The sequence below is a fragment of the Taurulus bubalis genome (genome assembly GCF_910589615.1).
Source record: "Taurulus bubalis genome assembly, chromosome: 8".
NCBI classification, from domain to species: Eukaryota; Metazoa; Chordata; class Actinopteri; order Perciformes; family Cottidae; genus Taurulus; species Taurulus bubalis.
Window position 1 is genome coordinate 11,650,440 of NC_136596.1, and position 72,089 is coordinate 11,722,528.

Consider the following 72,089-nt stretch of genomic DNA (forward strand, 5'->3'; position numbering starts at 1 on the left):
CAGTGCTGTTGGACTGAAGCCTCCTCGCCACCTGCCCGAGTGCTGAGTACTTCACTGTCAGCATTGTCAAAAGACCTGCAGGCTAACTCTAAAAATGAGGAATGCATGCTCATGACATTGTTGACAGATCAGTAATCTTCCCCAAAACAGCAGTTTGACAGCTGGTCAGATAATCACAAAGCATAGAGGTCTAAAGGATTAATTTCATATCAAATATATTCTAAATAAACAGAATGATCATTTAGTGCCAGCAAGGCTTGGCACAGACACCCCTCAGTGCACACATCTTGTATAATACATGTCTTGACAATTGACGCAGGCTATGAATTTGAACCAGAATCGTAAGGCAAAGAGGATAATCCTTGCTGCTCTGTGGGGAGTAGAGGTTTCCTGTTGAATGACAGGAAGCCATAGCTCCCACAGATTACTTATTTCCATTTCAGAGAAGATGATTCACATGTTTTAAAAGGTTTTGATGATGTGTTCATCACAGTTTTTTCAAATGTCCTCTGCTTGTCTGTTTTTATTAAGTCATTGTAACAATAACTAGGTAATGACAACTGCAGGGTTTGTCAATGCTTTATAATAGCACTTTAATAGCACAATACACAATAGCAAACTCTTCATCTTGTATAAACTCATAGATGAAATAATAAACAAAAGCTTCAAACTGAGTTTAAGATACAGACAGACGAGACAGACCTGTATTCTGTACTCACTCTGAATAATGTTTTATTTTTGTTGCAGACAAAGATAATAAGCTACTGTTGATAGTGGTTAGATTAAAGCCAGTATTGCTGCCTCTAACCCTTCTTTAGATCCTTTTTGTAAATCTCACCTTCCTTTCAGCAAAATAAATGCACCTGAGCTTGTGTGTTGAAATGGGATTCAGCTCACATTCTTCTCTCATAGCCTGTTCAATCTGTTCCAGGACAATAATCACAATCCATTTGACTTTCTTCCCCCTGGTATTATAGCTCAGGTACGTTAGACTGTTCAGAACCTTCCAATGGTAGACAGAACAGAAATTGGGAAATAATGTTCTGTGCTTATACAAGTTGACTTTGTTAAGGAACTTTTTCGTACAGTACTTTTACATTTTCTTCATTGTATTTTGACACAGAATCACAGAATCCAAAATATGGTACCCCAATGTATTATGTTGTGTATGTGTCATTTCTTCTTTTGCATCCCAGTTGTGAAACCAGATGGCAAACTTGTTGTAAAATCGCTTCTGTCCTTGATCGATTTTCAGTCAGACCTATTTACAGACAGCCATAACTCCTGAAGACAACGACTAATGTGCTATCATCAATCGTAATGTTATCAAACCATTTTTCTGAGACATTGATGACCTCTCACTGAACACAATGCTGCCAGAACTCATCGTAGAGTTATTCATAGCTGCCTGCTGTTTTCAAATTAGTTTTCATTACATTTTGATGGACTAGAACTTCCCCCATAGGCCATTCTAATCCATCACATCTCTCTCTCAGAGACACCGGTGTCTTTTTGTTTGGCTTTCAGAATGCTTGGGTACAGAATTTGCTAGCACATCGTGGTTGTTCGCACTGAGATAAGATACTATTAACAACCAGGTGAGAGACGACAAGGATTTATTATTGATGTCATTATTACGTGACATATTACATGACATATAGTATAATAAAAGCTGACTCCAGCTAAAGTGGTCAACCATATGAGTGTAGATGAGCAGTGGAGGCTGAGGGGAAAGATAGAGACTAAATCAGTTAGCCTGCAGCCTTTATCTCCACAAGACGAAAACAATTACCATCAGTGTCCACATCCGTTTCTTATAATCTGGATGACGATAAGCAGAAGACGGTTGTTCCAGTCTACCTTCACCTCTTCAGTCATTTCTTCAGAAAAGCTGGCACTGCAAGTACTACATCCATTTTCGAGCTCGAGGCAGTAGGAAACATATTAAAAAAGGAGATTCAAATCAATGTGAAAATAGCAAACTGCTGTAAGAGATGCAATCTTGTATGTTCTTACATAATGTACATCTCACATCACATAGTTCATACAGGTAAGATGAGAGGGATCAGGGCATTGAGGGTCTGAGTTGCTCGCTCAGCAGGGCTTTATGCCACTCCAACATGGCCACTTTCTGAGCATCTCTTATGCTTGTTTGCATGTTTATGTGACAAAGAGAAGAGTATAAGTCTTACAAGAAAAGAGAAAGAACGCATTGGCATGGGCAGTGGACTGTGTGTGTGTGTGTGTGTGTGTGTGTGTGTGTGTGTGTGTGTGTGTGTGTGTGAGTGTGAGTGTGTGTGTGTGTGTGTGTGTGTGTGTGTGTGTGTGTGTGTGTGTGTGTGTGTGTGTGTGTGTGCGTGAGGGTCATTCTACTGTCCCGTACATTAAGCTAAGTGCTCCTCAGCTCTCCAGCAGTAGTAAATGGAGTCTCAGGGCTTGAGGGGATTTGTCTCCAAACTCTGAATCAAAAGCAAAGAGTGTCCCAAGCCCCTTGGTCACTGCTTCTGTGAATCATCAAATTCAGAGGATAAAGATAGATGCCTTTCCTTTTGATTACGTTTGTGTGTGTATGTGTGTGCCCTTGCACGCTTTTGTGTTGTGTGTTTCTTTGTGCACACTGTATGCGTCATTTACAATCCTATTCAGTATCCTTTGCAGTGAATATGATTCACAACCAGTGTCAGAGCTATGTATTGGTGTTCAAACTCAGTAAGCAAGTGCACAACCAGGCTGCACTATTTACTGCATGTCCTACATGTCAAGCATCATAACATGGAGCTATTGAGATTTATTTTATCTCAATGAAAAAAGGAATCAGGTGAACAGAGTATAATATATTTAAAGAGCTTGCTGGTAGTCATTTCTGCAGCAGACAAAGTCTCACTGGTAGCGCTGGTATACTTTGCAGGCTTTAATGATGTGAATACCGAAAGGCTAAATGTCCCTTTGCTTGCATCAGACCGTCATCTCCCTTTTCCCTCCCTCACTTTCTCCAGGAACCACTCCTAGGTTTCAAAGGCGTTATGATCCGACATAGCAGGCACACAGGCAGTCAATGTCTCACACATGATCTAAAAAGCCTACTTATCTCTGGGAGCCTGCGTTAGGTTATGCAATAATTGTAACAGGATTGTATAATCTTTGTGTGGTGTTCCTCAATAGCATTATTCTCGCCGTGGCCTTTAATTCTGGGAGTAAAATGAATTTCAGTGTTTTTTTGTGCTTAAACAGCATCAATAATTCAAGGGCATTACTTACTGCACAGGCACGTACAAATTAAACTCAGTGATGTGTGAATTAAATTAAAACATAGTACCTGAATTGAACTGTAAATGTGGATCACAAGCTGTAAACAGATGTAAGCACTTGCTGGTTTTATTGTGTAAAATGAGTTATGAATGTGATTTGAATGTGATTTCATAAATTCAGAAGAGGTGGTGTACCATCACTGCATATTGCACATGTGCAGGTTGAATCATTATACCAACAAATTCACCAGTGGCCTAGGATGAATGTAGGGGAACCACTTTGACTGAATATTCTGTCCTCCTGTTCTTGTCCCACGAGGGGTCCAAGTGGAGACCATTTTAGCAAGCGAGGTGAGCAGTGCCTAAATCTACTGCATAGTAAATGATATGTCGGGTCTCTATTATCTCACCAAAAAAAACAAGCTTGGCGACTGCAACTTTGGTTACAACATGTTCTCTTTCTTTTAAAGATTCTGTATATAACTATTTTTTTAATTTGCATTTATTGGCTGGGTTTTAGATCAGCTCAGGTAATTTCCATTTATGGTAAGCTTTTTCATTTACGATCCGTTTTATTAATTTGAGTCTTACATTGCTCTCTCTTTCTGTATAAGTGAATCTAACAGCAGATATGAAGGGATGCTTAAAGTCAATCCCAAGGTGTTTGTTGTAGAAACACTTGCATATGTGTGGCTATATTTGCATTCATTGTATAGGCTAGTATACACCTCGAATACATTTAATGTTCTTATTTACCGGCCAGTTAGTTTCTTATGGAATATAGACTTATTGGCGGAAGCTATTTTTCGGCAGGTTCTCCATTGCGTCAAACCTGAAGCTGGCGCGCTGAAACACGGAGGCGTTCAGGTGTCGGTCAGCACCACGGACAGAGACAGTCGTTGAAATGCAACGTGCGGCTTCAGAGTTGACTCTGCATATCAAGGCTGTCTGAGACCTCACCTCAACTCTACTTTTATGAAAACAGATGACTGAACGCACTGACTTGCAAAAAATGAAGCTACAAAGTCGAATCATTGCGTTCACAGAATTAATTATGATCTCAGACAAACTCACATGAGAAACTGTGAAAAACTTGTTTCCTAAACGGACAACTTTTGCCCTCAAGCGCAAGAGCAGGTTTTCTTTTTAACATTAACAAAGCATTCTCCTGCACTGATATTCGTTCACATTCATACATTTAGTGGGGTTTCACTCGTGGTGAAGAGGCGAACACATCGACTCACCGGCTGTAGACTGTTTCAATTTGGACATTTCTGTTGAGCATTCATGCGTTGCAGCGTTTCACGTCATTCAGCCACCTAACTAGATTGTTCCATCAAATGGAATTACCCGCATCACTCAATGAAATACAAGCATTGATTACACTGGCCCTCTCTCCACCCCTCCCTCTCTTGCTCCCTCCCACCACCGACTCTCTCTTTCGCTCTCTCCTTTCCTGGAGTACTGCAGCGACGGAAGACTGCATCAGAGAAGAAGAAAAAACTCACTGTCGTGCCCTGGCAATTACCTCTGATTCTATTCTACAGTAAAAATAAAAAAAACACAAGATTGTTTTCCCCATAAAGCAAAAGTGGAGTTTGATGCAATGGGTAACTATCAGCCCAGTTCACTCTTCTCGCCATAAATGACGGTAAGTAGCCTAATTATTACTTTTACTTGCTGACTGTGTAACAACTTCGAGCTAGACAATACGTATTTTAAATGAACTATTTTATGATTAGCTGTCTTAGGACTTACAAGGCATGTTGACGTTGTTAATGTATTTCCAATAATAGGCTATCTCCAATTAACATCTAACTGGGATACCTCATTATTTATTCACAAGTTTGTGAATCATTTGTTAAAAGTTGGGATGGGTTCCAGGCATTTAATTTTTTTTATGAGGGTGCACTAAACTCAGTCTATATTCTTCCTGCAAAAGTAAAGAAATTGGTATCATTAAGTGAAAGCATGCAGACACAATCATTGCCTTACATTATGTTTCAGTTCCAGTTTCCTGAGGCTATACCTTTTATATTGTGTAATTTAATTAATTCGGTATTTAAGGGTGACAGGAATGCTTCTGTAAATTATTTACATACATTTGGGTTTAAAATAGTGATTCAAGCTTCAGGCTACACGCATATGTTCTGTCAATGAACTTGCTTACTTGAACTGCACCCTTATAGTGGTTATTTTGTTGATGATGATCACTGACTGAAGCTCATAGTTTACTTTTTATTAACACGGATGTATAGTGAAATCCTTGGCTGTGTTTCGGGTTGTTGGCTGCGGACTGTCCATGTAGTGCAACCCAGCCACATGCCCTGGGGCAGTTAAAGCACTCTGCACTGCCGCCAAAAAGAGGAGAGGATGCCGGAGCAGGCAACTGACTCATCCGTGAATTGCACCTCAAGAGGCAGTGAGCGATTGAACTGGAAATCTGTGGCCAAGTGCTTTGTTTGCATTCTGAAGACTGCTGTAGTCGTCCTGCTGTGTTATCACTGAATACGACCCAATGAAAAAGTGTTATAAGTGATTGCAAGTTGCCGAATCCATTCCTTTGGCTCACTTCTTATTGATTTCAAGTTTTTTTTCTGCCGCTGTAAATAATAATCCAATTGTAATTCAGAATGCCTCTCGTCTGCGATCAATAACGTCTCCATCTCAAGCATCCACTGACCTGGAATTTTATTAGTTTTCCTCAAGTTTATGCAGCACACAGGCTATTCAAGGAGGATGATATTTTATATTGTTTCACAGCAAAGTGCAAAGTACGCTGTTCCAGTGATGTTGAACCAGGTATAAGAGCTTCAGAAAAAGAATCTGTCTGCCAATTTTGTTGTCATGCGCAGGCAAATAGGGAATTAACAGGTTAGGGGCAAGTTAAATCCAAAAGTATAGTTAACATTGCATTCGAGAGCCTTCTTGTCATCCTCATGTCTGCCAGAATTTGGGAATTGCAGGCAAAACCTTAGACAAAATATGATTGTAAAATATCACCAATAAATGTGCCGCATCTTGCATGTCTTGCCTAATCGGTGTTATTGCATTATTGCAACACAGAGAGTGAGGTCTGCACCAGACTGTGGTGGTGGCACATTGTGTTTTGTATCTGTAGGCCCTGTATTCTGTCAGCAATGAGGTATGGCACAGCAGCAAGACCATATGTTTACCAAGAAGATCAAATAGACACCAGCCTCTCTGTAAATCATCAGGGTGGGGTGGGATATGATTTGTCTCCATACCAAAATGTGTTCATAGTTTCTGTCTGTGCAGTTGTTGTAAAATATGATGATTTCAATGGATGCAGTATCCAGTATCCATTTTCTGTGTCCTTCATTATCATTTCCATCTATGTTTGGGTATTGACAATGTTAATACAAACAGAGGGGAATTCCCTTTTTCTTGTCTAGGATGAGCATATATAACTGACTCAAGTCAACATTAGCAATGCTAGCTGCTCAAGGTAGGAGAGGCAGACGAGGCAGACGCCAGCTTGCTGTAGCTGTTTGATGAATCTGAATGATGTAACATTAGCATGACGTGCAATCAGCTATGCTTTGAAGTTTTTGTCACGGGTTGTGACGCTCTGACTGTTGAACAGAGGTGAAAGGTTTGTGTGCTTTGAAAGATGTTTTAAAATAATTTTATTCTATTCTCCATTTGCAGAAGCAACTCATTTTGTCCTCTGTTTTGACGTTCCGATGCCCTGCCTCCATTTATTCTATACTTCTCCTACCCCCACCTCTCTCTCGTTCACTCCCTGCCCCACCTCAGTCAGTAATAACATCAGTGCTTGATGAAATCTCCGAACAGAAGACGTCCCGGGCTGGTTGTGCCTCTGCCTTCCAGATGAGGTCACGGGTTCCCGTTTTGATGGGATTACATGCGGCTCTGCCCATTTAAGAGATTGGAGCTGCTCTTTCTGATGCTAATAGAACAAACCAGCCGCCAAGCCACTGTGCTTGCGCATGTCATTGAGAGGCAGGACACTGACAAGTCAAACCTGACTGAGATGGAAAGTATTTGTGGTTAATAAAGGGCAAGGGACTGTTTCAATGTATAGTCTGCAGGCCATTCAAAATAGACATAAGGCAGAAAATTGTCACTTTGGAAAACATTTTCAGAGACTCAACCATATTACAAATTTGTGTTGCAGAGAGAGTGAGTGAGCGAGAGAGAGAGAGAGAGAGAAAGAGAGAGAGAGAGAGAGAGAGAGAGAGAGAGAGAGAGAGAGAGAGAGAGAGAGCTGCTCTCATTATTTTGTATCAATAATTTTTTTTGTATTGTGTAAGGATCAAGGCCTGGACTGCAGGACTGCACTCAGCCAAAAGAGGCATTATTGATTTTCCTTCAAGTTCTCATGAAAAATATAAAGTATTTGTCTCCTCCAGCATTCATGGGTCAAGCAACCTGCAATTCTAGAACCAGCATTGATTGTTTACTTCCTATTCTAACAACTTGCGTGCCCCATACCAATCTGTTTGGTGACTGCTGGATTCAAGGTAGATTGCCAATAACAATGACATCCATCCTTTTGACAAAATGTTCTTTTTCTTTAAAAAATCCTAAGGAGTTCACAATAAGCAATGCAAGTGAGTTGAAATGGGCTGAGCTGGTCAAACACACATACTCTGGATAATAACATCAAGCATTTAACTTCTTCCAAATTGGTTTTCCGGAGTTGGATGCCTGGCCAAAACTTCTGTGCAACTCTAATCTCTTCATTTGTCTTCATGTTCATTCATGCATTAGGAGCCAAGTGATACTTGATCCCATGTTTTTTTAGTATTCTAAAGAGGTTGAAGGAAAGAGGGGCCGCTATCCATCATGCAGACAGGGGTGTTGCTAGAGCAGGGCCTATTTTCAGCCATCTTCACATGGGTCACAGCAACCTACTATATCAACTCTCAGCTATGCCCTGCAGGACAGTGTATGCAGCTTCCTTATGTTTCAATACATAGACTTGTCACAATGTTGGTTTGTCATCAGTATAAATATATTAGTGTTGTTGTGTGGTTGAAGCGAAGTAATGATGGTGTGAATTGAACATAAGTAATGAAGTAAATATGATACATATATCTACACATCAATGCAGGATGTACAACTGGTTAGAGTTTTAAAAGTGTACATAGGGTTTTAAATAGAAACATTTAAATGCTCTGACAAACATGCATGAGTGGATGAGCTGAAGAGGAAGCTTGAAAGGGAAGCAAACAATAAAGAAGATGCAAGAGAAATGGAGTGGCTTAGAGGCATCATGGAATACAACAGAGATTGGTGTGTTTGGCACCCAGTTTGATTGTGGATGCTCCCATTGCTCTCGTCAGCTGCAGTCAGGTGAGGTTGGTTGGCTGTGTGCTCGGGTGTCCTCTGAGCTTCATCACCAGTGACAGCGGTCCTCACCATACACTCCATTGATTCTTTGGCTCCACGGATTTATCCTCTTTTGCCAATGTGTGTATGTGTCTCTGCTCATTTTAAGTAAAAATTATGTGTGATAGCTAACATGACTTGATCCTGAAACGTTAAATAGCATCAGTTTAGTGACACCACTGAACTCTGATATGCTACTCGCAGGGTGTTTTTCCATTCATTTAGTTTTTGTCTTAGACACTACCAATATCAATGGAGGTATTAATCAATAATCAGTCCATGTGAAAAAGAGTGTGCTCATAACCACAGAAGTCATCCAATGAGCCAAAAGGGATTAGGAGAGTCACCTTGAATCAGCAGTGTCATTTTGCCCAGTACAATTGCATTATGGGAACTGGAGCCAGCCCTGTGATTTGTGTCCTCCTGACAAGGCTTCAGTGTTCATTAGAGGCTGTGCTGAGCAGCTCCTAGACACACGGAACCGCACACACTGGACAGCTTTGACCACACACACACACACACACACACACACACACACACACACACACACACACACACACACACACACACACACACACACACACACACACACACACACACACAGGACAGCTCTGACCATCTCCACCCTACTCTAAGTATTTCAATCTTGTCTTGAAATGTTTAATATAGTTAAAAGAGGTTTTCAGTCATTTAAACTGACTACATTCCGAAATAATTTTGTTTCTTTTGTGTTTTAATAATGGTTGTGTCTCTGTGAAAAAATATAGAATAACCAAGCCAGAGTGAGCCTGTGGAGGCAATGCGATGATGAACTGTGGATCGCAGTTGGAACACTCACATGAAACCATGTTACATAATTTGCACTGCTATTCTGGGGTCTCCCTCCCATCAGCACTGGCCTGCCAAGATAGTAAAGGGCTTCCCCATCCATGTTGTGAGCGCTCACTCACATATGTGCCTGGCATGCTTCAGTGTGTGAGGGAGTCTCTCTGTATTTATTTTTGGGATCTAGCTATTGTATATGTCGGGGTTTCTACTATGAGCCTATGTCTGAGTGTACATGTATCTATATATCCACTCATGACCATTTCTCCTTACCTCCTTTCGTTGCATGGACTAAATATGACAGTGTCGTTCCGGTTGGCTTGTCACTCCCATTATAATAAACCAGCTCTTTATTGGGGGAAAATTGATTTTGAGCAGAGCCTTGTTTATTAGCCTCTGTTCCACAGAGCTGATCATGAGTCAGCAGATTCAGCATCACTGTTCATATTGCTAACTTCTTAAACACTAAGTCCAACTTGTGAAACATCGAACGCCTCTGAAAATGTAATATCCATTTTGAATAAAAACTGAGAGCTATACAGCAAAAGCCTTTTTTTCTCACATCACTCTAAATGAATAAAACCTAGGAGTGAATGATTAAAGACGGTATGTGCTGTCTAAGGGGTGTCACCTGTTAGTCTTGGATAGTTATGAATGTAGCAGGGGAGAGACGAGTTATGAGCAGTATCTGATGAATATCTCCCTTTTTTCTCTTTGATCTCTCCCTTGTCCTTCTTGTTCTCTCTCTTTTTATCTGTCTGTCTTGTATACCCTATCTCTCTCAGCCTGGCCGATGATTGCCACCATCATTGTGGGTTATCTCCTGTGGTGACTGCAGACTCAAGAGTTTTCTTCCCTGCTGCATCTCGAGTCCCACTGATCTCACCATTCCTGCAATTCCCCCATCAGTGTAGGGCCCCGCTCTTGCCCCTCTTGCCCCTCTTCCCTCTATCTTCTACTTCTAAGTATCCTCTGAACCCTCGAGAAGACCTACTGCTGGAGCCAGAATGGAGGACACTTACAATAACAGGACTTCCCTGGCTAAGGGGGCCAAGGACATCGTCAAGGAAGCCAAGCGGCATGCAACAAAGAAAGTCAACAAGGTGGTGGATCACGCCACAGACGAGTACTCATCCCACCACAACTACAGACGATTCCAGGATGAGGAGGACGAAGATGAAGAATTCTACCGAAACCCTCCAAGGCCGGACGGAGAGGGCAACCATGACAACGAGGAAGGCTCCAGCGATGCAACAGAAGGCCACGATGATGAGGATGAGATCTATGAGGGCGAGTACCAGGGGATCCCCTCGGCAGGAGATAGGAAGCAAAAAGATGGCCAAGTGGCACTGGGGCAACCGATGTCTGATGCAACAAGGGACCGTAAGGGACTGGAGGAGGAGAGACAGGCTGACGAGGAGGAGCTGGCCCAACAGTACGAGCTGATCATCCAGGAGTGTGGTCATGGGAGATTCCAGTGGCAGCTGTTCCTGGTGCTCGGGCTGGCACTCATGTCCGATGGGGTCGAGGTGTTCGTGGTGGGCTTTGTGCTGCCCAGCGCAGAGACAGACATGTGTGTGCCCAACTCCAGCTCTGGATGGCTAGGTAAGGGACCCTTTGTGTGTGTCTGAGTATTGTAGCGTGTGCATGCATGTGCTAACAGGAAATTATGCAATTCTTCCTATATTATTTAAATTGCATCAGTTTGATAAACCTTCATTATTTGTATTATTGTTTTTCAATACCTTCATTGTAGATTATTGTCTACTGTACATTACCCAAACACTTCATACTTGCAATATATTGATAGTGCTGCAGGGATAATGGATGACATCTGTAGGCCAAACCTGGAAGTTAGCATTGCACTGGTTAGCGTGACCAAAAGCCAATGGGATTTCTTGTCCCATTTTTTTTTTTTTTACTCTGTGGCAGACGCTAGTTTATGATACTTGCACGTTTTGTTCTGCAAGACAAAATGAAAACCACTTTAATGGTTTTTGAAGAGCGAATGCAATAGTCAGAAGTAAAATCTAACGTTGGACTATAAACAAACTAAACCAGGGTTGTATGAGTGTTTATACAGACAAAAAGGCTAAAGGCGTGATGACGATTAGTAGTGTCATTTAGACACAATTCACGAAAGGGGTATTTACCGACTTATTTTATATATCGAAAAACCAAATGGTAAAATCTTTTAAGCTTGTGTTAAACACAGACCTTATTTCAGGCATCTAACCATGAATACTATAAAAAAAAAACATGTTTATGGTGAAGTAGATGAATCCTTTTTGTGTCAGGCTGGCCACTTGCACTTGGATTTAAAGGTCAAACATTAAGGTATATATTAAATATTAAATTAATTCTACATACCGAAATTAATAAGAATTTCAAACGATTTCAGTTCCACTCTAGCTGAATAATTCAGACACAACTATATCCAAATGCAATCTATCTTAGTATGCAAGTATACTTACTGTACTTTGGCCAGCATAAATATGATGCATATGACAATCATGGTTTTAGTATTTTCTGTTCAATTTGGACTGAAGAAAGGGTCATGTCACTTTCTGTGCAATAGGGTTTGTCTTTACAGATGATATTAGTTTTGTGTGTTCGTACTATACTTGTCACACTTCATCCTCATGTTTTGGTCTCTGTGTCAGAATTAAAAGGGTAGCTATTCCCTGTGTGCTCTGTGTGTTGAGCAGGAGTCCCAGCAGTCCCTATGGCTGCAGGTGTGTAATCCATCACCAGAGAGCTGTATACAGGGGCCGACTCACTGTGTCAGTACCAGAGTGCCGAGGACATTAATTCAGGCACAAAGCCTTTAGATACTAACTGCCACAGTGCGACATGACAATATATCAACTGATCCACAACAAATAATGCAATATTGATACAGCAGGGTTTTTCGAGAATAGAGGTTGTGGCTGAAACAGTTGGACAACATCCATAATAAGATACCCTGTCATGCATCAAATCTTTTAACCATACTTTACCATACTACATTTTCATAGTTTTTATGGGATACAAGAGTTTGTCACTGGGGTTGTCACTGTAAAATCCTCAATATGTTATACCTTCATATTTCTGTCTCTTTCCAAGTACCCATGTAAACTCTTTTCTTCGTCTTTCACCAAGCAAAGTCCTGCAGGCGTTCATGCTCTACGCTCTGCTTCTCCTTGTTCGTGACTCCAAACTCACCCCGTGTCCCTGTCGCCCACCCTACATTCTCTATGTGCCTCTCTTTTCTTCTCCCATCCTCCCCCCATCCTCCTCTCCTTTCACCTACTGATTGCCCTGAGGCTCCTCCCATTTGAGGTGAACATGATTGGTGGCTGAGCATAGCCTACATGATTACTATGACCTTGTTGGTATCCATTTAGAGTTTTCCGGAGTAATTATACTTACTTACAGCCAACTAAATGAAGTGAGTTGATGTTTTACAGGTTCCATGGCAATATTTCATTGCCTTGATGTGCAGAAATAAACAACAGCCAGTTAAGTCTGTGGATGAATTTGTTGAGGATGGTATGATTTTTCATGTATTTCATATAACCTGCTTTTAACCAAGCACGGCAACAATGTTATTATTTGGCAGTGACTGCCTGACAATAACATCTTAGAGGTCTGGTGATAGTGATACATACTTGCTCTTTAGGGGCACAGGGGCTAAACTACCCAGCATTCAACAGACCAGGCTCCAGTTTCAGCAGTATTTCATGTGGCTTGGTTGTATGTTAAAATTTCCACAATCAAGGTTTAGCATGTGGGAAACCTGTTAGGGATCAATTCCTTGTTGTGGCTACAGTAGGGCCTCCTACTTGTTGGTTTTATCTGCACAGAAGTTGTTTTGATCTTGGAAGGAAGATGTTTCCACCTGTGTTACACCTTAGTGTGTTTACATGTACTTGAGTAATCAGGTTACAGTCTACTTTCTCCGGTAACCTTTCCCCGTGGGGATTAATAAAGTATCTATCTATCTATCTATCTATCTATCTATCTATCTATCTATCTATCTATCTATCTATCTATCATGTACAGTATACAAGAAACACAGTTTTGAGATTATAGGAAAAAGATTTTCCAGAAAGATTTTATAATAAAAAGCTGGTCTCTTGACCATATCGTAGCAACCTTTATAAACTTTTTCTTGTGACTACATAGAGAAGTTTTCATGTGTGCAAGGTCATACTGTTTGCTGTGACAGGAGACAAAAGAAAGGATAGAGCATCACAGGTTGCATGTCTTCAAAATAATCCCATGCAAAATTCAAACTGAAGTCAACACAAATATCTATCAAACTGAATTGGCCTTCACAACTTTTTTTTTAGTCTGACTGGGAGGTGAAAATAAGTAGATGGTGATTCTAAGCATTTTAGAGGAACTAAATGGCCAATGATGGCTGTATACTGGCCATTTTATAGAAATAACATATTATTTTTCGTCATATTTTTGGGGGAATTTGAAAAACATTCCAACGACAGTTTCAAAACTAGTCTTTTGGTTAGTTAGTTCCACCTGTGTTGGACTCCGTTCATAGTTGCATTGTGCAGCTCCATTAACCACATAACAGGCAGAGACAGAGGCGAGCTGCACGGACTGAGCAGAGTGTAATGGGATAATGCATTACAAGAAACGCAAAGGCCTAAATTGGATGACTAAAATGCTTATTAGATTAGAGAATTCCTTTTGTTCCACAATCTCATTGCGATCTTTGATGCCTCATGAGAATGAAGGATGGCGAAATGTGGTTGAGGGATTTGAAATACTGTAATATTTTTTATAGAAGTGGACGACGTGGGAAGAAAAAAGGAAGGAAAACAAGCACTGTGCGATGCAATACGTGTGATGAACAGGGGAGAGGAGAAAAGGAAGGACAGCTTTGAAGCAGAGAAATTGGCACGTTAGAGAGGAGTAATGGGGTGAGCGGTGTGGGTGGATCGTAGCGGAGGGGTGGGAGATTAGTGGTATTCAGTACATCAACAATGTAAGAGAGAGGCTCAGCTATCATCTCAGCCACAACAGACAATGGGAACGCGGCGCCCTATCATTACTTATTTGTTCTCTTATAGGCTGTCTTTTCTCTGCTGAAAACTCCCTTCATTTCTCTCTCTGACTCATCGATACTTTACACCTCCTTTCTTGTTTACGCTCTACTACTTGATCTTCTTTTCATCCTTACTTCCCTGTCCTCTGATCTCTTCTACCTTTTTTTTCTTTCTTCCCTGTGTCCCAGCTTCCTCTCAAGCTCCATCTCCACAGTGCATCTCCCTCTTTGTCTCTTTCCTTCACTCTTTTCCCTGTCGGTTTGAACCAGCTGACAGGCTGTGGGGCTGCGTGGATCAGGGGCAGCTGAGCATGGCTAAACTGCAGTAAGATTGCAACGTCACTGCAGAGATTACACTAGCTCCACAGAATGTGTAGAGCATGTGTGTGTGTCTTTTTGGGGGCGGGGGTTGAGCGTGTGTGTGTGTGTGTGTGTGTGCATATATGGACCAAACCCAAACCTGCTGCCACCAGCAATATCAGCCACAAGTAAACCATGTCTAACTGCCTGCTCTTATCAGAGGTTCATAGCATCACTATATTTCATGGGAATTATCTACAGTCTTTAATGTAATGATGGTTGTATCATTACTGATGCTGAGTGAGTCATTTTAAACCCTGCACTCTTAGGCCTCATATAGATTTCATTGAAATCCTGCCCCCACTGATATGACTTAAATATGACAAAAAAGCTTCAATCTCTTTTTCTGCGGAGGTGGCAGAAGACGGAGGCATGAATCCGATCAAACTGACACGATGTAGTACAGATGTGATTACACGCTGCTCAGTGTAAAGAAGCTGATGACAGGGGAGCAGAGAGGACACTAAGGCAAATAAATGATAAGGGATGCACAGAGGAGAAGAGAGGGGAACAGTGGAGATGGGAGAAAAGGAGGATAAATGAGGAAGGGAAGTGAGAACTGATCCAAGAAATTGGAAAGCAATGGGAGTGGACACAAGTTGAGAGAAAGAGAAATGGAGGAAAGGTTGGAAAGAGAGGCACAAAAAGGAAGAAGATCTGAGGGAAAAAAATTTGAGAAAATAGAAACAGAGAGAAGGTGAAGGAAAATATCTAACTGGGAGAGGTACCACAGCGTTGTTGTAGCGAGCACCAGGCACGCTGTGATAGTATTATCATTATGAACAAAACAGGACGGGTGTTTTGCGCGATGCCGAAGCAGTTTGTAGCGCTATGAGCGAAGAGCATCAAAGCATGAAATCAGAGAAGAGATCGTGATGCAGCTCAGCGCTCCCACGGCTCTCAGGGGGCTCCTCTGGATGTGAAAGGACAGAAAGCACTGCACCAGGGCCTTCCCCTTCCTCCCCTCTTCCCTCTCATTCTCTCACCCTATCTTGCAATTACTGAACACTCCTCTTTTATTACCCTTTTCTCTCTTCTGTCACCCCCCCCCCCCCCCCCTCCTCCCCCCGCCCCTCCCTCCCACCCTCCAGTCATTGCTTTTGCTCTTTATTTTGCTGCTCACATATTTCATCTGCTCGCATTTGTGCTTGCTCCTGTATACATTTTCATGTTTGATCTCGCCTCCATCGAGTTAACCAGTGGCTGGTTTAGCTAGTCCAAAAGAGTTTAAATGTATTTGTAATATTTTAATCTGTGAATTAGATTTACTCCTTGGTTTTGTGTGTGTGTGTGTGTGTGTGTGTGTGTGTGTGTGTGTGTGTGTGTGTGTGTGTGTGCGTGTGTGTGTGTGTGTGTGTGTGTGTGTGTGTGTGTGTGTGTGTGTGTGTGCATATGATAGCTGAGCCTCTCCCTTACATTGTTGGTGGCAGTGTTTTACTCTACATATCTTTTTCCTTGTCATATTTGTCTGTTTAGAGTGAGCCTGGGATTTTGCTGAATATTAACCATTCCTGGAGATGTGTTTTGACATCTCAACGGAGTGTCATGGGGCAAAACCTTTGCTTCTTCCTGTGAGGTCTCCTGACACACTGTCATTTTCTGATGGTGCTCAGTGTCTATATGGGTCATCAAGTCCAGCATGCAGCTGCATTTCACACTCTTACGGTGAAATGTTTGCACCAGTTGGCATCCATTGAAGAACTTTTGCTTCTAAACGTGTCTTATCAGTTCTTCCAATGTATACGGCCTTTACATTTTATCCCTCTGCAGTCTCATCTCAAAGTCTATTGCGGGAATCCTTCTTCTTATTCCACAAGCCTAAGAATAACCTTCATGTATAGTGCCATTAAATCAATGACAAGACAGTACTGGGTGATATCACTCAGAGAAGGGGTTTCATTCAAGGATACACTGGTTGAAACCTTATGGTCCAACGGAATCAGTTCCAGTGTGTTCAGTAGACTGATCTACTGTAGCCTAAGCATCAGTCTAATGCAATGCTGAGACACATCATTCTCTCTCTCTCTCTATACATACATATATATATATATATATATATATATATATATATATATATATATATATATATATATATATATATATATATATACTATTTTTTTGCACATATTCCAGGGAGACACATTTTTTGACGATTGTATACAAGGGGACAGATTTGGGTTATCCAATGAGTCGATACATGTGAGAAACCATTTGATAGTAGCCCTGAGAGCTCAACGCATTAAGAAAACGTTTGAATGGCGCAACATCTTCACCAATTTGTGCAGCATTTACAAAACACACAAAACCACACAAAAACATAAAAAAGCTAAGCTTACAACACAATGGAAACTGTTTCCAGGGGACACAAAAAAGTGATGCACACAGCTGGAACATGCAGCTCTTGTTGTTTGCGTTGTGAACGATGAAGTTATTGACGTCAGCTTTCTTTCAGTGGTGTTGGAAAATGACTTAAGAGTTTAACACTGTGAACCCATGATTCAAATGTTTTATCAAATAACTTGTTTTAACCTATAGCATTAGCCGTTGGCTTATAATTAGCATGGATGTATAAAGAGAACTGAATACAGTGTTGCAGTGTTCATTCTTATGAAAGTTGCTCAGTTGCGCATAAAGTATAAAAAAGGATTTTCTTCATCTGTGGGCTCATTGAGCAAGCGCATGAGTATTTCCTATAACCCCGACTCAGAACAGCTCTTAGGCTCATTGACGTGAACAAGAGAGTTAAACAATTATTGAATTGTATAACTTTTAGGACTTAATGACTAAAATAGGTACTAAAAATGTTGATACCATGGTCTGTGAAAGGACTCTGAACAACAAAACTGAACAGATAACTACACTTCTGATTCTGATAGAATAGGTTTGTAAAGAATGTCCCATTATTGTGCCCGTTTCTGTGAAGGGCTTTTCAACCTAAGATTTTGCTGCAGTGTAATAATTGCTTGGCTTGACTCCAAGGGCTACAGAAAAGGGGATCACTATGACATCACAATAAAGGTGAAGTGTGACTCATAATTAAATTAGAAAAAAATCCCTCTTGGGGCAGAAGACATATGTAGCATAATTTTCTGACATGACAGGTTAATGCCACCCAAACTGCCTTTTGGTCTTTAGTTGATGAGACAGACCTCATAATGGCTGTGCTATTTTGGGATTATATTGCCTTTCAGTACACTACTCTCCGCTTTCCTGGTTGCGGGCAATGCTGACAATATATCCAGAGATATCGTGCAGCAAGTCGGACAGAACATCAATACATTAATTACGTAATGGACTATCCACAGTTGTATTGCTTTTTTTAAAGGACAATAAAATAACAGAAATTAGAGGTTATTTCTTTTCTTTTACTGTTTTGTGCTAGTATATATATATATATATATATATATATATATATAAAAATCAAATAAAAAATAAAGGGTTTGTATAGAAAGTGTACTGCTAAATGAAAAGGCCTCTGGATGTTTGGATGCATGACAATTAAATGGGTGGCCAGCGGGTGTTTCCCTATGGACCAAATATATATCCTCTCCTTAATGAAGCAAAAGTGAACTGTGCATAGACTGAAGACCGTTAAATTTAGAATTGAATTCATGGTCCCTTCAGGCGAGTATCTAGATGGCTGCCAAATGTGACAGATAGATGGGCTTTGACCCCTGAAGCGAGAGTCAAACCGATATCTGCTCACAGCAGAACAAAAGAGACCTGCTTGCAGACATTACAGAAAGGAATTGCATTAAGATTATTGTAATGGAATGAACAAAGAGTCATATCACTCCATATATTCACATTTTCTTCTTTCTGTGTGAAATTATGAAAACAAGTATACTCTCTTAGTCAGGTTTACATGTCTGCATATGTCTGATATGGAGGAAGACAAAACATTACTGTAATATTTTCTGATGTTAAAACTATTCTTGGGTTTAACCTGGAACACAAACATAAAAAAATAAATTCTAAACGGAGACAAATTCAGTTAGAGTTGCTCTTTGCAGCAGACACTGTATGTCCACGGAGGCTGCTAACCACACAATGCCACATACCATGTAATGAAGCAGGTACAATAGGCTCCACTCTGCAGAGCAGAATCATGATGATCAGTGAGGGAAATCAATGTTGTTTTGTTGGAGTATTGATCCCGTTTGTGATGAGAGAGATTAAATGAGAGCACAGGGCCTCTTTGTAAAGTCGCCCCGCATTACTGTTCACATTTGTCTTCCCATTGATCAGAGCCTGTTTTCAGCCTTTTACACACTGTATTTACTTATTAACGTTAGAGTGAGTTACCGGGTCTGAGGGTTTTCAAATAGGGTGTCAGATTCATTGTCATCAGTCAGTGAACCAATTTTTAGGATAGCAGGAATACTATAGCTTTGATTTGAAAATTATAGCGATCTGTCTTTGTCAGATGTATAGGTCTAATATGTAACTTGGAGAATGCATGTGTTTAACTATGAAACATTTTGAGTAATATCAGCATCTGCATCTAACAGCAGTCTATTTTTTAACCCTTTTTAAAAAGGCATAATCTATCAATTTAACATACCATATGTCAGTCAGTCATTTAACATAACTTCCTTGGAGGCGCAAGCTTAATGTTGCTCCATATTTAAATTTGACACTTCACCATTTGCCAGCTGGGGCACATTTTAAAGGCCTCGATTCCTAAAACTCTCCTCGGCTGGGAGTGTCGGGTAGCTTTGACTACTTAGGGGAAGATTTTTTTCAAAATGTCATTCCACTGCGCTTATATGAGAATGATGTTCTTGATGAATGGCGATATCATGAAAGTAAAAACAAAATTCGGTGGAGGTCATCAGTGAACTGTGAGCATGTAGGGAAAGTGTGTCTTTTTTAGATGGCTTTGCCACTTTGTCTTTAAGCAAGGCATGATTGTTCTTTGACTGAAATGCTTTGTTAAGAATAGTAACAGATAACTCTTTGGAGATCTCTCTGGAGTGCAAGGCTGTTACTTTATTAACATGTTAAAGCATCTGTAATCAATATTTTCATGATATGACCACTTCTATATGTGAAAGGCTTGATGGCGTATTTGATCATTGGTCACTTTACTGTTTAGGTTCATTCACATTGTTTTTGGCCACAGTGGACAGCTGTGTTCTGCAAAAAGCTCTAAAAACCCACTGTACACCATCTGCTCAGCACTAAACAGACAATAGTAGAAACTGGTGAACACAGTTAACCCAACTATCGGCTAAGGAGCCAGGTGTTTCCCTCAGAAGTTAGTGGAGACATAAACAGAGCTAAAAGGAGAGTGAATATTGCACTTGTGTCTGGTGGTCACCAGTGACACGACTCAAAATGATGCTCTGTATCTGCTGAATGTGTACAAAGGCCAATGTTTGCTAAGTGAAGTTTGTTAAGTTGATAATATGTCAATGCTGCGTTCACAGCTTGTTTCTGCTGCTCGGCCCAAAAAATCTATTATTGTAGGTTTGTGAGGATAATCTAGCAATTGATATGTGAAAAAAAAAGATTGCGAGAGGTGACTCATTTGTTCCGTTACAGATAAAACCTGATGAGAGGATTGCCACTAAAATCATCTCCATTGGGTGACCAATGAGATAATCTTCCAAAAATGTTAGTGTAGTCAGAGATAACAAAACATACAACCTCATGCAAACATATGCACTTGTGAGATATGAGGTAATGTATTGTATATTATGGTGGGGAAAAAATCAGACCCTTCTCTACCCTTCTCTTTCCAGGCAGTGTTGTTTACTTGGGGATGATGGTTGGAGCGTTTTTCTGGGGAGGCATGTCTGACAAAATGGGCCGCAGACAGTGCCTCCTCATTTGCATGTCCACAAATGGCTTCTTCGCCTTCCTGTCATCCTTTGTCCAGGGATACGGCCTCTTCCTCCTTTGCCGTCTCGTCGCAGGCTTTGGGTAAGTCTGGTAAAGTCAAAGTCATTTCGGGGACTGAGGAGGATGGCAAGAGAAAAGTCAAATCACCTTTTATGACAACAGAATGGTCACACTATCTTAACATGTAAAGATTATGCCAAAACTGAGGTGTGTATCAGGGCTAAATCATTGAGAGTAAACCATCCATCTCTGTGAGGAAAGATCTATTTGAGGAATGTTTCTGTACGTCTCTGTCTTTTCTAATTATTACTCCCTTTGTTAACTTCCACTGAAGAATTGTTGAAGTTGTTGAAAATAAGATAAATAAATGTCCTGTAATGATTACTTAAATCTGCTGCTGCACAGAAAGTTCTCACTCTTTTACCATACAGGCTTTGTCCTTCTAAATACATGTTTTTTAACTGCTTTAAAGCAGAGTAGTACGATCTATTGATAGCCAGTGATGTTATTGCCAGTGGCATTCTCAGTCCGTAAAGAAAACTTCAATATGCATGCTTACAATCTGAGAATATCTTTAAATAAGAGTGTGTTTTAGAGTGTCTGTGAAAACAGACAGGTTGTGAGTCTCTTACTACATCATGGTGTAAACTGTGATTTATTACAGCCACTTCTCTGACAGTGTTACTGTTCCTTTAAGAGCTAATTCCGTAATTGCCTCTGCACCACTCTCCCCTGAGACATCCAGAGTAATTGAAAAGGCTGTCCAAGATGCCAATGCGACCTGGTTATTGAATTATGAGGGACTTATTTTTTGTTACTTGGTCTCCTTAGATGTATTAGCAATATACCTGCAGTTTGATGAAAAACAATCCAAAAGTCACTTTAGAGACAGAATTAAGTCTGTTACATTTAATCAAATTGCAATTTGTTTTGCAATGTTTGACTTGCTCTTCTTGACCTGAAGGAAGAAAAACAGGCCACAAACTGAGGGATTAAGATGTACAAGCAATCATGGCTGCAACTACAGGAAATATGTAAAACATAATGATTGTCCTGATTTCTGACTCTGTCCCACTAACTTTCCCATTCTCTCTGGTTCTTGTAGGATAGGAGGGGCTATCCCCATTGTTTTCTCCTTCTTTGCAGAAGTGTTGTCCAGGGAGAAAAGAGGAGAACACCTCAGCTGGTTGTGTATGTTCTGGATGATTGGAGAGATCTATGCATCTGCTATGGCTTGGGCCATCATTCCACACTATGGTAAGTTCATCGGTTAGAAAATATTGTACACCCATCTTGCTTGGGATTGTGCTTCTTAAAGAGAAAATTATGAGTTGTATACAAGCTATATATACATTGAAGGCTGTAACAGGATTCATTTTGGCAACTTGGCAATGTGACTTTATGCTAAACTGACTACAGGCTACACACATGTAAGGCTGTGCGTAAAGGTGCCAGTTTTCCCTGCCACAGGAATCAATCACCTAATAGCTCTGAGTGGCTGCAGGCTGCGAGAGGCAGAGGTTAAGAGATTAAAGCACGCATGGATACCAGAGCAGAAGCAAGCTGATAGGGTGAGGGTGGGCCTGTGGAGGAGCGAAAGCTGTGATTTATGACAATGCCACATTAGGTATTAGCTCCACTCACAGAAACAAAAAAAGGGAACAAGCTTTCTTGCTCTCCTCTTCTTCTACTCATATTCTTTTCACTATCACCATGTTTTTTTAACCTCCTGTCCCTTCCTTTTACAGCCTCCCCACCCCCTGTCCTCCTGTTTTTCACTCACCCCCATCTCTCCGTCTAACTCTGTCCTTCCTTTTATTACCTCCTCTCTCTCTCTGTTCTCCGTCTCTGCAAAGTGTTCTTCTTGATCAAGCATAATTAGGTTTTTCTCCTTGCTCTAATAGGACAAAGCTACAGCTAGAGGTGATTTATGGCCAGACCATGCTGTAGCCAACCTGTGACGTCATTGAGGGAGAGACGGTGTGTGTGTGTGTGTGTGTGTGTGTGTGTGGGTGTGTGTGTGTGTGTGTGTGTGTGTGTGTGTGTGTGTGTGTGCGTGTGTGTGTGTGTTGCTGTAAGTGCCGTGGATGATGTTTTTAATAACATCTGACATTGTAAGAGGTCAGCTGGGTTAACACACACACACACACACACACACACACACACACACACACACACAGCTTTGCGAATCATGGAGTTTCCGATAAAGGACGTCTCGGTTTTCTTAGATGTTACTGACCAAGATACAGACACACATGCACAAAGCTCAATGGCTGTACAGCAGCACACTGGTGAAGGACTCATACAACCCTCTGAAACCCGAACAACTCTTAACAAGGAGACTCTGCTGTCAGATTTGCTGATATCGTATTGAAGGGATGGTAGTGGTCTTACTTTGCTCTTATTCTCTCTGACACTCACTACCACTCCGCCTTCCTTTTTCTCAGAGGGAAGTACGTGTCTGGCATACATACTCCAGCGCTCACTAGTGGATTTTATGTTTCCCCTAAGTACTGCAGTGGCTGCAACCAACAGCCCTACGATATGTTGGCCAAAATGCCTCCTGCAGAGATACTTTTATGTCTTTGAAGGAAGACGTAAAGGTATCAGTGGTTGGGTTACGATGCAAGTGCTTCAATACTGGTGTTTAATCCCCCATTTGCGCTCTCATTTATCTTCTCCACTCGCTGACTCCTAATGTCTCCCCAAAGCCCCCTGCCAGACTCACAGCTGGGGCCCTGAAGGAGGTCTGTCGGCACAGATCCTCATCACTGATGGGGGTGTTTGAAGAGTTTACTTGCTGCCAAGAAAGCCTACCACATGAGAGTAACCTTTTTAGACACTGCTCATATCTACAGAATAAATACCCCATCTATCTATCTATCTATCTATCTATCTATCTATCTATCTATCTATCTATCTATCTATCTATCTATCTATCTATCTATCTATCTATCTATCTATCTATCTATCTATCTATCTATCTATCTATCTATCTATCTATCTATCTATGTCTGTCTATCTGGGAGTAGAGTATCACTGCTGAGTCAGTCATCCATAGACTTAGTCAATTATGTACATAATCCCTGTAATGAGATTTCCAATGGCATGGTGAAACAGTAACCCTAAGGGGCAGGGAGCCACGCTTCATTTTTGTAGAAAAGGCAATCACTGCTGAACAACTTCTTCCCTTTCTTTCTCTGTTACTCTGTCTCGTTTTGTCTCTTTCTCTCTTAACTTCTCTCTCTTACTCTGAGTCACTCCAGACACACACACATTTAAGCACACACGCAAACGGAGAGCGACGGAAATAAATAAAAGGACGTAGAGAAAGCAGGAATACACACAGGCGGTACGTCATCTACAAAAGTCATTACTCCTGCCCAACAAAAGACACCATTAGAGCAATAGTCATTCCTTATTTCCTTTTGGTTTGTGTTTTTTTTTGTATTTAATTTTACTGCTTTTTTACTGAGACATGTTTTGATATCTCTGGTCTCATCTAGGATGCATTTATACAACTTTAATAGACAACCACCTCCCTTTGAAAATAGTTGTATTTAGCAGTTGATATGCTTTGCTTTGAAAGCTGGATTTTAATATGCTGTGAGATTAATTCCAAGTAGCTTTTTTTTCTGGCATAACCATCAGCATTAACGCCCTCCCTACCCCCTGACTCCCCTCCTACGTCTGTTGATGGATAATGGTGCTATTCCCTTTGGAGTGGCATCTCCATGAAGCACGATTCGAGAAACGTGGGAGGTCACGACTGACACAGCAACCCCTTGCTGTGCTTCCTCCCAAAAGAACTAAAAATGAAGTCAATGAGAGCACAGATACAGATTTTATTGTGGTATTACACTTAAGTTCTTCTGAGTTACCATCACAATAATTTCTTTATGTAACTTTTTACAAACGGCACATAATATACACAATAATTCCATAATTGAAGTGAATGCATTTCCTCCCACAAATTTAAAATACAGCAATACTTTGAATTTAATACCCTCTTTTGGGAAAAAGAAAGAATCATGAATATGGCTGTTTGTGTGTTTGTACAACTTGACAACAACAGATACAATATAAGTCTAATTATGTATTGTCTCTAAGTAATATGTTCCTCTCCTTTCTCGACTGAATGGTTTAAAAAAATAATTAAAAGGAAAACGTATGATGTATAATTTTGCCTGTATATTTACCTATATGTATGTGTGGGTGGGAGCTTAGAATGATGGCAGCATGTTAGCTGTGTCAGTGTCATCTGCATATGGTAATTCATGTGATTCATTTTTGTGCTTTTTTTGTGTACATGTGTATATGTGTGCAACTCCCCCTTTTGTGAGAGAGTAAAGTCTCTGCGTGTGTATGTGTGCGTGTGTATGTGTGTGTGTGTGTGTGTGTGTGTGTGTGTGTGTGTGTGTGTGTGTGTGTTCATGTTACAATGATTAATGAGTCTGGGAGAGTGCTTGCGGGCTGAAATCAGGTGCCACAAGATTTAACTTAGCAGAAAATACTCAATTCTTTTCCTACACATTCAATTAACCCGTCCCTGTGCACTCTTCTCAGCCCCCTCTGCAGAGCCATTCATCTCTGAGCTCACACAGCACTCTGCTCCAGCCGGCAGGCGCTCTCATTTAACAAACATCTTTTATTTACAGCCCCTTTGTGTTCGCAGTATGAATTTCACACATTTCACATTTAGAATCAGCTCTCAGATCAAGTGGCCCCATCTGATAAGGATATACAGTACACTGCACTTAATATTATTTAGTCACTCACTGCTTCCTCAAAGCAACGAAGTAATCCTACTTTCAATATGTATGTCCTTATGAGCTGAATGTTGCTTAAATAGACACCTGCTGGCTTCAAATAATGCACTTTGGCATTAGTGTATAATTCATCAATTGCACATTGTGGTCTGGTCTGAGGACCAAGCATGACCAGAAAGGTTGACATTGACTTTTTTAAATAATATTTTCAGAACCACTTCAACATTTTACATTATAGTAAAGCATCAACATATATCAATATATATCTTTATTAGCAAAAAAAAATTAACTCCACATAAGTGATGGAGTAAATCATCTAAACAAAATAGGGCTTAAGTTTGACTTAAATTCAGTGGTAACTGAATAATAACTGAGACAAACAGGTAGAAAGTAGTGCCATATACAGTATGTTGCAGTAACAACCAATTAGCAGAATTTGTGAGTTTAAAAAGGCTTTCAGATTAACATGAAACAAAGTAGAGAATCAGGACAATATGCCAAACACGGATAAGCCACATTCACAAAAAACACCATTCAATAGGAATACGTCAGACTTATAAAACATATAATTTGCAGTGTATTGACATTCAACATAATGTTACCCACTATTGGAAAATTGTTTGCAAGATAATGTAAATGAAGTACTAGTCATGTTTTCACCAAGTTTTTAAATGCATACTTCTTATTCTGCCATGTCATCCATCGGATTGTCATTGGTGTTGTATGCCACCGTTTACAGGTTGGAGTTTCAGTATGGGTTCAGCATACCAGTTTCACAGCTGGAGGGTGTTTGTAGTCGTCTGTGCCCTGCCCTGTGTGTGTGCTGTGGTGGCACTTACCTTCATGCCCGAAAGTCCCAGGTTCTACCTTGAGGTAATGCTATTTTCCATAATTATTGCTTTAGAAAACTAACAGTTTTGATCCCTCATGAATCAGCAATCTTCAAGAATGCTGCCTCATGGTACTGTGTCATTGTCACCCACTGTCCTTGCTTATCAGTTTTTACAACTCTAGAATAATACGTCAGGCAAATTGAGAGTACTTGGACACTTCCCAACAGATGTTTAATCAGACCAAAGAACGTGAGTCATCTAAAACTCCTGGAGGAGGCCTTATGTCTGCAAAATAGAAACCTGGAGCTCCGTGACAGGAGGTTTGCTGCTGCAGGATAATCACCCTTTGAAGTGAAATGAGTCACCGTTGTCACGATTTTCGTCTTATGTCCCATTTGAAAAAAAAAATCAAAGGCATGTATTTATGTACAGTTTAAACGATTGTGGATGTGTTGCTGTCCATGAGGAAGCCAGACCAGTGCTGATCCCATGAATTCATCTTCTCTCTTTCTCTTGCTTTCCCTCCTGTCAGGTGGGGAAGCACGATGAAGCCTGGATGATCCTCAAACAGATCCACGACACCAACATGAGAGCGCGTGGGCAACCGGAGAAAGTCTTCACCGTGAGTGTTTGTTTCGGCTGTGTGCTGTCTTGGCTGGGTTTCCTGATGCTTAAGGAAGCAAAGAGGCTTATATTCTGCCACAGCAGGGACAGCTTTTAACACTTTCACAGTGCAGGATCATATCTGAATTATGAAGGTTCTGAAAGCTGTTTTATGTCCTTCAGGCTTATTTGCTTCGTGAGCTGCACTGGGAAAGCCTCTTAGTCAACACGTTTCTTGGATTGATCATGTACTACATCGATTTCTATCACAGAGATCATGTGCTTTCAATCTTGTGTGACACTAAAGATAACCATATACAAATACAGAAATAATCATATTGCGTACGTAATCACAGTGATGCCAAGCAATGAATGTTGATTGCACCTATTATATTGAGATTGTCATGTTATTTCTTCATTACTTTCTCAGGTCAACAGGATCAAGATACCCAAACAACTAGATGAACTGGTGGAAATGGAGTCAGAGTCTGGCAATGCAGTTTCCAAGTCATTCTTTCGTATAAAGACTGAAATACATGGGGTAAATATTTGTCTTTTAATTTAAGTGCGACAGAAAGCAGCTTTTTTTGCATTTCTGTTTCTTATTTTACGAATTCCTGTCCACTGCCTCAATTACAAATTTGTCTTTTGATCACACGGAGTGTAATATGTCTGTTATCTCTTTTTAGATCTATCTGAATCTCATGAAGTGCTTCAACTACCCTATGCGAGAAAACATGATGCGACTTGCCGTAGTGTGGTTCATGCTGTCATTCGGGTGAGAATCCTCCTGATGTCATTTGTGTCACAGAAGATGAACAAAAACGTTTAATTTTTCTGGTCAGACAATAGCACAAGGCAGTCAGGCTTGTGTACAAATTACATTTCTGTCATCTTGGTTTCTCTGCAGTGCAGAAGTTGCATGGCCTCAGAATCAATCACAGGGGATCAATACTGGTCCGTTGGTGTCTCAGTGGGAGAATAGATAGGAGTGAAAGCAGCCAGAGATTAAAAAACACTCTGAACACACTCTTTAAAATCAAACAGAAACCACAAGTGTCTCCTGGTCTTCTGTGTCTGACTGCACAGGTAAAGGTGTATCTCTCCATTTGTGATCCTAATATCAATGAATCCATCTGGTTGCAGGTATTATGGCCTGTCAGTCTGGTTCCCTGATGTCATCAAACACCTTCAGGCAGATGACTATGCATCCAAAGTGAAGCTACACAACAATGAGCGCATTGAAGACTTCACCTTCAACTTTACCTTGGAGAACCAGATACACAAAAACGGCCTCTTCATCAACGACCGGTAGGACAAGTCAACTTAATAGCAGGCTTAGTGGATTGATGGATGGATTTAAAGCAGAATGTAACTTTGCTTCTTCAGATTTGTCAATATGAAGCTGAGGTCCGTCACCTTCATTGACTCTACCTTTCGTAACTGCTTCTTTGATGATGTCACATCGGTGGGCTCCTCCTTCCGTAACTGTACTTTTATTGATGCTTTCTTCTATAACACAGGTAAGATACTAAAATTAAAGTAAACTTCTACTTTGACATGATTACACAGCTAGGGTGGTATGTTTTGTCTTTTCTGATTCTACTGAGAGTATTGCAAAACCAATATTTTGTTTTTACACAACAGAACCTTTCTCATCATTACTCTTTCATATATTATTGCAAATATAGGAAAAGTACTGAAAATAAAACATACAAACAATACAAATACAATATCTGAATTAAAGCTGCGAGCAGCTGTGAGCGGGTCCTCGCTTATCCCGGCACATTTGGGGTAGCCGGCATGTCACCGACTCGCCCAGTTCAAACAGTACACACCGGTTTCAAGTATGAACATTTCACATACCAGTCTCTGCTTTTGGCAGGTGACAAGATTGAACATTCACATTGATGTTGACAATTGATGTTGAAGTTTGATTGTTCACATTGATTGTTCACATTGATGTTGAAGGTGCAGCGGACGGCGCTACTTACTGGTGACTAACTTGACTAATGGTGTTAAGAAAATGACATTGGCAAAATGCCTGCTGAGTAAATTATTTCCCCAAAATGGCCGCCGATACAGGAATACTGTTATTGTGCATGAAGAGAATGCAACATACACTTGGCATCATGTTTCTCTAAATGAAGAGTAGAGCAGGTCATGTAAATTAGATGTAAATCCGATGCCGTTTGGCTGATTTCCTTTGGCCAGTGGGTGGCGCTATGACAATCTGAACATTTGTCATGTACATGTCCTCAGGCATGGACCAGTATCATGCATGAGGAGTATTGGGGTAGTAGCATCATGGATGGAGGAGTTACAACAGCTTTCTCTCATATAGCAGTTAGCTCAAAGTAGGCGCGTCTTTGCGTCCCCTTAAGCGTCAATTCCCAAAAGTGAAAACGCGCAAAGAGCACAAGCCATACTCCTGAGGGTCTTGACATCACTTTAAAATAGAATTTAAATGGATTGTATGAAATTTGTAGGAGGAGTAGTATTTGGCGTAAATGCAAATATATGCTAAAATTAGCATAAACGGGCCGAAAATGGCAAATTGGCCGAATAACTGTAGCACCCCCTATTGTTCAAATCGGACGCCTGATTTATTGCAATTTAGGGGATGCGATGTGCACATATACCCCAAGTTTGGAGTCGTTTGACCAAATAGTTTTAATGCTATGAGTGTTTAAAAACAAGACACGACCCTAAGAGGTTGATTGGTCGATATCTCCTCAACGCAATGAGATATCAAATAAATTCCAAATAAATTGCGCGTTTTCACTTTTGGGAATTGACGTTTACGGGGACGTAAATGCGCCTACTTTGAGTTAACTGCTATATGAGAGAAAGCTGTTGTAACTCCTCCATCCATGATGCTATTACCCCAATACTCGTCATGCATAATACTGGTCCATGCCTGAGGACATGTACATGACAAATGTTCAGATTGTCATAGCGCCACCTACTGGCAAACGTAAATCAGCCAAACGGCATCGGATATACATCTAATTTACATGACCTGCTCTACTCTTCACATAGAGAAACATGATGTGTGTGTGTCATCCTCCACCCTGCTTTCAACCAGCCTGAACAGTAAATGACATGGTACCTTATTGCTTAAATATAAGATGCTTATACATTCATAGTAACCTACTAGCGCCACCTACTGGCCAAACTAAATATACCAAACTGCATCCCATTTACATGCAATTTAAATCACCTGGTCTACTTTTCACGTACAGAAACATGATGCACAGTATATGTTCACATTGTCGTAGCGCCACCTACTGGCCAAAGGAAATCAGCCAAACAGCATCGGATTTAAATAAAAATGACAGCGCCCAATTGCATGCTGGGTAACGCTCGCGCACAAAACACAACAGGAAGAGACAGACCGGAAGACACGCCACACAAACAGCTGTTCGCCACCCAAGCTGAGACAGTCTTTCCCAGCATGCCTTTCGCCCGTGTAATTTGGAACCATGACGGATGCCAGTGACGCTGAAACCTAAGTAGCTCTACTGCACTGCCAGGATTAAACTGTAAACATTAATTGCTGGTCCCTGCTCTTGTTGAGACCATGCATGGGTTTGGTCAGTTTCCTTCCGAGGCCAGTTGGCGACCCGCCGGCTACCCCAATCCAGCGAGGACCCGTTCACAGCTGCTCGCAGCTTTAATTTAGTTTGTTATTTACACCCTAAAATAATATAAAATTACACATTGTATCCATTTAACCCAATATGACTGGCATCTTTCAAGAAAACGTAAATGTCTCCATTACATAGATATCTTTTAGAATTTCAATATAATCTTGTAATAAAGGCTGTGAATTTGTTTGCAATAGTTAATATCTGGGACAAGTCAACAACATACTGTATTGTGTTTTTTTTGCATTCTTTGGGCAGATATTAATGAATCCAAGTTGATAGATGGCACAGAGGTGGTCAACAGCACATTCACCCACAACAAGAAAGGATGCCAGATGACGTTTGATGATGACTACAGTGCCTACTGGGTATACTTCATCAACTTCCTGGGAACCCTGGCTGTTCTGCCCGGCAACATTGTTTCCGCCCTTCTCATGGACAAAATTGGGCGTCTGTCCATGTTAGGTAAGAATGGAGGACAAGCGTGAGATTCATGTGTGTGCACTTTAGTAATTGGCTTTCACATTGACTGCAGGATGATTCATGGTATGAGTGTGGCATCCATCACTGAGTATGAGAGGTGATTATGTTTGGCCCTATAATTCAGTTGAACATTAGTCAAATGAATGTCATTTGTACTAACTCTTGTTCCTTCTCTTGTGCTCTGTGTGTGTTTGTATGTACAATCAGGTGGCTCCATGATCCTCTCAGGCATCAGCTGTTTCTTTTTGTGGTTCGGCACCAGTGAGTCTATGATGATTTTTATGCTGTGCCTTTACAACGGTCTGAGCATCTCTGCCTGGAATTCCCTTGATGTGATCACGACTGAGTCATTCCCTACTGCCAGGAGGTGAGTAGACGATCAATGGATGTGTACATACTGGCATACATAGTTGTTTAGACTTGTTAATGGATCTGCATACAGTGGACAGAGATATACATACAACACAGGGGGTAATTCAGTCAACTCCAAAGCATTTCTCTCTCTTCACCTCTGACCTCCTCCTGTCCCTGATTCTTCTCTCCACAGAGGAACAGGCTTTGGGTTCTGCAACGCTCTGTGTAAGCTGGCTGCAGTCTTGGGGAACCTGATTTTTGGCTCTCTTGTTGGCATCACAAAGGCCATCCCCATCCTCATGGCCTCGTCTGTGCTCGTTGGGGGAGGCCTGGTTGCACTCCGGTTGCCTGACACCAAGTTGAATGTCCTTATGTAACACCAGCTTGGCGTTCATCAGCTGGGATAAAACCTGGATAAAACCTGGGTGAATCTGAGAGGAAGCCCGGGGAGTGTTGAGCAAGGAGTACAAATGGCTTGGTTCACACATATCTTAATCACATTTCGCTAATGTACCGTAGCTGGATAGCAACCCACCTTTCTCACACTGTATTTTAATTTTATCATACAAATCCAAATCATTAGATTCCTCATTATTTAATAATAAGCTCAGCCTTTTTGTGAATGTAATGTCTGGAGATCTCACATGACAGAGCTGAGAGTTTGCACATGTTTTGGTACTGAGACTTTGGTGGAGTTTTGTTCAGTGACTGGTTGCCCCTTCCAGCTGTAGCCATAAGTTTTAGTGGAGTCACTGCATAGTTAAAGCTCAAGGCTTTTAATATTGATACAGTCTTATTAAGACAAGCCAGATGGGGAGAAAAGTGAAAAACAAGCTGTAATGAGCACTGCCAACCTTCTGTGTGGCAACGTAGGGAATAGATGATCAGACAGAGTGGACATACGACACAGCTGTATGACAGCTGGCTCACCCACAAAACTCACGTATACAGGCCATGTTGTAGACAGTATGCAGAAAGCAACATAAACATCAACACATGGAAAATCACACATAGAAGTACCTAATTTCTTGAAATAGATCTACCTACACTTTTTTTCAATACTATTTTGCTCAACATGACATTTGCTCAGATATCTTCAACCTTTTCACAAATTTAGGCATGATGCCAAGTCCTTTGCATTACCCAACCAAGAATCAAAAAGGCCATTTTAAAACACTTTTTCTTGTACCAGTAATTGTTTGGTATGTTAAATCTGAGGCTGCTATATATTTTCTGCATATTGTTTTGTGTTTTGTGGAAGTTAGATTGATGATTTATTAATTTTATCCAAACGTTGTCACTCCAGGTCTCCATCCATGTGTGGCATTATTGTATAAAGGCTCTCTGATGAGCTCTCCTTCTGATTTAGCGTTGTGTTGGATCTTCCTTGTGACAGTAGTGTTGACGGTGACATGTCATGCTGCTTCTATTTCATAATACTGAATGGCCTTTTTTATATGTGCCTCTCCTTAAATGGAGCAGTCTGCCCATAGTCATGTTGCCCATGTTTTTCAGTTCTAATAGGTAACAATATATCATAACAACATTGGAAATGGTGTAAGTTACTGAGCATAACTTCAAAATAATAACAAGTAAATAATAACAAGCATCTTTTTTTTACGCTTATTGATGACATTATGAAAATGTCTCTGAAGAAGAAAACAGGTTTTGGCTTTTTTGGACTATGTATTTTAAGTCATCTGGGAAAGCATCAACTCAAATTATGTTTGCATGTTTGTTTAATTTAAAATTGTGACACTGGATGATGAATTTGAGCTCTGTCGTTTGTTACTTACTTTACAGTTTTGTCTAAAATCTCACACTGACCTACCTTGTACTAGTTATGTATTTCTTGCTATTCAACAGTGGGACCTCATTGCATTCTGCTTAAGATAATAATCATCACTTTACTATTTTGAAAGTACTAAAATACCTCTAAAATTGAAATTGATTTTAACATTTTTCAGATATACCAGAACAATTCAGTTGCTGTCAGTCTTGTTTAATTTGTGCACATGGATTGTGTGTTTTGTGGCTAACGGCCTGTGTCCTCCTGCTTTTCTCTGTACTTGTGGTATCTGTGATCGCAGCGTAGAGATAGTTTGTCCTTGCACTGCAGTTGGCTCTTTCAAGGCTACTCGACAGAAACAACAAAAAAAGGCTTCCAAAATGCTACTGTGCATATGAATCCATTTCAGTGTACCCAACTTGTTCACAGATTTGGTCAAATCTGTTGGAAAACATTATGAAGTGTGCTGCTGTTGCACAACAGATATCTGTTGTGATTCGTTATGATTTAAGTATTTTTGAAACAAAAGTATAACATACAGATTTGTAATGCACTGATCAAAAAGTGATGCCTAATGTCGATCCAATGTCAATCCAAGTCTGCAAGAATATTAGAAGGCTTGATATGTTTCTGAATGAGTTAAAACTTTAAGTAATGGCAGATCTACCTGTTGTGTTGTGTTGGAGAGAAATAACATTACCAGTTATGTTTGGGGTATTGCTTATATGTACTGTATTAGTGTGTGTGTGTGTGTGTGTGTGTGTGTGTGTGTGTGTGTGTGTGTGTGTGTGTGTATGTGTTTGTGTGTGTGTGTGTGTGTGTGTGTGTGTGTGTGTGTGTGTGTGTGTGTGTGTGTGTGCACGCGCACATGTGTGTATAAGAGTGAGTACTGGATGTGTGTGTGGGCCTGCATGTATACAGTATGAGTGTAAATAATGTACATATCAAAGCTGATATCGGTGGACTTCTGGCTATAAGCTCCTTCATCGACTCATGTGTCTCCTGCTTTGTCCAAGCGATAAGTCCATCTACTGTATCTCTGTTGTACATCTCTGTGTGTCCTTGGCTTTTAGCCCCTACTCACCTGCTATTCTGTGTGTGTGTGTGTGTGTGTGTGTGTGTGTGTGTGTGTGTGTGTGTGTGTGTGTGTGTGTGTGTGTGTGTGTGTGCGTGTGTGTGTGCGCAAACTTGCATGTATGTAAGAAAACTTCTGTTCTTTTGTGGTCAACTTTGTGTTCTTACTGTAAATTCATCTGGCAGAACATGATGGCAATATTAAGATTTTTGTTGAGGAAAAATGTGAATGTATCACTCTTGTAAGTTCTGTTTATCCATTTTTATGGAGATAATCAAATGTATGTGGAGAATAGAGTTGTGCATATTATTGTGAAGGGCCTGCCAGTCATAGGATGACTGAGCTGTATGTTCAGAGGTCCATAAGTGTGAAACGATGTGAAGAATTATTTGCCAAATGATGCCCTGTGAATAATATTAGAAACTGGAAAGGCAGGGATTGCAGACTGTGATGCTTTTGAACATATATACAATAAAAGCTATGTTCTCTAGCAAATTATGCTTTGCTTTTATTTCACAACCCTTATCTCAAACCTCGGAATGAAATAAATCTCCATTTTCATTTCATCCCTACATTACTGCGCTTACCTGCTGTGCAAAAATTTTTCACCAAGACTCCTTATTTTGCATTTGTAATGATTTCCCTTTGTTCAATAGCTTATTTTCATCTGTTCATGGGTACTTTCATATGTGTAGGATACGAAACACAAGATAAACATGAAGTAAATGTAGCTGTGAATTTATTGTAAAACGCTAATATAAAACATCTGTCCAATGAATCATATCTTTATGAAGGTAATTTGATGATAAAGGGGTATTTATTCAACTCTATGGCCGTGTCTAATTGTTAGTCCACCTGAACATAAATGAGGCAGACAATCTCATTTGTGTTCTTCGTATAGCTAGTTGAGTGTAAGTAGAGAACACACACTGTACGCAGCAGTGTCCCTGTGGGTACGCCAGTCATAATTTCAAGCCAATGCTGCCATCTCGTGGATGCATTTAGGTATTGGAATTATTACTGTATCTGCAAAACAGAATGTTTGGGTTTATATTCCAATATATTTTCATGTTTAGAATTGTCACCTGCTGCTTGAATTCTTAGTTTCTCTGTGCACAAATAAAAATATTATCCAACATAAAGGTGCATGATAATTGATCAGAATGAAGACAATTGAATATCTGAGGCTCAACATGTCCCTGGGGAGGATACCTAAACCCCAACCGTTGAAATTAAATGTATGTCTTGAAAGAGGCTTTCTAATGGCCTGCTGTTTGTGATCCAAGTTATATTACTCAGAATAATAATAACAAAATGTATATTCAAGGCAGACAATTCATTACAATTTAATGAATGGAGGGCGGCAAGGGACCTGGATAATGGATAGGGGTGCCACAGGGGAAGTATTAAACATACACATGTTAAAGAGATGTATAAAGAGTACAGTATATGATGACAATAAGCCTACATTGAGCAAAACGGAGGATTAACAGGTGCGATATATTAGTGCTGTGACGGTATGCATAACTTCCCCCAGTGACAGTGAATGCAGCACGAGCCACCTTTTGACCAGCAGGTGGTGCAAGGTGCTAAATGTCCATCTCCCGTCCCGTCAATCATTTCTCTCCAGAGCGTCACGTTAGCAGGGCAAGTTAACGCTCACACTTTGTTCAGGAGTCAAAGACGTGCACACCATGGGGACTGTCTGTCGAAAGTGACAGTTGGCGCTTTCATGAAACTTTTCAAGACGGTTCAGCCTTATTTTCGGATGTTCATCCCCCAGTTAGCTCGCAAACGTTACACCGGTTATTTTATTCATATCAATATATCCTGAGAGGCGCGGCATATTGCTGACTGGCTGCTGAAACGGTAGCTTGTAGCATTATTTCCAGTTCAGACGAGTCTACAAGTGGAGGAAACGACGCAAGATGTACCATGAGGAAACCGCAACTCTACAAAAGCCACGCTATGGAAGTAAGATACACACTTTTCAAACTGTTTTCTCTCACAAGCACAACCGTTATGTATTGTGTTTGCTTGTTATGAGGGCAAAAGAAGCTATTGTAAGATGTTTGATGAGCAACAGGTGGTTCAGCAGCGCTGAACAGCAGGATACCTGTAGGAGTTGTGTCAATCTCTGACAATACGGCAGCATTGAAATGAAATGTGGTCTGAGGAAGACGAAAGTACTCAAATGTTCAATGACAGAGGTTATTGGATGAAAGACTCACATCCTGGTTGTTAAATACACATTAAAGCTGCACCATTGGTACGTTCAGGGTCCAGAGATATATGTTGGGGCTTGTTGGCTGCAAACTCTGTTACAATTTGACTCGGGGACGTTTTGAAATGTACTTTTTTTTTTAAAAGTGCCCCCAACTGCACCACAGTGACTGTTGTCTATTGATTTAACGTTAATGTTGGTCGCGAGCATATCAGCCTGTCCACAGAAGGCATTTTCTCATTGGTTAACCATTAACCTGGGATTTTGCTGCTGTAGAGAAATGCATAACTGGGTCCACGAGTATGTTAAGAATGTAACTCAGCTTACTGATATAAAATCCAAACAACTTAAGTGTGCAAAAATACTTAACCAAGTCAGAATAACTTGTGTCTTGTCACTGACCAGCATCTGTGGGCAAAGTGCAACTTTGAGAGAGATAAGACCAATCAATTATGTCATCACTGCAATCTTTTCGCCTGTGACTTGGACCATTGAGTTTCATTGACCAACGGTGGTGTTCTGTACTCAGGACACCCAATCTAACGCTGTCTCGGGAGATGTTCAGCTACTGTGCACCCATAAGAGGTGTGTCTCTAGAAGTATGAGCATTAGTGAGTAGTTTGTTATAAAGGCTGTGAGATGGTATTCTTAGGAACCAAAGAGTGGTCCTAAATTAGTTGGCCATGCCATTGAGTGAAACAAGGCAAATAGCGGATCCCCTGCATGTGTATTACTTGCAAGTGCTGTTATGGGAATGGATCAACCACAAAGTAAAGTCGGTCTTGATTTGTAGTTCCCCATGACACATAATCATGGAGCCCATAACTCTGGTCCGGTGATCCTCTGACACACAAAGGCAACAAACCCATCCTGAGGGTTAAATATAACACAGAGTACTTCCAGGAAGTGTGTGAGTGAGTCAGTAGAGGTAGTGTGTAATGGCTGCACTGTGGCTGTTCCTCTGACATGAGTTTACATTTGCATCCATGTCACAGCTGGATCACTGATCTATGGTTGGATGACCAGATACTGGGCTCATGAGGTGTTAGGGCATGAGACTGGACACTCCTGTGTGTGTGTGTGTGTGTGTGTGTGTGTACATATGCAGGTGTTTGTCTGCCACATGTGAGTATGATATGTCAAGCCTCCATTGAGACTGAGTAAACTGTCTATGCAGATAGCTGATGAATAGGCAGTATTTCAGTGCCTGAGAGGTTTACAGATTCAAGCTCGCTGCAGGAGAAGCTAGTTTCTGGAGAATGTACTTTAATGTCCCTTGTGGGGAAACATTGTCTTAGACTCCACATTGCAGTTCCAAACGCAATAAATAAAGCCCTCCTCCTGGCATTAGATTGTTTAGGCAAATCAATAAACAGGTTTTTCAGTTTGACTTGGCATCACGAGAGGTAGTAATGTTAATATAACCCACGTAGAGAAGATGGACTGACTGTGACTATTTTTCAGTCTGTCTTGATGCCCTACACCCTAATACGCCTGCCAGTATTAAAAACCAGGACATAGTGCTTAGTCTGGTGGGAGAAAGAAGCTCTGTTCTTAAACTGAGCCCCCGGGCGTGAGTTGTCCCTTCACTCAGCCAGAAATAAAGAGATTTGATTGGATTAGAGCGTTGGGGTGGGGGAGGAGATTTTTGTAAGCTGCAGGTAAAGGTCAACTCTCAGCGGAAGTCACTTGTCAGTCGGGCACCCCACTAAGGCCACTTTGACGTGGACATTTCATCTCACTCAAACTCCTTGGGGCATGTAGTACAGTTTCCAGGGGGCACCCAATATCACAACAATTAAAATAAAGGCCCTTTAACAAAATGTAACTTTTCTGAACCAGACTTTGAAATGCACTTACTGTACAGTTCCTGCATCCGGTCACTACAGTTACCTTGAAACGGGTACTAAGCATCAACGAAATAATCACTTGTTATTTGAGTTACCTCTGTACTGTACTTTTAAGGTCAGTTTAATTAAATATTTCTATGGGGATGAGATTCTTTACTTTCATGGTTGCTCATGAGGGAAGTTTAGGTCTTGACACTGACATCATTTTAAGTTTGCATGCCTTTTACAGCCATTCAGGATGATGAGAGGCTGTCAGCGGAGGAGATGGACGAGAGGAGACGTCAGAACATCGCCTACGAGTACCTGTGTCACCTGGAGGAGGCCAAACGGTAAGACGGGAGAAGAAGGCCTGGCACAAAGGAGGGGAGGGAGGGAAAAAACTTATATTGGCACATGTTGACTAGAAGCAACCACTTTTCTTTAGTGTTTACTTTAACACTCAGAGCTCAAAGGAATGACATTGGGCGTGTTCTTGGGTCGAGCGGTAGTTTTGTTTAATGTTTGATCATGTAAAACAGTTCTGTATTCTAAGTTTGTGTGTTTAATAAACATCGTTATATATTAACAGCAGGGAGTGGTTGAGATATTAACTGGTGGAGTGAACAAGAGGGGAATATGATAGTAAATAAGGGAACAAAGCAGTGTGTAATTGAATCATCTTTGTCGTAGCATGGAGTTGTAACGATAGATAACGACAGAATCAACATGCAGCTTGCATGTAAGATGATGACACTCGGCTGCTTTCAATCATTGTGTGATTAAGACATGGGGGGTGCTGACTTCATGGAAAGAGTGGCTCTTTTTCCACTGTGTCCAAAACCTGCTCAAATAATCAAATACAACACAGACTGTTTTGAAGGTTTCTTGATAATTGTCTCAGTAGGTTTAGTAAATACTTTTGTTTCCAATGGCTTGCAATGATTTTCACAATACTTTGAATAGTAGTAATTCTAAAGACAACATAAACCTGATGAAGACTGTATTGTGTGTGGTGCCTGAGCAGAGCTAAAACTAAACCACTTCCTGTCTTCTTCACAAGGGTATCCATCCAAGCAGAAAAGAACAGGAAGTGTAATCATGCCTCTTTTAACACCCTGATTTTGAGACAACCCTACCGAGTCTGAGATTGATTTTTAGGATTGATAATTGGTGTTTTAACCTACTGTAGCGTTCTGTAGCCTAGTGGCTATTTCACAATGTTTTTTCTTGGTACACTCTTTATGAGTGTGTGCAGCCTGCTGGCATTTCCTGACAGATTATTGTTTGACAACTGAATTTGCACTTTATCTCAGTCAAGACTATTTGAATGGCCTACATGTTCTGCCTATGTCATAGGATAATAAGGGTCTCCAAGGGCAGTATGGCTAGACAGAGCTCAGATTCAGTCATCCATCAAAAGTGGGCAACGCCTAGATTGTCCCACTTTTTTTTTTTGTGAGCTGGAAAGTAGTGGAAGGCTAGCTCAGCTCCACTGCGGGAGTTTAAGGAACAGGTGTTTTAGTATCACTCTCAGCTAACTTCAAAATGATCGCTATTCATCTCTCACATACATACTCACACTGTCACTTTCTAGCTTCCTGTTCTTGCATCCCAGTGCTACTGACTTTTACACTTCTGTCAATTGTGGAATGGAATCTCTATTCTGGGAAAGCTGTCAAATTGGATTAGGATTAAGACAGCTGCTAATGAAGGCACCAACTACAGAGAGTATGGGATTACGTTCTCTCTCTAGGGTCAGGAGTCAGCAGTGACTGAAACAAGCCAACCATGGAAAAGTACCTATTATAGTACACCCGGGTTATGATCTTACAAGAGACATAGTTTCATTATCCACCTATAGCCCAGATGACACTAGGTCAACTGTAGGATAGTAGTAATAGTTCATGAAAATTCAAAATGCACTTGTGTTCCATAATTTGCTGATGGTTTATGTCATATATGACGTATCAGATTGGCCCAGACAATAGTAGATTACCCGCATGCTTTGTTGTTAAAAGTCCCCTCAAGAGCGCTTGGTAGAGTGCTGAGTTAGTCTTAGCTCTTGTTGTCGTCAGTTGATAGACACACACATACACACACACACACACACAGCATAAACGTAGTTTCTGGAATGAGACTTTGTACCTTCAGCAGAGAGTAAACCGTTGATGGTTTATTTCATAGTTCTGTTGGATGGAAACTCTTTTGGTTTGCTTTGATACAGGTACACCCCAGGATATCTAGACTCTAGAGCTTGTGTTTTTTCCAGTCAAGGATATTATCCTAATTTTCAGACACACCCTGCCCTACCACATATGCTACATTTCTTTCATTACACACACAGCCACCCACACAAGCACAAACCCATAACCAGTGTGTGACGCAAGCCTTCAGGAGACACTCTGGGCTGAATTCACAAAGAATGGATTGCGGCTGTTATGGCACTTGGAATTGTGCATCACTTGCAACAGCTGTCTGTCCCGTCTCAAGGTCCGATTTCCCAAAATATATTGCGCTAATGATGTTACAGTGCAAATACACCCATAGAGTTTTGCAGCTAAGTGTAATTTGCCCTTTTTGCATCTGATTGCAATAATCCATGTGGCATAGCATACATGTTGTCGGAGCGAAAAAGAAAAACATGTTGAGGTCGTACCTACAGGTCAAGTACAGCAACAATTTGCAGAAACATTCCTCAAAGGACTGTAAAAGAAGATGGCATAATGTTAAGTGGAGGACAACAGCAAAGCTATCATTCAATGCTGCCATGATCACTGGGAAGTCTGGGCATGACACACACCCTATAAATGCTATTGTTGCCACCAACTCACTGAAGACGCTAATAATTTCACTGTAACTGCTATTAGTGCTGATCTTTGTGAATTGGACTGCATTCACAATGAGGCTCATTTGTGTGTAAATATGATATATTCCCTAATTTAAATGCATACGAATAGCACAGGAGCACTGAGAGGCTATTTTTTAAAAATTTTTTACAGTTAGGGGCGCATTTAACCCTTTGCGACTACTTCAAGAATTTCACAGTTTATTTTTGGCTTACAAGCCACACAATTGTTTTGTGAATTTGTCCTTCAGTATGTAGTCAGAAAGGCTGGAGCTGAGAGCAAAGGAGAGTAGATCACTAAATAATGTGTTGATGCTGGACAGACTTAAGTCCAGGAGTCCAGAAAGTTGTGTTTTGTTTTGACCGGTGAGTTGCAGATTGGACAATGACAGGAAGGCTTGCTTTGGAGGTTGTAAACAGGAGTGCTGGCCTGTCCTGTTTCAGGAGACAAATTCTGTCGGCATTGTTTTAAGCACAGGAAGTTGAGAGCTCTGTTACCCATGCAGGATGTTCCTTTGACTATGTTCCCGCCAAATAGATTTTTTTCTCTCTCTGTTATCTTGAATATTGTCGACATTTGATCTTCTCCATTATTTGTCCCTTTTATGGAGATATGAAAGTTAAAATATTCAACAATGCGTCTCGATTTTGACCTGGATCACTGCTGTGTGTGTGTGTGTGTGTGTGTGGTTGTGTGTGTGTGTGTGTGTGTGTGGTTGTGTGTATCAGTTTCATTGTCATGCAGTGCCAAATGAGAAATGAGCCTTTTCTGACGTGCAACGCCATATGCATGTTGAGTTTGAACTGTTATTGATATAACAATAGCGTCTCCTTGTTACAATGTTTTACAGGTAAAATACAGTGACTGTACTACTGTACTTTCCATTCTAAAAAAAACACTAAAGTATGACAGACATTTCTTCTTGCATAGTCTACAGCATCAGGTGACATAACATTGGTTACGAGGATGCTTTATTCCTCAAGGTGCACAACCGACACACTCCACTGGTTTGTGTGTTGATGTGTTGTGGTTTTCCTCTAATGTGCTGACACATATTTTGGCAGACTAGATCCTTTGAGCGCCCACACGGCCTTAATTAACCTAAACAAGGTGTCTGTCTGTGCGCATGTGGGAGGAAGCACTTTATTGCTTGTAGATGGAAAGAAAGAAGCTGCTGGTATGACTTCAACCCATAAACTAGGGATATTCAATTAAAATTCAACGCGGTCCAGTTTGAGAGAATTTCCTCATGTAAAGGTTCGGAATATCACAATAATGTTGAAGTTGTGCTATGATTTAGTCCAATATATATTAAAGTAGATTAACATCTGTATGTCGTCCACCGTCATTTCAATTATAGAAAGTTCAATTGAATAATACCTAAAAAAATATTCATCGTCAGATTTAAAATTTAACTGGATGAGTTGGTTTGACTGGTTAAAGACTCAGGTCTCACTGCCCACTTTTAACTTTCTGGATAACAGCATGCGAAATAACATCTCTGACTCGCATTCTCTCTAACTGTCTCTCTCCCCGTCTTTGCTTTGTTTGTGTTTATCTGATTGACAACTCATCGTAAAGGCTAGCTAGAAAAGCTGCACAAGCTAAAATAGAGGCGCTCTGTCAAAATGTAATAATTCTCAATTATCTAATGTTTTAGGTCTGGGTCCAGATACACCTGGACCCAGACCAGTATGTAACGGTAATTACAACTGGACCTAGACCCCTGCATGGATCCGAACCCCTGCTATAAACAAAACACAAGGAAGTTAAATCACTGAGCTTTGTACGCTGAATAAAGGATACATTCAGTTGTATGATGATGAGCAAAAAGGTAAAAACACAACATAAAAAGTTAGTTTTTAGGGGAGGGAGTAGAACTATCAGGACAGAGAGCCATGGTGGTAGATGGGTATCACTTCCAGGCAGTAAGATGATGTGTAACAGTTTTTCAGACCGTGATGATTCACCATTCTCACAAATCATTCACTAGCTCTTGGGAATGGAATTCTCCTAATATCTCTGAGAATAGTCTGGCAGAGACTGTTCTGAAGCCACTCTTGAACCTTTTTTAAAGGAAGATTACATCAGTTTGAAAGAAAGTCAACAGTATTTAAAAATATGCTGAATATTCTCTATAATTTTTATCCCTCATCACTCTCATAAACACATTGTTGTCCCGCAGAAGTGAAACTCATAAACCTTCATCAGTGATCTATTTAGGCTGAAGTGGTATTAGACATCTCGCTCATTGTTTACCTCTTTAACCTGACAAGTAAGTATGACCTTTAACCTTTACGTGGTCCCAAAGCTCAAACTGTAAGTGTGTCCACTGCCCCCTTCCTAAAGCATGCTTGGCTCAGTGTGGGTGCTGTCTGTAACAATGCCCAGTTCTCACTGGCCTACAGACTACTTTGTTGCTCCATTTAACTAAAAACATTTCAGTTCAATATAGCAGCACTGACGTAATAACTATCGTACATCTGGAGTTGTCCTAAAAACATTAATTTTATTAAATTGAATGCAAAGTGTTCATTTATTATTGATTTCAGGCTAAAGCAGAAATGCTCTTGTTGTTGTTTACACAAACATTAGCTTTTTAATAAATTCACTGATTTTGTTAGCCAGTGGCCAAAATGTCTGTTGAGTTGATCCGGTAGAAATGAATTTAACGGTGGTATATTTATTAACTTTAAAATAAAATCATATTTATACTGTCCCACCAACAGTAATTAGTATAGATCAGACATTAGTGTTATTATGATCTAAATTGGTATGTCCTCTGCCCCACTGTCTTTAGTTTTGCTGAGAGCCGCAGGTGTAGGAAAAGCCAATATTGACTTGCTCACTACATGCAGGCATTCAGCCACCTCCGACATGGCACTGCACTCTGTAGTTAGTACATCTCAGGTGGCAGGGTAAATAGTGTGAAATGGTGTTTGTTTATACTCTGAATGTAACCATAGCAAGCTGCTTAATATTACAGAGGAGCTGGACATTCTCATGGAAATTGAACTGGAAATTTGAGCTCTCACTGTACATCCCGAGATGGTGTCTTTTCATCTTTTATTTCTATTCACCTCAGCTAGTTAAATGATAGTTTGAGATAATTGTATTCACTTCTAAACTTTATAACATTGCCGTGCTTGCTTTAGACTGTAATTAGTAAGGTTTTTAGACATTTGATAATTAGTTAGTTGTTAGTGGAAAACCCCATTTGAGAGGATTATTACTGAGGTCAGTTTGGTTGCAAGAGAGAAAATCCCCTGCCTGCCCTGAGATCAATATTTGTACTCTCAGGTGGATGGAGGCCTGCCTAGAAGAGGACTTGCCCCCTACCACAGAACTGGAGGAGGGACTGAGGAATGGTGTCTACCTTGGCAAACTAGCCAACTTTTTTGCCCCCAAAATGGTGTCTGAGAAAAGGATCTACGACAGAGATCAGGCCCGCTATAAGGTACACCTAAATTCTTTTACATTTGTATCCAGCCACTTTAGGTAAGGTCATAGTTGCACTACATTGTAATGTTTCACTAGTATACATCATAGCAGACATACAGTTTGTTTTTGGACATTTCCTGACAGTTTTACACAGTTCCACCCAGGAAAGGGATAAAAGTGGCAGGCAATTGTTTGGGCCTACTACAAAAGTGGAAGAGCGAGATCTTTAGCCTGACATTGAGCTCGAGTTTTTCTTTTTGACAAATGGCAAACAAACCGTATCAGACCGTTAGATGCTAGATAAGTTAAGGCGTCAGCATGAGGTTTTTAGTTATCAGACCCGCACAGCGGTTGTGCATGTTTTAAGGCCATTGAAGAGGAGCTTGCTCTTCTATAATGCATATAATTATGTTGTGTTTGCACGGAATAACAATCTTTTTATCCCGGTTTTTCAGATTGCAGTGGTAATGTTTTGAACAGTTTCTACACTTCCTCATGTGGTTACATTAATATGTCTGTGCTCCTGTTTTCATCTTCAGAGCAAAGGGCTGCACTTCAGACACACTGACAACACAGTGCAGTGGCTCAGAGCCATGGAGTCAGTCGGTCTCCCCAAGGTAAGGAGCTTGCACAGCCATCGGTAATGCAGACGCATCCTCTGTTTTACAAACATGCATACAAACGTGTTCAATACACAAACCAATTTGAGTCATTAGTTATCATCACACTTTCTCTGATTTATAGATACATTAAAGCTTATATAAAACTGTTGATATTCTATAAGAGTCTTTGCTAAGTAAAAAATATCACGCCATTCAGGATGAAATAATGCATACGGTAAACAAGCTGAAGGACTGAGAAAATGGCATGACTCATGTTGATGCAAAAGCCCTCATCAGCACAACAGCATGTGATGTTTGAATGCTAATTAATTAAATGTTTCAATGAAGGATATGAAGTAAGAGAGACTACCCAAGACTTGACTTGTTTGTGTTTAGTTGTTGAGTAACTTATTTGCAGCAGATTGCATTTTCCAAACTGGGCCGGGGAATTTTTTATTTTTGCTCTGTAAGAAGTTGTGTTTTCATCTGATAATATAGTGTAATTTAACCACGGTAATGGTATTATTGGCTGTCCTACAATCCTATCCTATAAACAAACAAACAGGAATCTAAGGGGGAGATTTTATGCTTTGCAACAAAAATTTCAGAATCGACATTCCTTGAATTTTTCTCAGGGTTGGCACATAATCGCTCATATTTCATCGCTCATATATCGCAGAAACCCTACTCGGACTACAGTAAGACTATCAAATAAGGCTTTTAGTGATTTAAGGTAAACATCTGCAGAGTAAAATCACTTAACACAAATTGTATTAACATCGTGCATATGCTTCAGCATTTTTACATGATACAATTCTACCACTACAAAAGGTATGGTAAACTCTGATTTTACTGGAAAATGTCAATAGTTTCATCTCTGACATGATTCACATACTGCACTCACACAATTCATGTATTTTTAAGAATGTAAACACTAACAGATGAAATTGTAATGAGGGTAGTACCTCGTTGCATATTTTATGAGGTGACACAAAAGACTTCACTGAGGTGTGTCCTGGAAATTAAAATTAGGTAAAAACAATACCCACTTTTCCCTGTGCTGCCCTTTGGGATATATACATCCCTTTAACTTCTTATGCATCTCCAGGTTAAAATGTGAAGACAACATTGTTGTGGTTATTGTGTCACTGACCAAAGAAGTGTGACTAATATATATGGTGGTGTCTGCTTTCAGATATTCTATCCTGAAACAACAGATGTTTATGACCGCAAAAACATGCCCAAGGTGGTATACTGCATTCACGCAATGAGGTAGGAATAAAATAATTCATAAAAACTCTGATTACAACAGATATGATTTAGCAAGCATGGTATTTGTCTATATATGTTCTTTAATTTGCTGATACTCTTTGTCACTGACAGGTGGCTCACTGCCTAATTTTGAATTATTTACTTTAAGACGTGGTTATGGCAGACATTGTCATACACTTTGGTTTGAGTAGTTATTTTGGTTTCTACTCTGCAGTGTATTAAAGTTACTAAAATGAAGGACGGCTCATATTTAGGAGGACAAATGTCGAGACGGCTTACATTACAATATTTGTATTACTCTGTGGGGTTCAGGCATGGCCTCTTTTTGTTCCCATTATGTTCAACCTCTAATGTATGTACCGTATATGTCAAGAACAGAAACAGTACTTAGTGAGTGATATAAAACTGGAAAATGTTATTTCTACTCAGGTTAGGCAGAGACGGTTCTTGTCAAACAGAGCTTTTTTATGATTTGTTTTAAGTAGGTCATGGCTATATTTTACAGTACCATGCGTTTAGCTAGAGGCAGCTGTTGCTGTAATGTTGCACATTCACATGCTTTCAGTCCCTAAATTGTCTAATTAGCTATTCAAATATTTTTAGTTTTTAAGTTATTTTACTTTGTTTTGAACACTTTTGATGAGTATAACCATATGCTGAACACTGCTTCTAATACGTCTATACAGCATTTAATCAGGGGCTTTCTGGTAAATTGAATGTGATGTTTCAGTGCTCAACTCTTTACTTGTAGTCTCACCACAAAGGGCAAATTATTTGTCATTGTTTCGAGTTTGTGAAAAATGTTGTAATACTGCAAAAGAAAAAGGTTAATGACCTTACTGTAACTTGGGTGGTGGAGAATAACAACTTCAGGCCCTTTTTTTTTTTTTTAATTGAGATAACTTTGAATGAACTGAAGGGTCAATTTTATCTATCCGACCCATTCAACCCGCCAAACACAGATTTTAGGGAGTGGTTATGTCAGCTGCTTGGATTGTTTTCTCTGTTGTAGTGTTTCACTCAGGTCCTGAGAGAATTGGTTTCCTTCCCTCCTTATGCACACACGTGCTCTTCCTTCCTGCAGGTCCAGCTTGGGTCCCACAAGGACCCACTGAATGCTCTGCTTCCCTGGGTACAAACACATGGAGGCAAAGCAGCGGATGCTCCTGCACATTCAGTGTGGTGTTAAATTAAAAAGGAACACAATGTAATGGGGAAAAAAATCATAGTTTACAAGTAGATTTTAAAACATTATGATGAAGGAGTAGAGTTGTTTAAGAGTTGTCTAAAATGAAGAGAAAATCATGGACATAAACAAGAGGTTTCCACAGTCTGGAGAGAGCTAGTTGCTCCGAGCTAGTCAGCTGATTGTCAGTAGCCCCTGTGACTTGTAATCGGCCACCTTCAATAATCCCGGTCAGCTGTTACTGTGTTTGTATCGTAACTGAATCAGCTGCCTTTTTGTTCAAGCAGAGTTTAGATAGTTGTCTAAAGCCCCCTGTGTCCCAAGGACAGAGGACATGTTCATGTTTACGCACAGACACTGTGACTTAAAGGCCGACTAACCAGCTACTACAACTGTTCCATTCAGAGCTGTGCTGATGCCAGACCTGCTCTAATTATCTATAATTCATTTCCACTTATCAGGTACCCCGCGGGATGATAAAAGTTTTATGAAGTTTCCAGCCACCTGCCTGTTGATTTCAATGCTCATTGGTGGCCCTGAGTCAGATGGTGCTTTTTGTAATTTGAGCCAACACTACCCCCCTGTGGTGTAAGTGTGACAAGCTGAAATTAAAGAATCAGAATCAGAACCATTTATTGCCATGTATGTTTTCACATACAATTTGTCATGGCGGGTGGTGCATAACATTACACATTGCACAGAGTGCAAGGCCATCAGGAGCAACAATCATAAGGGAAAAGTGTCCAAAACTAGTTTCAGATTTATGTCGTCAGATTGTTCAAAATCGCAAATGTTCCAAACTTCTTCGTGTTTCTTTTTGTGTTTGTGTGTTTGTAAATCTTATGGTCTAAATCTTATCGTTTATTTCAGCTTGTACCTTTACAAACTGGGCATTGCACCACAGATCCAGGACCTGCTGGGGAAAGTGGCCTTCACAGGTAACACCAGTGGAAATTGGCTTCTCCTGAAACTGAGCGGTATAGCTCTGAAATTATATAGAATAAAATACCCCCTACAAAAACAACAATAATAGAAGAAACAACCTTTATTAATTGCTTTATTCATTTAATTTTAAATGAAGGATAATTGTTTCCTTAGGGCTTTTATATAATGCTGTGCATAGCCATTCAATGACATTGAATAGGACACACACACACACACGACCAAGCTTCAACGCTCTTATCTTTTCTTTTCTTTTCAATTTTAACTAACTTTAATTAAACTTGGTGAAAAACATGTTTTTGAAGATTTACATAGTGAACCACAGTTATAAACAGGTTAGTTATCCAGGTCCTCAGAAAATCTACATTTAGAATGAAAGTGTTTTGCAAATTATGATTTTCATTTGATGATTATGCCAAAGGAGAGATAATTATATTAATTAAATTATATAATATTTGTGTATTTCAGTTTTGCTCTATAGCCCCACAATAACCCCTGCAATCGGTGTATATCTGTCTTCTAGAGGAAGAGATCAGTAACATGAGGAGTGAGCTGGAGAAGTATGGCATTCAAATGCCAGCTTTCAGTAAGATTGGAGGAATCTTGGCCAATGAGCTCTCAGTGGATGAAGCTGCCTGTAAGTCCTCTGACGTTCTAACTAAATCTCTGAAGCCTGTTGTGTTGTTTCCAAATGTCTTTTTGGCCAGCACTGAAATGTCAAAACAACACACTTGTCCTTAGTGCATGCTGCTGTGATTGCTATCAATGAAGCGGTTGACAGAGGGCAGACATCTGTGACAATGGGAGCCCTAAATAATCCTAACGCAATGCTGAGGAATAACCAGGAAGCTCTGGCCCAAGACTACCAAGACACACTGAGCCAGGCCAAGGCTCGTAAGCAGGATCAGTCCTCAGGAAGGGTGAGAAGCCAGTGACCTGTGTTTTTATCATCGACGTCATCATTTATATAAATGTTTGGTAATGATCTACTTTCCTTGTATAGAATGGTTGATCAGACTTTCACTGTCTTTGTTACAAACTTTGTTTACTGAAGTTTCTCTCTTGCTCACCAATTCCTATCGCTCTCTATTCACTTGTTTTTCAGACTGGTCAGATATTCAGTTACATAAATGCCATTTAAACGACAGTAACATTAAATTAAATTGCCATCACCACTGAAGCTACTGTATCCATTGTCACGTCTGTATTTACACCCATAAAAGGGTTTCAAAGCCTGGACTAACTGTGTAGTGATGCACTCAGGGTGACCACAAACTGTTGTTTGTGTTTAGCCTTCTGTGTCAGTAGGGAAATGATGTCACTGAACCGAAATTACAAAATGGAAGAGCATTAAACATTGAGAGCAAATTTGAGTAATGCAAATAATTTAAACTGTTGCTCTGAACCAAATTTTCTGACTGCAGTGTCTAGTACTGACAACTATAACGACTGAAGAGATAACTACACTGAGCTTTGAAATGGGATGCCTGTACTAACTCACTCCATAGGCCTTGCCAGCACATTCCAGTGGCTGCAGTGTCAGCTGAACTTCACCAAACACAAACCCTCCAGACCATGTGGCATCTCGCCTCCCTTTCTCTTTACGAACACTGTACAAACAGAAAATCAATTTTTACTTAATAGCTGAAAAGTGGCGGCAACAATTCAACGTCATCAGTATGAATGGGAAGATGGGAATTAATGTGACCAGATGCTATGTGAAATGTATGTTGTATATATTTGTATTTATATGTCCCCCTCAATTAGCGCTCATCGGTTGCTACTGAAGAACGAGAAATTTATGAGGACCTGCTAACTCACCAGGAGATCCAGGGCTGCATTGACTTTGTCAACAGTAAGGACTTCATGACACTTGCAGCTTTTTTATTTTTACCATGACTACATTCCTTTTTGTATAAAAAAAAAAGTCCTTCTACCGTGTGGGTGCCTAAGACCACAGGGCATCTATGAACTCTGACCTGAATACACAGTAGCGAATCTGTAGTTAATATAAACATTGGTTTGTTTCAGTAAAAGAAACAAATGATCCCTAAGTTACATCTGTCTTGTTTTTTTTTCCTGTCTCTAGTCCAGGCAGCAGTGAGGCAAGTGAATCAAGCGGTGTCGACCCAGGATGAGACCGCTCTGTTGGCTGCACTTAGGCTTGAAGCTCTGGGCCTGCTGGGTGTTCAGGAGTCAAACTGTCGCTGGTACCTGGAACATTTTACCACCTACTGCCAACATAAATCCAAGGTATACTGACTGAGACAGAGCTTGTTTGTTAATTTGTGTGTGTTTGTGTTGAGGGGCGGGGGGTCTACTATTTGGAGGACGACGTTTAAAGAGGTGTGTGGAATAGGAACAAATAATACACATTTGCAGTGTTGTCTTTTTCTGTTTTCTATTTGTCCATCTGACAAAGCAGACCGGCTTCCTGTTTTTAAGTCGTGCTGTGACACAGCACTTCATTGGCTGAACAGATACTGAGGAAAGACTGTAGCTGTTGTGCTGCCTTTACTACTCAGTGCTATTAAGAAAAAGCTCATCCACAACAAAAATCTGCCACCATAACTTCCTTTTGGAATAGACGGCAACGGACACGTTGCCCTCCACGCCTCGGCTTTAGAACATGCTGAATAACCATGGGATCTTGGTGGTATCTCTCGTGAACTCTAACCTTTGTGTTGCAGGATGGAGGGAGGACTGTGATGGTGGACAAAGAGGAGATTCAGAGAGCTGTGAGCTCTTGCAATGACTTTGCTGAGGCAGACAAACGAAGTAAACAACCTTTGTTGCTAACTGTAGATGTTAATTAATACATTAACATATACAGTTGATAATCACATATGTACCCATTAGCAAGCTTCTCCAAGCACACGTGACAAGTCTATGTCCCATTGCACAGTTCAACTCATGATACATCTTTAAAATTAGTAATTGTAAAGCAAGGAAGAAATGTAATTTTATTACTGACATGTCTTGCCTTGGGTTATCTACAAGACACATGACTATCTGTGATAATTTTCTTGGCCAGAACTCGAGGCAGTTGCAGTGATTAATACAGCCATTCGTCTTGGCAATGCGGTGGAGACGGTGGAGGAGCTGATGAACCCGGAGGCACAACTGACAATTGTCTACCAAAGTGCGGCCAACCTCTATCAGGCTGAGCTTTTTAGTTTACAGCTACAAGGGGGACGGGTGAGACATCATGTTTGCAATTTTGACTCTTTCATATAGCGTAGGTCATTGCAATATGTATACTGTAGTTAAATGTCACTTCATGCTTGTGATTCAGACCTTTTATGTTTATTAGTCTGGCTTGAGCCATGAGGAGCTGAGTGTAGCTGTGGAAATGCTGTCAGCTGTAGCAGTGCTGAATGAGGTGCTGGACACCAAAGACCCCCAGGCTGTGATTGAGCAGCTGACAGACTCTCCTCTGGGCTTCACCAACATGGATCAAGACAACCTTAACAGGTAGGATGTCTGAGTTGTTCTGTCATGTTAGATCTGTAATGGCCCTGCTTTCCGGTTTAATGATGTCGGTAGCACTCAAATTCTCTTTCATGATTACTGTTTTGTTGTTCCTGCAACTGTGGCACTCACTGACTGTAAATGATGCTTATGCAGGATGGTTTTAGTAGAATAAAATGTATTTGATTAAAATATTAGAGGCATAATGTCGTCAGGTTAACATTTCTGCCAGTGTAGGTCTCTTTTCACTGTAACTTAGCCAACACAAGGATGGGCTGATGTGTAAACTTTGTTGAACTTCTTCATGGACCGCTCCCTCAGGTATGCTGACACGCTTATCAAACTGCGAGGCGAGGCTCTTGCCAAGGGCCAAGAGTTTCTCACCTGGAATGATGTTCAAAAATGCATCGACACAGTCAACGTTCAAGTCCACGAGGAGCATGAACGTAAGAAAGTATTTCTGTTTTAATTAAGTGGTGTAGCTTAGGGACATACAATGACTTTTAAGGCAGCAGTTTCAAACCTTGTAAATTATTTTATTTTATTTGTGATGCTACAATGAGAATAATTTAAAAACACACAATAAATGAAACAACACATTGACTGATCAAATATCAAATGTTTGTTTTGTCTTGTACTTCTAGGCATCATGGCTTTAGCTGAGATCAATGAGGCGCTTAACTCGGGGGATCATCAACAGACGCTTTGCGCCCTGCTCCTCCCTACAGCCAAGTTAACAGGGGTGAACCCAGCCACAGCCAAGCACTACCATGATGTCCTTCAACATACCAAGCAGCTCCTCTGCCAGGTATTGTGACTATTTTTTGGTTCATTTATATTGCATTCATGTTTTCATATCCTTAAAGTACAAAATCTTAAAAAAAGAGCCGGTATTGTCATTACATTTCATAACCTAATCTCATTCTAATCATTAGATTTGTTGGATTTGCACAGCAGCCTCGCTTCCCTAACATGGCTCCAATTTTCATTTCTGCAGCATTATGAATGTGAACAACTAAATGTTGATCTTGAACTGTTATGTACATAAGTGCAAGAGTAAATAGTTCTGTATATATATATGTATATATATACATACACAATTTTTTTTTTTGTATTTAATTCTGACTTTTAACATGGCAAAGAGAAAAGATTACAAATGACAATTGTGTGTCATCAAGCAAACAGTTTCCCAACCAGGTTTTGCTGGCTTTACATAATAGGCTTGTATTGGATTCACAGTTTAATGTTCCCTTCCTGATCCTAGTATTCCTAAAACTTCACAAGCTTGGTGTTGTTTTGGAGCCAACAGAGATAACAGTATTGTCCTCTGGAATTCAGTGTCCAGTTTTAACTTTACCATCTTGATTTCTGGGTTTGTGCTTATCTGCTGGTTCCCAACAATGGTCCAGCAAGGAGAAGCTTTTTCTGTGCACACAGCCAGGCTCATGTCGGCCTCTGAGATATCCCGCGGAGGGAGATGAATTGTAGTTCTGAGGCTCCCATCTTGGAAATGAGCATACACAGGAAGGGATCCAGACAACTGTGGAAGCAGCAGAGACACACCGATACTCTGTAGTATCCATACAGTCCGTCATCCCCACTGGAAAACAGGCGAATGTAGTGGGCGATATGCAGGATGCCGCTAGGCAAGAAACACACCACAAAGATGATAAAAACTAGAGTGCTGACCCTGATAAATGGTTTCCAGTCACAACAAGATTGCCCGAGGTGGTATACCACTGCCACATGGGCATAGATACAAATCAGAAAGGGCACTATGAAACCCAGACAAACCAGCATCAGCCTGTATGGTACCAGCAAGGAATGTGACTTTTCATCGAGGGGAAGTACATCATGGCAGCTAGTTACCCCCAGCTGGATAACCTGGTAGCTCTGCCTGACCAGGAGCTCGGGCACAATCGCAGCCCCGAACAGGAACCATACAACCAAGCACGTCCACACTGCCATGGTAGTCTTATTCAGCCTTCTGTACAAAAACGGCCGGACCACAGCCAGGTAGCGCTTTAGACTGATGCATGCTATAGTTTGTGCGGAACTGTAAACATTACCATAAAACAAGGCTGTGATAAGCCGGCAGGAGATTTCCCCAAATATCCAGTTGTTCCCATTGAAGTGGTAGTGAACACGCAGCGCCAGGGACAGCAGCAGCAGCAGGTCAGACAGGGCCAGGTTCAGGTACAGAACTAATGTGGACAAGGACTTCGCTCTGAGTCTGAGGAAGGTCAGAATGTAGGCGTTGGAGGGGATACCCACCAGCATGGCCAGGACGTATGATAAAGGAATGACCCTGGTGCTGAGGACCCCTGTGGTATAGGCGGTCACTGGGTCCTCCAAGTTCACATCCAGCCGCTGGTTTGAGTTGGGATGTAGGGCTGGCAGCTGGTTGGTGTGGTTAAGTTTGTACAGCCTCCCCTTGAATGTTTTTGGTATCACACCGGTTGGAATACTGATTTGGGTCCAGGTTTTATTTCCTATAAACGGATTGAAAATCAATGTAATGGCTTTTAAGCAACTTACATTTTTAAATAAAAGTACATTTGAAAGTACTGTAAAACATACATTATAGTTAGTCATGCTATCTGTTGTTAAGTGTTTATTTAAACACTTTCTAGTTATTTCTATATATATATCTGTATTTTTTTAAAAGAAAATAAACATTACTATCATAAAATATTGGAATGATTTCAATTTTGTATTGTATTGTAATAATATAGTAAACGTCTGTTTTGTTACTTTGATTTGGGAATTGAGCTCTTAAACCAGTTGGATGTTTCAAGTATAGATATCAAATTTACCCCAAATTAAAATAAATACACATATCCTTTTGGTAAACTCTTAAAATGTTTTAATAAACTTACCATCATGCTGAATGGTCCGCACGGCCATTAAACAAATGAGTAGTCCTGGCACAAGGTCGGCCATTACTCACTCTCCCGTCTATATCCCAGAGTTTTGAAGGTTTCTCGTCTTCACTCCTCTTGTTGTTGCTTCTTTTCAGTAAATGTAGGAGTTCTCCACCGGTGAAATATGCTGTTTTGCATCTCTTCAGTGCAACAGTAGAACTGATAATAGTGTGTTCTCAAGCCGGGCTTCCTGCTAGTGTACTGTTTGTGGGGCGCTTGTCTGTTTGTTACGGTGCAGTGAGCACATTTCCTGTCCAGCCTTTGAAACTGAATTCCCTTCTGTCCGTGTCAGTAACTGCCCACTGACTCAGTGGGGCGAGAAGACGGTCCTTTATAGTTTAAACAGCTGTGATCCACAAACAAATCCCACTGATTACTGTTACAATAAGTATCTTATTTTGGTTTCGGTTATTAAGGGGTTTTGGTATTAAAGTTGATTTTGAGGGTGATTGTAGTGTTGGTCATACTTGTTGTGTATTTCAGGAATACTGTAATAGATGTTTTTAGATATTGTAAGGTTTGGCATGAAAATTTAAGCTATTTATCCAACATTATTATTTTATACAGCAATTATACCATGGATGTATCATGTACTTTTTTTTTTGTTCCTGGTTTGCTCCCATGTTTTGGGCTTATGACACAAGCACATTGATGTATATGTGGCTTGTACCAAAAACAATAAACTTAAATTATTTTATTTTTTACTATTTTTATACTGCGTTTAGCAGCCAGGCTGAACTTACAACCCTCTCACAGTATATGATGAGTTGGCTGGGAAACAATTGGTTAGATGCAGATATAAACAAAAAAGATGCCTTTTAGTCTGCTGTGTTTTCATAGTGACTTCCTTCCTGTTAACACCCTAGGCCCCACCAGAGTTCTCTAAAATTAGCCTGAGAAGAAATACTGAGGCTGAATAAACACTCTTTGTGGTTGTTGTGATGTTAGATTTTCGGGGATTGTAAGTCTGGGCAAGGACATATTTGTGGTGTAACTATTGTCAACAATCAACATGTTTCCCTTGTCCTTAGATCTTACCTCCTAACTTGATGAATTTTCTATAACTACATACCTTACCATCTTACAAAACTAATGTAATTTGATATCAAGTTAGTATTGTGTGCATGAACAATGCCTTGTGAGTCTGAGGTGTAGTTTTGTCTCTTTCATCTGAAAAGAAGAGAAATTACTTTGTGTATTTGCCTAATTGTAGACTTCTGGAGATGAGTCTGCAGTGCTGTGGTTGGACCAAATCCAAGAGGCCATACACACAGCCAACCAGGATGAAGAGGAGGCTCTCACATGTATGTACCCAGAGTTTATATTCACTCATCCAAACGGTATCTTAACCACTCAAACAAGGGTTCATTTAGGTCCGGTTGATTCTTTCCACATTGAGTACTAGATTGTGATTGTCCAGAGGATGTGCATCATTCTCAGATCACCACACAACTCTAACATAGCTCATTATTGTTGTAAATTAATACTCATAGATTGTTTCAGCTATTGTCTACAGATCCTTCTACTTGCTGATTTAGTAAAACATCCTTTATTGCAAAATGTATAGTGTGTCAGCACATTATTAATTTAAAGACATTTTGATCACATGTAGGCATGTAACAGATTTGATCAATATTGCCATGAATCATGGCATCATCATTTGTGATACATTGTTGATACGTTGGCACCACCATCAGGATTGTTTTGGTTGTGATACTGAGGCAGACGTACACACTTTTAGCTGCAGATATTTTCTCTCATAACTGCTCTGCCAAATGTCAAACCTATCGGTTATTTATGGTTGTTTGACATTGAAATGATGACACATAATTTGATGTTGATATAGCTCAATGACTTCTTCTTTGGTACACATTGTTTCACATTAAATCTTTATAAAACAGGAACACTGAAAGCTCCTCATAACAAAGGCAATAGATACAATAAAGGTTTTACAACAAAGTATTTAGTATATATATCCTCCTGTTCGGTTACATAGGTATTGTAACGGAAGATATTGTCATTATTGTGTGCACAACACTGTGACTGTGATATGTTTTTGCTTGTTATGGATTATCCCTTACTCTCTTACCAGTTTTTACTTTGCGGATACTGTGTTGTTTTCATATTTGACTCAACGACTGCTTCTTTGGATTAATCTTGTTTCCATTGTTAGTGGCTGAAGCGGTCGCTGATATTAACAGGACGGTGGCCGGGGAGGACTCTCAGAATACACTGAAGGCTTTGCAAGTGCCCAGTGCTGGACTGAGAGCGGTGCTCCCTGAATGTGCCGACACATACCAGGTTGAACTTGCACAGAGGCAAACGAGCGGTGCCACTAATGGTAACTTGACTTAATGCACAAGAACCACAAGAAAGGAATCTCATTGTTTCAGAAATGAATGCCTACACAGTGAGAAGTCACCTGCTTTTCAGATTTGGGTGTCAATGCAACATTCACTAGGTCTAAAGGGAAACTCTTTGCTTCTCTTCAGCTAGCACTGATGGTGTGTGGGTGAAACATTGTATTAAGGACAGATATGACTACTACTACAACCTTGAGACCGGACAGGGCATCTGGGAGGAGCCTGAAGGATTTGAACACAATGGTGGCCAACTAAGCAAAGAGGAAATCCAGGTACCCCCTGCTGTACTGCATAGTTTCACTTCTCCATTATGTAATGTTGTGTTCACATACTTGCATCCCAATGATGGGATTACTTTCCTTCTTAGTTAAACAATGGTTTCAATCATATTTATTTAAAAATTGCACTGTTAATTTAATTGATAACATTCATACTGTAGATGTTTATTTTTTTCTTCTAAAAAATCTTATTTTTTTTTTTCCTTTTTAGAGTGTTGTGAGCTGTTTGACTACAGACTACAACAGGGAACAGTTATGGATGGCCAATGAACCCTTGGTGACCCAGCTGCAGGCGAGGATCAGAGGTTACCTGGTCAGGAAAAAGCATGCCCAGAGAATGGAGTATCTACGCCAGCAAGAACCACATGTCGTCAAACTACAGGTAGTGTGTAGCTCCACTATAATGTCAGAAATCCGATCCACTTTAGTGATCCCTGATGCAGCTCTAAGCTATTGGAGCAGTAATAAATCAATAGAGATGGCCATAAATAAAGATACAACTTATTTAGAGCCGTGATACTTCAAAGACAACACCTGGAGAATTATCAACCACCCAAGTTTAATAATCCATGCTGTGTTGTCACTGATGTAAAACACCCAACTTGCATGCACTTACATTTATGGCAATGTTTTATTTTTTATTTTACAGGCCTGCTGGAAAGGTTACAAACAAAGGAAAATGTACAAAGACAGGATACATCTGCTTCAGAAAAATGTTGCTTCAATTATCAAGGTGATGCATTTTGTTCATTTTTTTTATTTTTAAGTATAAAAGTATACTTATTGAATGACTCGACAACTCTAAAGCTATTATCAATCTCTAGAAATTGTCAGCCACAATTAACCATTATAGCTGGGATGAAATTATTTTGCATGTACTATTAATAACATAGCTACAGTATCAAATACCTGACATAAACACTGATGTTTTTAGATCCAGTCTGTGGCAAAAATGTGGAAAGCCAAGCGTAAATACAATCAGAGGCTGGAGTTCTTTAAAGATCATGTGAGTAACACCATGCATCCACATCATGAGAAACCTTTTTTGGATTTGTGTCGTTTGTTCCATGTTGTATAAGTCTCATTGTTCTGTGTTTAGGAAAAGGAAATTGTGAAAATCCAGGCTTTTCTAAAGGCCAACAAAGCAAGAGATGACTATAGAACCCTAAGTAAGTCAAAAGGGCATTTTACACTCCTGCAGCTGAGCTTTATTGATATAATATCAATATTTTGACATTGTCTGGTATTTTGAGTAAATAAATACTTTAACATTGGTTTAAAGGAGTCTTCCTAGTTTAAAAGGATGCAATAAGGCATTACTATTTTCTTCTTATCTCATCCGACTGTTAGCTCTAGTAGTTTAATCATCATACTGTTATTCCAGTGATTTTCTTTTTCCTCTGTTTAGAAGTGAAACTTCTGAAAGTACCAATTACCATTCCTTAATTATAGTAACTGTATCTTTAAGCATGTATGTTGATATTGAGGTATTTGGCCAATAATACTTTGATATTTGGTTTTGTCTGTATTGCCCAGCCCACAATAAACAAGATATACTTGATGAGGAAATGAGTGTAAATGTAGCTTGCTTTTACTGACTTTCCTAAATGCCAAATCTTAGCTGGTGCCAAGGATCCTCCTCTGTCAGTGGTGCGCAAGTTTGTCCACTTGTTGGAGCAGAGCGCCCTGGACCTTCAGGAAGAGCAGGAAGTGACACGACTTCGGGAAGAAGTGGTCACCAATATTCGCTCCAATCAGCAGATGGAGAAAGACTTGAACCTGATGGACATAAAGATTGGACTTCTGGTGAAGAACAGGATCACTCTGCAGGTTAGCACGCCTTGCTCTTATGTGTACAAGGAAAGGATGGGTATAATGTGATGTTTTTGTTGACTGCCATAATTTATAGCTTCTGTAATGGTATCCTTTTCTGTCCAGTTTTGCTGCTTAACTCATTTTGTGTTTGTCTTTGAAAAAGGATGTTGTGTCCCATAATAAGAAAATGAAGAGCAAGAAAAATAAAGACAGTAAAGAGGACTTGACTACAGGAGACAGACTGGGTATCAAGGGTCTAAGTAAAGGCAAAAGAAGGAAACTGGAGGCATACCAACATCTCTTTTACCTGCTGCAGGTACAAAAATAAAAAAATATGTCTTAACTACAATGCTCATCCATCTACTTGAAAGTGTATGTATAAGATATTCATACTTATACATACACATTTCCTTTCCTTCCCCTTTAGACCAATCCACACTACCTGGCCAAGCTGATCTTCCAGATGCCTCAAAACAAATCCACTAAGTTTATGGACACTGTGGTCTTCACCTTGTACAACTACGCATCTAACCAGAGAGAGGAATACCTGCTCCTCAAACTCTTCAAGACAGCGCTGGAAGAGGAAATCAAGTGAGAATTGCAGCTAATCTTAAATCCATATAATCCTATTGTATTACAATGTATTACGATTACATAAGGCACTATACAATCCTTAGAATAGTTGAGAATTCGCAAAACGCATGTACGAGTTGTGTTTGTTGTTCAGTGGACAGTACTGTACCATCCTCTCCATGTTTCTCAGTTCTAAGGTGGACCAGATCCAGGACATTGTGACTGGGAACCCAGCAGTCATCAAGATGGTAGTGAGCTTTAACAGAGGTGCACGTGGCCACAACACACTCAGGCAACTCCTGGCTCCAGTGGTCAAAGACATTATTGAGGACAAGAGTTTAGGCATCAACACCAACCCAGTGGATGTGTACAAAGCCTGGGTCAACCAGCTCGAGACAGCTACTGGAGAGGCCAGGTGGGTGGAAATACAGTCAGAGAAAATATTGCTGACAGGGAGGTTGTACATCGGTATGTCACAAGGTTTACTATATAAACATTGAACAAAAAGTTCGGAAATTTGTGTTTGGTAGATTATTTCTTTCACGTAACGATGCTTCTTGGCAATACATTGTATAACGTTGGAAAGCCTGTTTATTTCCCTCTTAAACGGTGCCTCATTTGTAAGGAACATGCATTTGTAGGATGAGCAGCAGAGCGGAGTAAGTGGGTTGCGCCCATGAAAAATTTGCCAAATCTTCTCTGAAAATATCAAACAGTTTATTATGCTGTTGCTATTGACTCTAGTTTTGGGCTTCCGGTACCCCAAAGGTGCTTCATTGGAGGCAATCTACAATACAGAGAGATATCGTGATGAGATTCTGCAACCAGCAGCAATCCCATTTCTCCCCAGTCTGGGACTGAACTCCATCATCCAAGATGTCATATTATAAATAATCTACCAAACACAAATTTCTGAACTTTTTGTTCGATGTTTATATTGTCATTTGGGGTATATGATGTGCCCAGTTGTCAATTTTGTTAAACGGGTGATTTTGCATGTTGTATCCCATTTATCTAGAATTATCATTTACATTTAATCAATGCTCATGTTTTATAAAGCATTTATCTGTAAAGTTTAGTTCTTTCATTTTTTTTGTATCTTTCACAGTAGCAAAAACAGTTTATAGTATGCTTTAGATATTATTTTGCAACTTACTTGCCATGAAAACTGACAATGAGCCTTACACATGCCTTCTGTTGTTTTCTTCCTTCAGCAAGCTGCCCTATGAAGTGACTCCAGAGCAGGCCATGTCACATGAGGAGGTACGCAACAGGCTAGAGGCATCCAGTCTGGCGCTACGCTCTGCCACAGATAAGGTCCTGAACTCCATTGTGTCCTCCCTGGATAATATCCCGTAAGTTTTAGGAGCTGTTGCGTATCAAAGTCTTCTTATCCTCTTCATTATCTGTGACAGTACTGCTTGTCAATGCCTGAGTATATTAGTCGGCATGATTTTGTTGAATCTTCAGGGGCTTTTTTTTAAACCACATTAACGATAAGGAAGAATAAATAAGATGTGTTATTGACGTTTGTCATTGAAAGTGTTCTTACAAAGTTATCCAAGGCTTGATGGAATTCAGTTTCTTTCTGTTGACAAGGTTGCATAACATAATGTGTCACAGTATGATGCAGTGTAACACAACACAATGCAATTTAAATTAATAATACCTATGTAAAAAATTACAAACTTGAATATGTTTTGAGACTGTAAGAGGTGCTTATTCAACTCTTGAGCCCATCATTTGTTGTCCTGTTGGACAGGATGGCATTATGATTTAAGCTGCCCCTGTTATTTTGTCCACCCCAAGTATTCTGTCACAGTATTGTTTCAACAAGTCAAGGTGCATGCTTTCAAAGTGCAGTTGGATTCTTAAATTATATGTCACGTTTAGGTGGTAAAGTAGTGGAAAGGATACAAAAAATTGTTCTTTGCCTTTGCATGATTTAAAATCTATTTTCATCCTGCTGTTAAGTCTTTTTCTCATTTTGTTTCTGGTATTTTTCAACAATACAATGAGAGCAATGCGACTAAAATGGGACTAGACAGAATATGATCATATGCTTTGGCATGTCATTTGCTGTTGTTAAGGGTTCAGCTGCATTTTGGGACATGGTCATTACTAGATAACTATTGCTTTGGAGCAAGCAGTCATCTGGTCAGTTGCTCAAACACTTAAACACAACTCTGCTGTGTGCTTCATTAGTGACAGTTTTCTTTTTTTATTGGGACATAAATACACATTTATTCATTTATTTAATTTAAGAAATCACAAATAACTTTAAAAAAAGTGAAATACTCTATATACCACTAGATGGTGCTAAAGCTATAAATATTACTATACAAATATAGAGAAACTAAAAGCCAATGCTTGCAGTCATCAATGCAAATATGCCTGTCATAAGCTATTTTTTAAATATAATTTATCCAATAGTATGTGAATGCATGTTGCTTTGTGTTTGATGTCCCATCAATGCTTTTTGTTTTGCATGTAGTTATGGCATGAGATACATTGCAAAGGTTCTGAAGAAAAGCCTCCATGAAAAGTTTCCAGATGCCTCAGAGGATGAGCTGCTGAAGGTAGAAGCCCTTGGATGTACATGTACATTTGTTTTTTTATTTACAGCATAGTTTGTTAGAATTCTGCTTACACGGCCCCCATTTTGAATGCTTTATTATAGTGAGCATGTTAAAGGTAAGTGCAATTTAATTTCGCAAAAGGTGTTAATCATGCCTCTATCTTCTTTTTATGACAGATTGTAGGAAACCTGCTTTACTACCGCTACATGAACCCAGCCATCGTGGCCCCGGATGGCTTCGACATTATTGACATGTCAGCAGGAGGGCAGCTCCACGTAGACCAACGTCGTAACCTGGGATCTGTGGCGAAGATGCTTCAGCACGCTGCTGCCAATAAGCTGTTTGAGGGGGAGAATGCACATATGACACCAATGAACAACTACATATCTCAGACATATGAGAAGTTTAGGTAAAACAGGAGAAATGAATATGTCCGGGAAAAAAATGTGGGTTTTTTTTGTTTTTTTTTGGTGGTACAAATGTTCTGAAGAAATTGATTTATCTGTCCTTGGTATTTCTTTTTTTAATTAATCTCACTGAACTTCAGTCACACCTGTACAAACTCATAAATAAGAAGGGCTGTGCCAGTATGTGTGCAGTTATCTTCCTCAAATTGTAGTTTACTGGAAATCGTCATAAACCGTAGTCCATTTTCTGGAAACAATTCAGCATGAGCAATTTACCCAAGTTGAAAAAAGTAACAGGCATATTTTTGAAAAGTCAGTAATGCTGGCCATTATCTCGGTCAGGATTTGAGACTTATAACCACTAACTACTGCTATGTTTCCTCTTTCAGGGTATTTTTCCAGTCGGCATGTGATGTCCCTGAACCTGAAGAGAAGTTTAATATTGATGAATACTCAGACATGGTGACTTTGAGCAAGCCTATCATCTACATCTCAATAGATGAGATCATCAATACCCACTCGGTAAACTCAAGCAAAATGACTCTAACATCCTTTAGACCAGATATGAACTTACCTCAGGGCTTCATTTAAGACTTTATTAAAATTGTGCAGTGTTATAAAGTAACACACATGCACTGGTTTATGATTCATCCTAATTTAAAAAGATTAATTATTTATGTCAGTCAATGTCACATTTTTACAGTTACTGTACAGTATTACTTTAATGTCAAATCAGTCTTGATCCTACAACTATTTTTTTTAAAAATCTTTTTTACATTTAGTAAGAGAATGTAGAGTTTTATTTTGTATTACCTTGTAGACATTTTCACCTCTCACTCATGAATGTGTTCTGTTGTTTGTCCATGGATACGTTTACCAAGGTTCATTAATTAAGTAATCATATTTTTCTGTAATAAGTTACACAGTAAATATTAATAATTTAGATATACAGGACTAATCACATCTGTATTTGTTCAGCTGCTTTTGGAACATCTGGAGGCCATCTCCCCTGACCACAATGACTTGCTGCATGAGCTGCTGCAGGACCTGGGAGATGTCCCTGATGTAGAGACATTGCTCGGTACTGTCGTGCATTTAATTATATAGATATTTTATTTTATTTTTTTACTTTCAATCACAAATTGTCTTTGGTGTATTTACCAATTGTACACGTTGTGCTGTTCTATTTCAGGTGAAGGAACGGTAGACTCGAATGACTCGAACAGAGAGAGTGCTCTGAGCCAGTTGGCCAAGACGGAGATCTCCCTCACCCTAACCAGCAAGTTTGAGCTCCTGGAAGGAGATGACAAAGACGTGAAGTCTCTAATAACAAAGTATGTTTATTGTGAGAGGACCCTGAGACAAATTGTTTCATTCAAAGCCTGTTTGATGTTGAAATCATCTGAAATTTTATGTTATGATAATCTAAAAGAATCATAATCCAGATTTTTGTGTAAATTTAAAACCATTACCCTGAATCACACACAGTACTCAAAAGTCATCAATGCAGAGTTCACTATGAACGTCTTGTGATGCACTGTACTCGACCCTTCTTGACACTGTGTTTTCTCTGTGGATATGACCCAGTAGCGTATCTTTGTTGTCTTTCCTGCTCTTATATCATTTCCTGTCAAAGAGGAAGAGGTTTGGTGGTCAGGGTTATCTTGCCTATAAACATGTATCCGTCTGGATGCGGAGTTGAGAGAGTCTTCCTCTTTGGCATGACGGTTCATGTGGAATGACGACTCAATTCTGCCGTGAAAACTACTGTACAGGCATGTTTCGTTTCGGGATACGCACAACACTTTTCCAACAGGTTTTCTGAAATCAAGTCAGTGAAATATAGTTTGTTCTGCTATCAGATGACAACAGCTTTATATATTATTTGGTTTAGGTGACATTATGTACAAATTAAATGAAACAACCAACCCTGTCCAGCTCTTCATGATTTTCTTATTCTGTGTGTATCAGGACAAAAAAGCTTATTGTGGATGTGGTTCGGATTCAACATGGTAATTCCTTAGCTGGCATTCTTGAGACCCCGGCTACTGTCTCACAGGTGATATTTTCTTCCATTTTTTTTTTTTTTTTTTTTTTTTTTTTTTTTAACCCATACCGTATACCTAAAAGCCATTTATTGTAAAATGAACATGTGCACTGATGTTTTTGTTGAGTTCTAACAGTTTTCTGCACTTCTTATACGACTTTGCTCCTGAAGGAGTCGGAGCATACTAAGATTGTAGAGCGACGGGCAGTCCAGGACGCTCTGACACCAGAAGGTCTGAAGAGCAGCCCAGCTGTACTAGAGGACAGCCAACTACCTCTGGAGCAGAAGAAAAGGAAGATCCTGAGGAACCTCCGTAACCTGGAGCAGGCCGGCTTTCTCACTGTCAGTAACAATTATCAGGACCTTGTCAATGACATATCCAAGGTACGTAAGCAGCTCTTCATTCACACAGGACGGTGCATGTCTCCAATGCTACGTGTATTGTTGGGCCTGTTCAGCTTCTGAAGTTGTCGGTGCATTGACAGGACATCCGCTACCAAAGGCGCTACAGACAGAGAAGGAAGGCCGAGCTTGTGAAGCTCCAGCAGACACTGACAGCTCTCAACTCAAAAACAGCCTTCTACCAGGACCAGATGAACTATTATGATACGTACATCAAGACCTGCCTGGATAACCTGAACCGGAAGTGAGTTGTACTTTTTTGCAATATTTCTTCTTACTGTGTAAATAATAATCTTGCTTCCTTTATTTGTATTATGTGTATAGTTTGATGTATGCAACCAGATTTCTTGTGATTTATACTAATGTGTTACTGTGTTTTCTTGATCCAGGAATTCACGCAGATCTATAAAACTGGACAGCAAAGGAGAAAATAAGGGCAGTAAGAAGTGGAAGCCACAGTCTCTGAAGTACACTGCAGCAAAGCTGCATGAGAAAGGAGTAATCCTGGAGATAGAAGGACTTCAGACAAACCAGTGAGTTGAGCTGTCCACTACTTCTGGACGGCTATCACAAAGAGTTACTCTTTACAACTGGTCAGATGTCCCTATAGGTGGTGTAAATGTCAGTAAAAATGTTGTTAGGCTGTGACATGTAGAGACTTTTGATTTTGATTGCAGTGGGGATTATCAAATCTATGAAATGTTTTTTGAAACCAAAACATAGGATGTACCTTGTCAGATTTGTTATGAGAGGTATTGTTTCTTTAAGCCTCATCCAATATTACCGAAACCGTTACCATACTATCTATTGTTCTTCTGAGTTGAAATGTTAAGCTGAATTCCAGAATATATAAATATAATGATAAAATATGTAAAAGATAAAAGTAAACATTTGTTTAATTATTTACTACAAAAATCCATTCGTTCTATGCACAGTTCCTTCAAGTACTACTATATTTTGTATTACTGCAATAATAGGGCAAACATAATGTTCAATGATTATTGTGGTTTTGTGCAGTTTTTTACTTTTTTGTCATCTTATGTTATTGCCGCTTTCTCTTCTTTCAGGTTCAAAAATGTCATGTTTGACATTTCGCCCACTGAGGAAGTTGGGGATTTTGAGGTGAAGGCAAAGTTTATGGGAGTCGAGATGGAAAAAGTCCAACTTCATTTCCAGGTAAACATTTCCCAACATTAAGCAGCTCGCTAGTCAACAGTAAACCTTGACAACAGATGTTGAAATGTCCTTTTCCACTCATCGGAAAGCAGGAAATATCACAGAAATAAAGCAAACATTTTCCAATAAAGACTACAATAGTCGACACATTTGTTCTAATGTATTCTCTGCATGTGTTGTTGTATAGAGTATGAACAAATATTAGACTTAGTTTATGAATAAAGATGTGTATAGATTAGTGTTTAAAAGATGTTTTCAGTAAATGTTTTACAGAGGACAGTATTATAACTATTTAATCTACTGCCAAGTACATCTGCCAAATAGCATCTCATCTCTATAAATGAAAAGCTTGTTCTAATTGCATCCATTTGTATTTTGTGTCCAGGACCTCCTTCAGCTGCAGTATGAAGGCGTGGCCGTCATGAAGATGTTTGACAAAGCCAAAGTCAACGTCAATTTACTCATCTTCCTCCTCAACAAAAAATTCTATGGAAAATGAGAAGGTGAAGAACAAGAGGGAGAAAGCAGCAGGAGAGGAAATGGAAAGATATTGTGCCTTCTGACAATACTGAGTTTGTTTAATACAATTAATTTAGTCAGCAAATACCAGATGGTGCAGGACAGTGTTGTTTCATTTTAATATAATTTCATGGATCACAGCTAAGTTAAATGTTGTTAAACTAAATGTATCCACTTTGTATTTTTCCATGTGGTAATTGTAAATGTTGTGTATTTTTTAAGAATTAAATTGTAATAATTATGTATGTAAACGCTAGGGAACTCACTAAGTGTGAACTTACGTTGAACCAACTGTCTATTAGTTCAGAAATGGAGCTCGGGAGCAACTTTCCAGCCTGCATGGCGATATGAAATACTGTAGTTCACCAGTGCCTTTTTAATTAAGAAAACATGTTTCAATTAATAAAACATCTAAACATTTTAAAAGCTACAACTGATGTATTATCAGTATATACGTGATTTATAATGTTTGAACAATGTGCATAATAAATTACACATGTCTACATTTATTTGTGGTTTCTTGTGTCTCAGCCATATTATCAGTATTATTTATTCAAAAACTACTTTCTCAGTTGTAATACCTGCCAGCCTTCTACTTCTTTGAAGACGAATGTTTTCGTCTGAAGACCTGGTACACATTGTTTCACTGTAATGGGGAGGAGATGTGCAGGGAGGCGGAGTATGATCCAGTCTGCAATGACATGTTGGATGCTGGCAGAAAACCACCTCAGTATCTCTTCAGACAAACCAATAATTTCAACCCACTCGTAGGCGTTAGATTCCTTGAGGATATACACTGAAGCCATGGTTCACCTGTCAATAGCGTTGTCCGTGTTGTTTTCCCTCCGTAGCTCAGCACTCGTCTCCCAAAATGGTAAGTTGCTTTCTAAACTAAACTATGTAGAACTCTATGATAGTTCATCACTGAATTTTGTATAATTGTGTATGACTATACAGGCTTGTACTCTGCTGGGTCTTGCAAGACCTGTTAACATTCAGGCTGCAGGAGATATAATTGTATCATCTAACTTAAAGTAAATGTGGCAACTTGTTTAGTCAAAAAAGTGCCAGAGAACCCTAAAACATGATTTAATTAATATTTTTTTTGAACTATTGTCAAATAATCTGGTTGTCGATACCACGGACTGTGTTTTGATAGTTGACCTACTGTGGTTGATAGTACCTTCATATAAGTAGGCCAAATACTTTTTGGCAAGAATTTTTTTTTGTAATGGATTATTTTTACAATGCGATTTTACAGTTTTCACTGAAGGGCATTATCTAAAAAAGTTCTTCCAATACTAGTCGTGGAAGATTATGAATGAGTCACTAAAACATCTTCTGGGCATCTCTCTTAAAATAAGAGAATTGATTCTATAATGCCTCCATTCTATAACTCTGCTAATTCGATCATGTTACAGATCTGTAGTGCTGCATCATATATTTGTATTTGTATATATTTCTTTTAAAGAGACATGTTACCCAAATTACAAAAACACCGTTTCTCACTTATTTCTGGATTTATCTAGAAATGAAAAAAAGACCTTTCACATTTAAAGACATGCAAAGAAACTAGAGAAAAGTGAAAATTGGGTAACTTAACCCTTAAAAAGCGTGCAGAGTGCTGTATCTGCATAATAAGTCAAAAATGAACAACTGCAAAGAAAGCATCCCATGACAGCCAGTTTGTTTGTTTCCTTGTCTCTCTTCAGGCTCTGCGCCCTTCCTACGGACTTTCTCTGGTCACTTTAAAACGGTCCCAGATGAGCCTGACGACTACCTTGACCTGTCTGCGTTAGACAGTTGGCGGGATGACGAGGGGTCCGGCTCGGGGTCTCAGCAGGAGCCGGTGAAAAAACACAGTCCTCACCGCCATCCCCAGAAGCACTATTATGTCTCAGAGGACACTAAAGATTTCCTCAAGGGTCGCCTGGCAACGAGCTTCGTCCCGACCGTTTACACCCTTGTCTTCATCATCAGTGTGCCCCTTAACCTTGTTGCCTTGGTGATGTTCATGCATCACGCCCGTCCCAGAAAACCGGCGGTGATATACATGCTGAACCTGGCCTGTGCGGACCTACTGTTCGGCCTCCTGCTTCCCTTCAAGATCGCCTACCACTACAACGGCAACAACTGGATCTATGGCTCTGTCATGTGCAGAGTTGTCACTGCAGCTTTCTACTGCAACATGTATTGCTCAGTGCTGCTCATGACGTGCATCAGCATCGACCGTTTCCTAGCGGTGGTTTACCCCATGAACTCCCTGACGTGGCGCAGCCCTCAGACGGCCTCCGCTGTGTGTGCTGCCATGTGGCTGCTGGCCCTCGGGGGAGTAGCTCCTCTCCTCATCTCTGGCCAAACCCTCTATTTGTCTGACTTGGGCATCACCACCTGCCATGATGTGCAGGATGTGGAACAACTACAAGCTTACTATGTTTACTTCTTCCCCATCTACTCCTCCGTCTTCTTCTTCATCCCTCTTGTCTTCACTGCCGTTTGCTATGTCCGTATTATTCAGGCTCTGGCAGCGACCAACATCGAGAACCGCTTCAGGAAGACTCGAGCCGTGGTGATGGCTGCGGTGGTGCTGGTGGTGTTTGTGGTCTGCTTCACCCCCACCAACATCATCCTGATGGTCCACTATGTCCAGCTGTCCCACGAGTCCAGTGACAGCTCCTATAAAGCCTACCTGCTCTCCATGTGTGTAGGAAGCCTCAGCTGCTGTTTGGATCCCGTCCTGTATTACTTTGCCTCCTCTCAGTGCCAGAAGCAGGTGGCAGCGCTGTTTAGATGTCGCCGACTGGCCCGAGAAAAGAGCAGCTCCGAAACACAGAGTACAAGAACCAGCGGGCAGAGAGACAGCAGCAGGTCATACAAGATGGAGAGCATTCAACCTGACCTGGGGAGCCATTACAGCAGGCTGGTGGCTTAACTACACGGACATGGGACGCTGGCTTCTCAGACACTTCTCAAACCTGTACTTACCGTATAATATATCTGAATCTATGCATATAAATAATCAAAATGCTTGGGTTGGATGAAAAGAGTGTGTCCAGTGCCTTGTAGTGCTGGACATGTGTCCACTTAAATTAGCCTATTGGATAACCAAATACACCCACCAGTATGACAGTGTTTGATATGTTTGTTTTAATTTCACAGAGAGCATGTCGCAACATGCTCCGCCATTCTTTTCAGATTTTTGTTTCATATTCTTGTTTTCAGCAAATCATAGGATATACACAGTTAATAATAATTCATCCGAGTTTTAATCTGAAAAAACATTACAAGTTATGTTGTAGCTGCATTGTTGTAGGACAAACATCTGCTATAGGTTTTGATAAGTGTGTGTGTGTATATATATATATATATATATATATATATATATATATATATATATATATATATATATATATGTATATGCAACAAAATTAATCAATTGAACTGCACTCGCATACATAAAATACATAATTCAATCAAAACAAACTATTCCATTATACATATGTTGCTTAATAATGATGTTGCAGTATCTTCATCTTTTTTATTGCTGTTCACTCTGTACTCTCTTTGTCATCGGGGCAGAGCTCTGAAACAAAACATAAAAACAAAATCTTTACGAGAAAAGAGCAAATATTTCCTCAGCATTATGGAAATGATGTTGGCAGCATTTTAATTTTCTCACTGTGTGCATTGCACTTCAAGTTTTCTGCATAAAAACACAATGTGTAATCATATCTAAATGTTACATTTTATGGTCCAGCATCTCCATCTTGTGGCAAGTTGTGTGTGAGTTGCAGGCACAGCTTTGTTTTAGCAACAGTCATTAAAGTTCACTGAAGACGCACTGACCTGTTTTACCATCGTAGCTGTAGAAGTTCTCTGGGAAGTTCAGACATCCAACCTGTTTCCGGAAAATCTCAACATCTTCCGGATCTATTTTTCCAGTTCTCGCTGATAGAAATGAGAGATTTTAAAAGGAGTTATCACATTTAGAACTCTGAACAACTGTGTTAAAAGCAAAGAGGAACTTACTGAACTGCAGGATGTATCTTCCGGTGGTGTCCCCATTCCGAAAGGTGTCTGTCCACAGCAGGCAGTCGGAGCAAGTCTGTAGAATATGTCCTTTGTGGTCTGAAAGATTTTCTTTAAAAGTGGACAACAGAGCGATTTATTATTCTGCAATATTATTTATATGGAAATAGCTGTGGTGGTTTAAACTGTGCTATAGAAATAAGCTGCTTCATCACTTTACTACGTTACTTACTACGAAATGTGGTCGCAATGCCTGAGACTGTTGCATTTACCGCCCCCGAGATACACCGATTACTGAGAAACAAGAACATGATGTGACAGACTACTTTTTTTACCAACTCCAAATGTAACATGCAGTTTGAAAAGGCTAACCTTTTGAATAGTGTGCTACAAACAATATTTCTGCCCAACATATTAACTAAATCACCAAAAACTTACAAGCAGTAATCGCCCCAACGTAATGTCACAACCTGACTGTCAGAAGTGGGAGACAAGTCTATCCAGGAGCTTTTCAGAGACTCCAGTGCCTTGTGGTAGGGCTTGGGGTCACCAGCTCCCATCACATACACCCATTTTCCAAAAACCTTCAAATAAAAGTCAAGATGCATATAACTATATACAAAATATCTGAGTGTACTTATTGGTATTGGTGATATGCTTTTAAAATAAAATCTCATATCTTTGGGATAAATAAGATGGAGAAAACCTACCAGTTTGGGGTCCTCTGGTATAAAAGGTCTGACTAGGTCCTTACAGTCAGGTGCAGATGCAGCACTGAGGGAAGTTAAAGCCAACAGAAATACCACAGCAGGCAGAGCCATGCTCAGACCGAGAAGAGGATGAGATGGAAGAGGGAGAGTCAGCAGCACTGCAGAGGATGTCGCTGAAGCTGCAAAAGA

General features: G+C 40.1%; 5 protein-coding genes across 5 annotated transcripts; 3 read left to right on the plus strand and 2 right to left on the minus strand.

Annotated features, from left to right (window-relative positions):
* Positions 1-10,459: 10,459 nt before the first annotated feature.
* Positions 10,460-31,778, plus strand: sv2ca (synaptic vesicle glycoprotein 2Ca; the record flags this gene model as incomplete). Its single annotated transcript, XM_079221744.1, has 12 exons — positions 10,460-11,057; positions 20,610-20,790; positions 21,815-21,966; positions 26,218-26,351; positions 26,844-26,933; positions 27,345-27,455; positions 27,604-27,692; positions 28,061-28,225; positions 28,304-28,437; positions 30,823-31,029; positions 31,255-31,414; positions 31,595-31,778. 12 exons carry the CDS (start codon positions 10,460-10,462, stop codon positions 31,776-31,778), a joined length of 2,205 nt encoding a protein of 734 aa, XP_079077870.1.
* Positions 31,779-36,193: 4,415 nt separating this feature from the next.
* iqgap2 (IQ motif containing GTPase activating protein 2) lies at positions 36,194-67,666 on the plus strand (the record flags this gene model as incomplete). The annotated part of the gene is made up of 38 exons (XM_079221739.1): positions 36,194-36,239; positions 38,569-38,668; positions 44,465-44,621; positions 45,145-45,222; positions 46,403-46,479; positions 48,536-48,603; positions 49,131-49,244; positions 49,349-49,527; positions 50,375-50,462; positions 50,697-50,860; positions 51,298-51,385; positions 51,642-51,805; positions 51,921-52,081; positions 52,400-52,524; positions 52,723-52,886; positions 56,216-56,306; positions 57,176-57,343; positions 57,495-57,637; positions 57,855-58,025; positions 58,293-58,376; positions 58,578-58,649; positions 58,743-58,812; positions 59,265-59,473; positions 59,622-59,774; positions 59,886-60,049; positions 60,222-60,446; positions 61,246-61,386; positions 62,526-62,610; positions 62,787-63,019; positions 63,407-63,539; positions 63,996-64,098; positions 64,210-64,351; positions 64,989-65,076; positions 65,236-65,448; positions 65,550-65,710; positions 65,856-65,999; positions 66,534-66,642; positions 67,028-67,666. The coding sequence occupies 38 exons, from the start codon at positions 36,194-36,196 to the stop codon at positions 67,139-67,141; spliced, it is 4,989 nt and encodes a 1,662-aa protein (XP_079077865.1). The 3' UTR covers positions 67,142-67,666.
* On the minus strand, positions 53,522-55,021 carry f2rl2 (coagulation factor II (thrombin) receptor-like 2; the record flags this gene model as incomplete). The annotated part of the gene is made up of 2 exons (XM_079221741.1): positions 53,522-54,570; positions 54,958-55,021. The coding sequence occupies 2 exons, from the start codon at positions 55,019-55,021 to the stop codon at positions 53,522-53,524; spliced, it is 1,113 nt and encodes a 370-aa protein (XP_079077867.1).
* A 299-nt stretch (positions 67,667-67,965) lies between the features above and the next one.
* On the plus strand, positions 67,966-70,093 carry f2r (coagulation factor II (thrombin) receptor; the record flags this gene model as incomplete). Its single annotated transcript, XM_079222057.1, has 2 exons — positions 67,966-68,035; positions 68,874-70,093. The coding sequence occupies 2 exons, from the start codon at positions 67,966-67,968 to the stop codon at positions 70,091-70,093; spliced, it is 1,290 nt and encodes a 429-aa protein (XP_079078183.1).
* A 332-nt stretch (positions 70,094-70,425) lies between these two features.
* Positions 70,426-72,011, minus strand: LOC306740642 (uncharacterized protein; the record flags this gene model as incomplete). Its single annotated transcript, XM_079222871.1, has 6 exons — positions 70,426-70,744; positions 71,008-71,109; positions 71,191-71,301; positions 71,423-71,484; positions 71,629-71,774; positions 71,901-72,011. 6 exons carry the CDS (start codon positions 72,009-72,011, stop codon positions 70,710-70,712), a joined length of 567 nt encoding a protein of 188 aa, XP_079078997.1. The 3' UTR covers positions 70,426-70,709.
* Positions 72,012-72,089: the final 78 nt, after the last annotated feature.